Genomic DNA, 72089 nt, shown 5'->3' on the forward strand with positions numbered 1-72089 from the left:
GAGATCAAGAGGATACAAACCAGAATGGACGATGCCAAATTATTACTATTTGCATATAATATGATAGTATATATAAGCAACCCCTAAAATTCTACCAGAGAACTCCTACAGATGATTAAAAACCATTATTAAAGTCGCTGGATACAAGATTAATTTAAAAAATCAATGTCCCTCTTATATACAAAAGACAAATGGACTGAGAAAGAAATTAAAGAAACAACACTCTTCACTATTGCCACAAATAATATAAAGTATCTGGCTGTAACTATCCAAGAAGTGAAAGACTTGTATGACAAAAACCTGTATGACAACAACTTGAAGTCTCTGAAGAAAGAAAGTGAAGAAGATATCAGAAGATGGAAAGATCTCTCATGCTCATGGGTTGGTAGGATTAACATAGTCTACAGATTCAGAGCAATCCCCTTCAGAATAGCAACATAATTTTTTATAAACCTTGAAAGAACAATTTTAAACTTCATATGAAAACACACACAAAAACAGAATAGTTAAAACTGTCATATACAATAATAGAACTTCTGGAGGTATCCTCGTCCCTAACTTCAAGCTATACTACAGAGAAATAGTAATAAAACCTGCATGGTACAGGCGTACAGGCGTAGAAATAGACTGGTTGATCATTGGAATCAAAGCGGAGACCCAGAAATAAATCCATATCTATGGATACTTGATTTTTTACAAAGGGGCCAAAACCATACAATCGAGAAAAAAGCATCTTCAACAAATTGTATTAGTCTAACTGGATGTCTACATGTAGAGAAAATGAAAATAGATCCATATTTATCACCTTGCATGAAACTCAAATCTAAGTGGACCTCAACGTAAAACCAGATACATTAAATCTGTTAGAAAAGAGAGTGGGGAAGAGCCTTGAATCCATTGGCACTAGAGACAACTTCCCGAACAGAACACCGACAGCTCAGGCTCTAATATCAATAATTAATAGATGAGACATCTTGAAACTGAAAAGCTTCTGTAAGGCAAAGGACACTGTCAATACAACAAAACAGAAGTCTACAGATTCGGAAAAGATCTTTACTAATCCTAGTTCAGAGAAGGGCTAATAACAAAATTTGAAAAATAACTAAAAAAACTAAACACCAATAAACAAGATACCCTAATTTACTGGGCCAGAAGGCAAAAGATGATGCTCCAACATTATAGAGAGTTATGGGTGACTGTTCAGGCAGCAAACTTGTCATTTTTTTTGTTTTGTTTTGTTTTGTTTTTCAACTTGAAAGCTGCTAATCTGCACTTCCTGTTTAATCAGGTAATTAATTTATTCCTTCTCAAGACTCTGATGGGGTTGAAGACCAAATAAGTTTGTTTCACAATTAGGCTCAGTTGTTTAGGAGTTAAGATAGTTTTATGTCTAGATAGATATTTTAAGTTGATAGAGATGAGATAAGATAGATATTGATTTGCATTCAGAATTTTAGACTCAACAAGATAGTAAATGTTTTCTTCAATGTTGCCAAATACAAATAGCCAAAATACTATGAATGTAACATTAATATAATTCCTGATTGTTTTGTGGTTCTTCTTGTTCTATGTAGTTTATTTTACATATGTATGATAATATAAATATATATGTAAAAATTTTTAAAATATCAAAAAATAAGTGAACTTATTAAATTAGCCATGTAAAATCAGTATCTAAATGTAAAACAAAATTGGGGCAAAGAGGTAAACAGAAAATTCTCAACAGAGGAATCTCAAACGGCCAAGAATCACTTAATGAAATGGCCAAAGTCCTTAGTAATGAGGAAAACACAAATCAAAACAACTCTGAGATTCCATCTTATGCATGTCAGAATGGCTAGGATAAAAAACTCAAATGATATTACAAGCTGGTGAGAATGTTGAGTGAGGAGAACACTCCTACATTGCTGATGGAAGTGAAAACTTGCCCAACCACTTTGGAAATCAATCTGATGCTTTCTCAGAAAATGTGGTACATTTACCCAATGGGATAATATTCAACTATTAAAAATAAAGAAGTCATAAAATTAGTAGGCAAATGGATGGAAAATATCATTCTGAATGAGGTAACCCAGACCCAGAAAGACAGACACGGTATGCATTCACTTTTATAAGTGGACTTTAGCCATCTAGTACCAGATTAACATACTAAAATGCACAATCCCAAAGATAATATGTAAGAAGACTTTTAAATCTCCCCCAGAAAGGGAAATACAATAGACAGAGGTACTGGTTGAGGAGAGGGAACAAGGTAAGAGAGTGAGTGCAGAGAGGTATGAGGGTGGAGAGCAGACTTGGGGAGGGCAGGTGGTGAGAGGACAGAAGGCCTGTAGATAAATGAGAAACTGTGGGTGGGGGCATCTCTGTGACAAGCTGGAGACCTACCTAACTTAGGGTAGGCTCCTGGGAGGCTATGAGGAGGACTCTAGCAGGCCTTCCTAGTAGCATTGGTCATAGCAGTGGACTCCCTCTAACTAGACAGGACTCCTAGTAGAAGGAGGTGAACACAAATCATCTACAAAAACTTTGACCCAAAATTTACCCTGACTATAAGGTATGCAGTGATAAAGATAGAGCAGAGATTGAGGGAATGTCTGAACCAAAGCCTCATCCAACTGAAGACCCAGCCCATGGGAGAGAACTAACCCCATGACACTACTAACTATATTCTTCTATGCTCCCAGAGAGGATCCTAACATAGCCGTTCTTTAAGAGGCTCTACCCAACAGTGCTTCAAAACAGAAGCTGAGACTCACAGTCAAACTTTGGACAATGTGTAGGGAATCTTGGGAGAAAATGTGGGGAAGGAGAAAATGATCTGGAGGTGATAGGAGTTCCACAAGAAGACCAACAGAGCCAACTAACCAGGACTAAGATGGGCTTTCTGAGACCTGAAGCACCAACAAGGACTTTGCAAGAAATGGACCTAGGACCCCACGAAGATATAAGCAATAAGCAGTTCAGTCTTCGTGCTGCTCCTCTATTAAGAGGAGCCTGGACTACCTTTGATATGTACTCTGCTTCCAGCTTTTTGATCACTTCCTCCTGGCTGGACTGCTTTATTAAGCCCCAAGGAAAGAGGGCAGTCTCAGTCTTGATGTGACTTGATGAGCTGGGGTGGATGGGAAGTGGGGCTCTCATTTTTTGAGGGGTAGAGGAGGGGTGTATGAGGGAGTGGAAGGGAGAATAGGACTGGGTGGTCAGAGGGATGGGGCTAAGGCCAGAATGTAAAGTGAATAAACAAAGAAAAGAAAAAAACTAACCTTGTTCTTAGGGCAACACTCATCCGTTGCTGATGGGAGTACAAATTTGTACATCCACTATGGAAATCAGTGTAGTGGTTCCATGGGAAGAGAGGAATATATCTACCTCAAGACGCAGCCATACTACTTTTGGGCATATACCCAATGGATGCTTTATCCTACCACGTAGCCACTTGCTCAGCCATGTTCACTGCAGCTTTATTCATAGTAGGAAAAAATTTGAAACTACTTAGATGTCCCTCAACAGAAGAATGGATTTTAAAATGTGTCACATTTAGACAATTGAATTTTATTCAGCAATTAAAAAATGAAATTTGAAGGTAAATGGGCAGAATTAGAAGAAGTCATCCTGAATGAGATATTCCAGACCCAGAAAGACAAATAAGATCAATGTCCCGCTCAGTTGTCATCAGAGAAGTTTCCTCCTGCAGTAGATGGGTACAAATATAGAGACCCACAGCCAGACATGCAGAGTGAGAGACCTTGGAACACTCAGCTCTAAATGTGATATGTCCATCAAATCCCTCCCCTTAGGGCTCAGGGAACCCCTTGAGAAGAGGAACAAAAAGAGTATAAGAGCCAGAGGAGACAGAGGACACCAAGGAAACAAAGCCCTCTGAATCAGTAGGATTGAAGTAACCTGACCTTGAAGAGACAGGGGCAGCATGTAGAGAGTCTGCATAGGTCTGTACCAGTTGGGGTCCAAGAACTGAAAGGAGAAGTATACAATTGCCTTGCACCCCTAACCCAGAAGCAACCTACAATTGATAACCACTTGTAAATGAAAGTTTAGTTTTCTCCAAAGGAGTTTCACTGGGGGGAAACAAACTACTCTTAAGGTCAGGTTACATGGCCAGCAGTAGCTGGGAATAGAATATGAACTCAGTGGCATCTTTGGTTATTCATTGCCCCATAGTGCCATGTCAGGTCTCTTCCCTTTTTAAAAATTTTACTCATTTTTGTTGCATTTATGTATTTTTCTTATGTCTTTTTACTTTACAGGGCCTTTTGCATATAAATGACAGCTTCCAGTTAAGTGTTTCTATGGGATTCCTGAGTGTATGACAAGTGAGTATGTTTCTTGTGCCTTTTCTTGGGCTCCTTTTCTTTTGTTTGTTTGTTTTTTTTCCAATTCCAATGTGTTAGTTTTTGTTTTATATCAGTCTAAAACCTGTTTGTTTTCCAATGAGAGGCAGAAAAGGGGCTGGATTTAGATGGGAGAACAGGTGGAGAGATGCTAGGAGGAGTAGAGGGAGGGAACACAAAATCAGGATATATTGTGTGAGAAAAGGTAATATTTTAGTTAAGAGAAAAATAAAGGTTTTGTTTTATTTTGTTTTTTAAATAATGCCATCACTAATATCTAGTGGCCAGGAAGATTCAATTTAGGTACTAGATTATGGAATCCCTTAGCCTATACGTATTGGTCTAAACACTAAAGTAGAATTTGATAATAAAGTTTTTTGTGTGCAGGTTTTAAGTACAATATTGCTTACTGGATTGTTCCTTTTGTAATGCTGAGCCTGCTGTCTCACAGCACCCAGATTAACTGGCTCAGGTGTAGCACCTCCCATAGTGAGCTGACCCCTCTCACATCAGTCATCAGTCAAGAAATTGTGCCATAGGCTTGCCCATAGTCCAATGTAGTGAGGGATATTTTCTCAATTCCTCCTTCCAACCTGACTCTGGATTGTGTCAATTTGTCATAAAACAAGCCAGTAAATGTACCAAGAAGAGAAAGGATGGGCAAAGAGAGGATAGTAGAGAGGAGAGATTTTTAATTTCATCCTCTAGACTCCATTTTTGCCTCCTCTTAGTACTAGCCCTGATGCCTTAAAAACAGTCATTTCAACAGGTCTTAGGCAGTGCTTTGTCTTCAAGATTGAAGTCTCTTTATATGTAAGCTGAATTATGAAAAAGTACATCTTCGTGTATTCTTTCTGGATCCACAAATAATTGGCTTTTGTTCTGATAATACAACTGAGTGGAAACATTTTTTGTCATTTTTCAAAAGCCTTGTGATAGGATTGTTTCTTTTCAATGATATTTAAAATAGTATTTTCAATTTCTAAGAACAATACCCATTGAGGGTCTTAATAAGAACATCAGTGAATTTATAAGCAACTCTGTAGAAAATATTTACTTTTATGAGATTTGTTTTAATTTTCTTTTTTGCTTTTAGTAAAATTAGACATTGTGTTTTCTATGTAAATAGACTGGTAGATATTTAATTAATATGCTATATACCAAACTAATTTTTCTTTTACACATTGAATTTTCACCAGTATATAATAAATAACAGAGGAATTAAAAAAAACTTGCTCTTGGAAAAATTCATGCTAAGAAATGGAAAGGGAGCTGATTAAAATTACTTGGATCATCAAAGAAAACTCAGAATATTCTAAAGGTATTGATAATTATAATGGTAGTGGTGACTGCTAGGCTAGGAAAATCTACTAAGCAAGTGTGCCTGCATGCACACACACACGCACGCACACACACGCACGCACACACACACACACACATACACACAGACTTTTGTGTGCACATATGTCTGTACCTGCATGTGTAATTTTATCCTAAGACAAACAAAGCTGGGTCTAGGGTAGAAACAGGCATAAGTGGAGAGAAAAGGAGAATATAGATTCTGTACCAGGACGATACTATCATTATCTTGGGGATTTTCCTAGTATCACTAACCTTAGTGCTCAAGGACATATAAGAATGCATGAACATAACTAATTCAAAATAATTTCAGCAACCTACCTTCTATGGCTATGCTGGACAAAATGATTTTTTATTAGCTCTTTCTGGGTCTATAATGATACAATAAGATTTTTTTATGTAGCTATCAAGCAAAACATTTTGCTGAAGCAAGAGAGAGTTTTAAAGTGTTTTATATTAAGATAAATATATTGCAAATAATGTGAATATGGCCCTAGCACTACTGGAATCAGGGGCATTGGTATTTATAAGGCTGATACTTTAGAACATTCTAGAGATTGACCTCTCTTCTCTTACTGCCATGCAAACAGTAGAAAATCTGAAAAAACAGCACCATTATAAAAATGAACAAAGGTAAGTGACTTATCATTTGGAGATTTTTCCAGAAGGCTCTTGAGAAATCAACAGTCTATTTATAGCAGAAAGCTTCTGATGACATTGAATTCTCCTGCTGTCATTTCCATAGCCAGTAACTACTACCAATGTGTTGATGTTTCTGAGTTAGAAATTTGGTTTCCCTGGAGTTGGAAGCATCTCCATTTGTGTCTCTTCAGAAGCAGGCACGCATCTTCTGAAAAAATGTTTTCCATATGCCTCCTGAGTTGCTGATAATTGTTATTAATGGGATTGCTATCATTCTCTCTGGCTGACCTACAGAGCAAAAGAATAAAAGTCTCAAGGAAGTGAAATTAATAATTCTATTGCAATGCATCATAGAGATAAGCCAGTAATTGCAAGGTCAGATGAGCACACACAGATAGATTGTTAGCTGGTTATACTATAATGAAAGAGCAGACCTTTTACATAAGTTTATGAATAATGTTTCTCATAAAGACAGGAGATTGATTATCCTAGAAAAGCTTCCCCTGAACCTAAGACCATCAGCAATCACAATAATGAAATATTAATAACAAATTTTAGAATCTATCAAGACTAAATTTCATAACCCACTTTAATGAGCTTCTTGTTTCTAATTTTAGAGGGGAACTAAGTGAAATATTACTGAAGGCAGAAACAAAAGACTATATTTTACATCAAGGACTAAATCAGGTTGTTTCATCAAAAGTTGTAAATTTAAAGATGCTAGTGTGAGAGAAGAATAGGAAGTTCACATGAGCCTCTTACAATCACGCTGGCTGTCATTTTCCTATTTAATGTAACTTATTTCCCACACAGAGAAGATGTGTTAGTTAATTTCATCTCAGGGAAATATTCTTTGGATGTCTGTTTTATTGTAAACAAGTACATAATTACACCTTTATAATATAAGAACTTTGAAAACTATATTTGTTAGTTCCCTAGCAACCATAGGAACTCTGGATCTTTAAGCTTGAGATCAAAACTAAATTCCTTAACACAGAAGTAAATTAAGATGCTTACTAGTAAAAATATGTGGTCATTTTGAATTATGGCCAGAAACAAAAGAAGATGATCTACCAATACATTTTTATTTTCTTGATTTATGTAAAACTATGTGGGTAGAACTCAGCACAAATCCAGCTCAGAGTTTCTATGTTTAGAACCCATTAAACTTACCTTTTTGTGCTCTGAACTAGTCAAGTTGTTTTGCTGAATATATCACTATTATATAATTACATCTTTCAGGTATAAAAAGATGTTATATTGCTTTAATACAAAATAAAAGGGACATAACTTAAGACTAATGCCAAAGATGCTGTTTTCATCTATGTTACTATTCATGATCTTTCACACTTTAAATTATACTTCTACAATGGGGCTTGGCTCACATTAAACACTTTCGTTCTCAGTTCTATTTTTGATTAAAAACATTCATCACATACAATTGGGAACATGCCTGGATTCAACTGATGTGATACTTGCCCAATTCTGAATATAGTAAAACCCACTGAGATGTATGCTTTAAAAGAATAGATTCCATGGTGTGTGAGTAAATCTCTTAGTGTTTTTCAAGCAATTGGGCTTCTTAGTCCTTGCAATCATTATTCCTCTTCCTTCTCAGCACTGCTTTCAGAGTGATCAGCATCTTTGGAGGGGTCTTGTGTATGCTCTCAGACTGTCTTATGTATCCTAAAATTTCCAAAGGAGAAAATGAGAGCCAACTATTATTGGGATATAACTTGTTTTAAAATTAACCTTAACAGAAGAAAATTACATGCAATGGTGTGAAGATGAGGGTCAGAGGCTGTGGTCAGATCTTGACATCAAACACTGGCTATGTTGCAACATCAAAACTGAGCATATGCAGTCCAGAGGCTTCTGGGCCTCTTTGTGCTCACTGTCAAGGTGTTGATACTGTTTCTGATGACATGTAATAAAGTTTCCTGCAATGAAAACGTGAATAATATTTCTTCCACAAAATTCAGAGGCATTGTTTTAAAGAAAATCTATCTAGAGCTCATTATGTTCAACAACAACAACAAAAGAGACTGATTATAAGTCAGGGGTGTGTGTGTGTGTGTGTGTGTGTGTGTGTGTGTGTGTGTGTGTGTGTGGGCATGGGAGCCAGAAGACAACTTTGTGACTCTGATCCTTTCCTGTCGTTCTTTATATGGGCTTCAGGGACTGAACTCGGGTCTTTCAGGCCTGTGCAGCCATTGACCCATTTTTCTGACCCGTATGAAATTTAAGGTGACATAACACTTGATATTACATTTGAATATTTCAATAATTTAAAAAATATTATGTAATTACATTATTTCCTTCTTCACTTTCCTCCCTCTAACCCCCCCCCTGCACCACCCTTGCTCTCTCTCAAATGTGTGGCCTCTCTTAAAAAATGTTTCTTATATATGTATATATGTGTACATGCTAACATGGAAGGGGGAAAACTTGTGGGGTGCCAATCCTAGACAGCTACAAGAAACTGAAGGATGCTCATATATTCATATATAAGTTTTTTTTATAATTTGTGCTTTGTGACTATGTATTGTCTGTTTTTTAATAGTCTGTTCTATCCCAGCTCAACTTGAATTTTCTACGTAGCCAAGGATAACCTTGAACTTCTGAGCCTACTGTCTCTACTTCCTGAGGGCTGATATTAAAGGCTTGAGTTACCATGCTTGCTTTGTGGGGTGCTAGAGATGGAGCTCAGGGTTTCCTGCATGCTAGGTAAGTACTCTACCAAGTGAATTACATCTGCAGCTCTGTGTCTTTTTAAATTAGAGAAAAATAAATAATAATATAACATATTGCCTGATTGTTAATATTTAATATTGATTTATTTTTTAATAAATCAGTTGTTACTCTTTAACACAGAGTGTCTAGGATGTATTTAATTAGCCTATAGCACAATGCTGTGCAATAATTACTCCATCCTAAACTTCCCAGCTCGTATAGTTTCCTCCCTTTCAGATTTCTCTTGTTATACTTGCTTTTTACTCATATCCTAGGTCTGGCTCTTTGCTCCAGATGTTTCCTGATCCTCTCCACATGCATCCCTCCTGTCCTTCTTGCTCTTCATCCACCCTTCACTCCCCAGAGTGTCCCACCCTGTTCTCTGTGTTGCTCAGCATTGGCTAGTTGGCTTTTATTGGCAATACAGAGAAAAACTGATGACATGCTTACACAAACTTGAGACAGGAGATACTTAGAATAAACATTACAATGCAATGTCTGGATTGAAGCTAGACAGTGGAGGTAGAAAAATTAACATTTCGACAGTTCACAAGAAGATTATAGCCAGGCATGGTGGAACAGGCCTTTAATTCCAGCACTCACTCGGGAGGCAGGGGCAGGTGGATCACAGTGAGTTCAAAGCCATCCTGGTCTACAAAGCGAGGACATCCAAGGCTATACAGAGAAACCTTGTCTCAAAAAAAAAAAAAAAAAAGAGGAAAAGAAGAAGAAGAAGAAGAAGAAGAAGAAGAAGAAGAAGAAGAAGAAGAAGATGATGATTACACTACCACTAAATGATATTAAATTGACTTTGAATATTAAAGAGGAAACATAGTACATAAGCATTTAAATAGCTTCCTTGGGTAGACTTATGAATGTTTATTACAAAACATATAGGTCTGATGTTATATGATAGGAAAGAAAGCAAATAGTCATAAACTAAAACAGACAGACATACTCCTGTGCTCATGAAATTAACAATCTTGATACAAATGGGTGACAAAAACATTCAAAGTGGTCAATGCTCTGGAGAAAAGATGCAGAGTGTGGAGGGTGATTTTATCTTGTATGTGGGACATTAGAGCAAAGATCAAAAGTCTACAGCAGAGACAGCAAATGAAGTGGATTAATTGAGCTAACCTGCAACTTTTCTATGATAATCTCATCACTAGCCACACTGAGCTCTTATTTATATCCCAGGTCCTTAGTTCCACCAGAACTGACATCAAATGATCAAACAACGAGTAGACAAAAGGAAGTGTGTTGTGTTGCTGAGGAATCACTTCTATCCTGCAGCAAAACAATCTCACGCCTGTAGCTGTGTTCTCAGAGAAAGAGGCAGGCACCTAAGCTTGCTCACATTGCTATGACAAGGTACCTGAGACCAGGTAACAAATGAATAATGAAACATATCGTTCACAGTTCTGGAGACTGAGAAGCACGAATGTGACATATCACCGCGATCAGATTCTCATAGATGGGACCTACTGAGTAGGCCTTCACATGGTCCAAAGGACAAACAGGTTTCCTTAAGCCTCACTGGGGCTGTTCTTGGGGGCTCCATTCTCTTAAGGCTTCACCTTCAATAGTACCACATTGAGGATTAGGTTGTCACGTATAGGTTTTGGAAGTGTGCACACATTTAGACCACGGCAGGGACAAGGTGTAAAGAGATATCCCTTGGTAGAATGAGAAATTCATCTCAGAAATTGCCTCATGGTAGCCTTGCCTAAATGAGGAAGAGGGGAAAGGTTCTGTGATAGCTTCCCAAATAGCTTCCCTGGGAGGACCATGGTAGGTTCCAACACTTGAGTCACAGGAATATTGTCTTTGTGACCAGTGTTCAGTGTCACACGAGGTTGCCTAGTTGTCAGTGTAGAGTATTTCTTGTATCTCAAACATGTCACTAAGACTTCCTTTGGGTCATTTGCAATTGTGGTTCACTCACTTAGAACATTCTCCAAACTATACGTACAGCCATTCTTCTCCCATCTTTTAAATGGAGCTAAAATGCTACTTCCAAGTCAGACTTAGAGCAGAGAGCTCATGTGTGCCTTCTCTATTGCTTTTCATGCCACCTTTCCATTCAGCTCTTCCCCACAGGCCTGTTACCATTGCATCATCACAGGTCAGTGAGCCCAAGAAATACGTATGCTACGTTGATGTCACACCTTCGTATTCTCAGTTTGTGCATCAGGCTCTGAAGTGAGGGTGAGTTTCCTGTGACAATGCTGTATATGCAGGGCAAGGATCAGCATTTGGAGAATAGATTCCTGAATATATATGGGTCACAGACAGGACTTAGACAGGTGTAAGTCTAAAAGTGATTTAGGAAATGAGAAATGTGAACAAGTGCATGTTCTCTGCTTTCTTCTGCCTGTAGTTTACTTTTAAGCAAAGAACTGGACAGAGCTATGATGATAAAACTCAGTGGCTGTTATCATCTGAGGAGAAAAGCAAGCACTGCATCACTGCTCAGCTGACAGCTCAGCTTAATTGGTAGGTCATGGAATTGTTGTCACCTTTAATTTGATGGGATCTGATCTATACTGGACTTATTTACCAAAGTGTCATTTGTCTTCCTTGTGACAGCCATGAAGACACAGTTTCAGTGGTTTTGGCCCATTGCTCTGTTCTCATCATTGTGAGCATACTTGTCCTTAGCAGAGTACTCAATAGGCTCATATGTGAGATATCTTGATTGATCTGACTAATTCTTAGCAGAAGGGGCAGGCTGTGGCCTTCCGGGAGGCACTGAGATTGACCTAGCCATAGACTATCTCAAGTCTGTTCCCAGGCTCCTCACCCTTAAAGTGGACATTTTTGACCGTCAGTTCATTTGGCTTTCTTTGTGTTCAGTGTGTTTCATATCCAAGGCAGTCTTGAAGTCTTTGTTATCCTCCTGCCTTTCAACCTCTGATATGCTGAGACTACAGGTGTGTACCAACTAGCAGAGAATTCCTATGGCTTAGATGGAAAATGAACATGTCTGCAAAAGACAGAGAGAAAGACACAGAGACAGGGTAAGGGAGTGCGAGAGGGAGGGGTTGGGCATGGGAAAAGGGAAAGGGGGAGAGAAAGAGACAGAGACAGAAAGAGACACAGGGAGATTGGCAGAGGTCACCGAGACAGAGAAAGAAATCTTGTAGGGAAGAGCTTTGGGCTAGAGCAATAGTTGTAGAATTTTGGTCCTCCTAGAGTCCCACATCCAAGTCACTAGACAACACTGGGTGGGAGTTACATGCAGAGTTCTAGTTCCCCTAGATGTCCTGGTCCTATACAACATACGGACGAGGGGACGCGAATACTATAGTTAACGTGAAGCCAGGAGGCTTCTGTGTATTATAATGTCTGGCAAGTGCTAGTCTGGTGCATCCTTTACCCTCCCACACAGCAGGTGGGCAAAAGGATAGCGATCATTCTGTGAACAGCAGGCAAACCAGTAGCACCAAAGAAATTTCTTTCTTCTTTTAGGAGGGCACGCCTCCAGTCTTGGGTCATTCCACAGATAGTCCTGGACTCTCAAGGCCTTAGCACCTCCAATGAAAGCTTTCCAAGGAACACTATAGGCCACACGTGTGGAATGAATTGTTGAAAAGTTATACAGTAAGGACTGGGAGAGGCATAAGCTGACCTAATAACAGTAGCCCACAATGTCTACTTCCTTGCCTCTTGAGCCTACTTATTCTACTACTAGTGTTTGTCAAGAGAACCTCAGAGCTTGTTGGTGGTATATCAAAGCCAGGCAGTGGGGGAAAGTAGAAACTCCCCATACCTCCAATGATACAAAGTCTTCCAGGCTTATTTGAAGGCTGCGATATCAATAAGGATTAAAGATGCCAGTGTATCTTTCAGCCAGAATGGAAGAAGGCAGATACTCTGATTTTACACATAGTAGGTACTCAATGAGAAGCGTATGGGTTTTCCATTTCTTGGCTATTGTAAACATTGCTTCAGTAAATATGAAATTACAGGGAGTTCTGTTGAGTATACACCCAGTATCGTTATATGCTATGGAGGATAGGACAATTCATGTGGAGCTATGGAGAATATTTCAATTATTGGAGCAACTTCTACATTGACTCAGTAATGACTGTGCTAATTTATATTCCCATCTACAGTGTTTGAGAGGTCCACTTACTCCATGGCCTTGCCAAACTTGTTTTCAGGACTATAGTGTGTACACACAATGAAATATTAGTCATAAAAATGAAGAAATTCTGCCACTTACAACATAAGGCATGAGCCTAGGGGAAGTTATGCTAAATAAAAAAAATGCAGGCACAGAAAAAAAGTATCACATGCTTGAACTTACATGTGGAAACTAAGAAAATCAAACTCACAGAACCCCTTAGAGTCTAAAATGGTGGAGACTAGGGGTTAAGGTGGCAGAAGCAAAGAGAATGGGCAGATACTCATCAAAGGGCACAGGGCTATTATTTGTTGTTTTTGAGAAGAGGAATTGTTCTGGGGATCCACAGTGTATCCTGGTAAGTACAGGCAATAACATGCATTGTATCCTCACCATATATTAGAAAATGCTAATAATTAACTTTAAGTGCTCTCACCACAAACAATAAATTTATTCATTAGCTTCATTTATTCATCCCCTTGTGTGTATTCTTTGCTATATTATTCATTTATTTTAAAAAGGAGAAAAGTCTCAAGGGCATGGGTGAAGAAGGGCTGAGAAGTGCAGCTGAGGGAGGAGCTCAGTGTTGGGGTGATGAACAGGGCAAGGGAGCCTAGGGGAGCAGTGAGGCTGTGGGGTAAGGGGACAGTCACAGATGCGGCATCTCTCAGCTTCTCAATAAACCCAAGGCTATCAAGTCTCTTCTTGGTAGCCTGCTATGATACCCTATGAGCATATACAGGGGGAGGAGGTCCCCCTCAGTCACAGTCATAGGGGAGGGGAGTAAGGGGAAAATGGGAGGGAGGGAGGAATGGGAGGGTACAAGGGATGGGATAACAATTGAGATGTAATATGAATAAACTAATAAAATATATTTAAAAGGAAAAAATAAAAATAAATAAATCCAAGGCATGGGATGTACAAATTCTTGGTGATTTTGTGTTGACACAGACTTTGTGGTCCTACTTGGCAGCATACTTCTCTCCTCACTACCACAGCAGCTTTCTTCTCTGGTCTTCCTATTTTGCATCCAGCTCTCCAACAACCGGGTACAAATTCTGGGTCTGGTTCACCAAATCCTGGCTCTTATCAAATTTTGGCTTGGTCCTTCCTTGTGCAACCAGAAGTCAACAAATAGTTGTATGAATGTTTTCCTTGAATCCACATACTTTTTTGGCAGTCCTGTGTCATTTCCTTATATTCGTCTGGAAAACCCCCAACTCTGAGCCTGCATGTGTGCAATTGAATGTGGCTGCAGAAACCCACACGGACACCCTGAATAAATATTCTCCCTTTAAAGTAAGGGCCATTAATCCTCAGGTGGGTTCTTGATGCAGCCCTGCAATCATGCCAAAGTTCCAGAGAGCATCCACCCTTCTGTCTCCCAGGAGACAATTGCAAGTTTTCTCCCCTCAAATCACTAGACTATACTCATCCCTGCTGAATATTTGCCTGGGTTGGCACTCCTACCAAGCCCAGGGTATTCTTAAACTCAACCACCTGTATAAATCTCTCAAGGGAGGGTTTGGGATTACAGTTGCCCCCCTCCTTTCCCCAATCTTCATGCTGCCATTTGTTTGTTTTCCTCCATAGCCTGGTGGTTTCACTTCTTGCCAGCCCACTCTTCTTTTTCGCCTTTTACATTTCCTCCTTGTCCTCTATTCTGCCTTGAAATGTAGGACCTTTCAGGGCCTAGTTCTGGTGGTTCTTTTCTTGTACCACATACAGAATCTTGCCAAGAGCGTGTCTTGTGGCTTAATATTAATTAAATGATAATCTTCCATTCTCATTTTCAGCCTTGATATTGACTCAGGACTCTAGACTTTTCTATGTAACAAGCTCTACCCTGTCTTCTGCATCTCAGTTAAACTACCTCCATCATTCTTGTTTCTTTGACTAAAACTCTGAGCATCCTCCTTGACTCCAGTTTGTAAGTATTCATTAAATTTCATGCTGTCATCTAATATTCATGTTTCTTCTATCAAACTCCATTTAGAACTTTATTTCCTTCCCGCTGTTTGATACAAGTCAGCCTCTCCTGGATTGTTCCAGCAGCCTCCCAAAAGTGTCCTAGCTTCTACGTGTGACATCTCCTTTTCATTAGGAAATAAGTCTGACGGGTTACTTGAAAATAGAAAAGATTATGGTGCTCCCTGATTCATAGCCTTCAGTTACTTTCCATGTCATTTAAACTGATGGTCAAAGTCTCCTGTGATGGCCTGGGAGGCCTTGCATGATTCCCACCCCTACCTTAAAACATACTAGAGGAAGCTGTGCTTTGGTGGTGCTTACTTCTGTAAGTCTGTGTATCCAGAACAAGATAGTTCATGTCCTTCAGGTTTCAGAAAAAATGGCATCCTCTCAGTAGAGCCCTCAATGGCTACCTTACTCTCCTCCACTTTTCTCCATAGAGTCAATCTTCATTCACTCTCCTGCATATTTGACTTCCTGGAGAGAGGCTGGCCTAATGTCCATGAGGTAGTTGTTTGTGCTTGGCTCATTGTCATCTCTATTTGTAGGTCCTGGAAGTGTACCTGACATATAATATCATTGAACAATACAGGATACATGACTTTGGGATATCAGAGGAAAGCCTTGAAATACAGTGATTTGAACAGAAAATATATATTGCTTTTTCAGTTTTTAAAGATGGAAGTTGAAGGTCCAGATGTTGGCAGGTTTGGTTCTTTCTTGAGATATTTCTCCCTGGCTTGTGGATGGCAGTCTACAGTGAGTGCACTCACATGATCACGCTATGTGTATGACTGTGTCTTATCTGCCCCCTGTAATAGGGGCCCCAGTTACACTGCACTGCCCACCCATTTTACCTCAGTTCCCTCATTAAAGACCTTGTCTCCAAATGCAGTCACAGTCTGGAGCAGTGAGGTGAGGGCCACCATTTAAAGGACTGAAGGAGCACAACTGAGACTACAATCTAACCAGTGACTTGTGTGTAGAGGGTGAAGAATTCGCAGAGAAAACATGAGTCTTTTGTAGAGTAAAGGTCAGGACTTGAACGTGAAGTGAGGCTTGGAAAGGTAGACTCACAGAGAGGTTCGATTTTGATGAATGCATGTCAGGAAAATAATTAATGTGGCTGCAAATAGGTATAGGAAGAAATGCAAGAAGGCATAAGGGAGAGAAAAAACAGGAAGAGGAGGAGATAGGACTGGTGAAGTTGAGGGACAAGGAAGGACAGGGTGGTCAAGGTTTGCTGAGGGAGGAAGCAGATCCAACTTCTGATCTAAAGAGATTTAGCAAACACCTGTTGTGGATACGCCTCTTATGTGGATAAGCATCCAGCAGGTGGCCTGGGTTCTACATCCAGTGCCTCTGTCCAGATGCCTCTTGCTTATGAATGAAAAGGAATGGACCTCGAGGTCAAAGGTCCTGGTTTTCTCAGGACTTGCTGAAGTGCTTTAGGGTGAGGCCTATGTGTTAGGTGACTTTCCTGTTCTTACCAGGGGAGGTGAAAATTGAGTTTTCTATAGAGTGTTACAGTTTAGCTCTGGTATCAGAAGGCAGTGGAGACTCTGGAGCTCCACGTGGCCATGATGATACCAAACTTGTTACAGCCCTTTTTGTAGCAGCTGTGCTAAGCATGGCAGAAGAAGCACGTAGACATTTGAAACTGGCTGGCAGACAGGTCAGGTGAGACACAGGCTGGTGGTGCTTCAGCAGTGGTCAGCACCTAGCTATCAGCAATGTAGCAGCTCTGCCATTTCTGTGCCTGCCTTGATCAACAGTCAAGCCCCAGGCATTCTTCCCCAGAATAAATGGAGTCTCAGAAGGTCATGGTAGAGAAATGGCTTGAGTACAAGAGAACCAGCCAGCCAGCCAGCTGACTTTTATTTGTAAACCTTGGGCAGAAGGGAGAGGTTTGAGGGTGAACATGTCTGATTCACTATATGCCAGGACACTTGATTTACATGCAGTGATACAGTATCTCATTTACATGCAGTATCATGGGGTCCTATCACAAGAAGGAAAACACAGCACTTAATTATCCTATGGATGGGGGAAGAACTTCCAGGTAATATTAAAGGTCACTTTCTGGAGTCTAGGATCTCCTTAGCATAAGGTGGGGTAATCTCCAAGTTCTTGCTGAACAGTTTCTTACCAGGAAATGGTTGGGGTTGTAATCTCCCTGAGGGCTCATGATACTCCTTAGAGGATCTGTGGGTCCCAGATCAGGGGAAGAGAGAACTCCACTGAGAAAGGGAGTCTAGTATAATGGACTGAACTCAATTGGATATCCAGATATGTCAGACCTTTACCTCTCCAGCAGCACCCCACAAGCCTCTGTGCCAGATTCCAGTGATGTAAAAAAAATACATGGTCCCTATTTTCAAGAAAGAGGACACACCCAATGTACAGAATGCAAGTCAGAGTCACTGTGTCTTAAGCTCACTTGTAAGCACCAGACCAGCTTTAACTGATCACTTCACTGACTCTCTGAGCATCTCTTGGAAGCAGGCACTTTTAACTTGATTCCTATTTGGCAGATAAACAAACTGAGGCACAGAGATGCCGACTCACTTGCTGAAGATCAGAGAGTAATATCTGATCCTGCCAAGTGATGGAGCAAGTCCTTGCTCTTGAGATCCACCTTGTCCTTTCCCTCCTTTCCCATAAACAGAGCTCCCATGCTTCTAGCGTCCTGGGACAGCGGTCTTTTCTGTATGATACTACGCATAGAGGCAACAGAATATAACTTGAGGTGGAGAGAGAAATGGTTCTGTGGTTGTGAACATTTGCTGCCCAGCATAGGACCTGAGTTTGGTTCGCAGTACCCAAAATAGTGGCTTACAACTATTTGTAACTTAATTTCAATGAGCTACAACACATTCTTCTGATCTCTATAGGTGTCAGACATGTACATGATATACATACATTCAGGGAAAACATTAAATAAAATAAAAGTAATCAAAATATAACATATAGAGATCTAGATATTTTTAAAAGATCAAATCAGGAAAACAGCAACTGCTGAATGTCTCCCTATAGACTCATTGAGCCCAACTGCTATGCCTTGTAGAACCAGCCACTGTCATTGGGGCTTACATTTTAGACCTATCACAGCCTCACCACTAACCACCAATCACATTCACTAAGGATTATGTTAGAACAACTGACAACACTGACTCTCAGAACCAATCATAGTCATTGAAGTTTGTGTTTTAGACCAATCACAGCCTTGCTCTTAACAGTAACCACAGTCATTTAAACTTGTGTTTTGACCAATCACAGCCTTGCCTCTTAGGACCAATCATAGTCAGTGGCTTTTATGTTCTCAGCCAATCTCCTGATCAGTGTGCATTCTAAAGTTGCCTGGATACAGTAAACACAAGATCACTTTACTTCAAGTGGGTGATTAGGTAAAGTTGACTCAGTTGGAGCTCTGTTGTAAGGGCAAAATACTGAGTTATTTTTTGTCTAATCTTGTACCAATAATTGATATAGGGATGGGGAACTTAATAAATGTAAACTATTGATTTCATAATTTCATATTTAAGCTATATAAGTTTTTTGTCTAGTCTAAAGCTATGTAGTTATATATATACGTTATGTAAGCTTAATTGTCTAACTTGATGCTTATTGAAATGTCTTTCCTGTTCTTGAGTAATACTATTTATACCACATTTAACAATCTCATGGAATACACTGGCAAAAAGGGCCAGACTGGTTGTATTTTTAAATAACAAGAGTTATACAGTAGAAAAAATACGTGAAGAATGGCAAATGCTATGTGATAAATTATAGCTCATTACTATTAGAAGTATGATATGTTATAAACAATAGATGGTAAAGTATATGGCATAGAATATGAAGAACTAGATAAAAGAATATATAATACATTTAACAAGGGAGGTATAAAAGAAAGAAATGAAAGTTATCTAGATATATGACAGAGAAGAGATATGAAATAAATAAATCTAAAGAGATTAAATGATAGACACAATAAGTAGATGATAGAAGAGTGAGAGAGGGGGGCACAATGGAAAGTGAATACAGAATATATAGAGAATAGATGATAAATATATGGAGAAAAATAAAGGATAGGTGATAGGAAGGCTATCCTACAGGAAAGCTAGAGGACTGATGATAGATTGATAGATAGATAACAGATTTAGTGTAGCTAAAAGACAAATGATACATCAATAGTATAGAGACACAGGACAGCTAGAAGATAGATGATGGATAAATAGATGGGTAACAGGCACAGGATAGCTGGATGATAGGAGATAGATAGATAGATAGATAGATAGATAGATAGATAGATAGATAGATAGATGACAGACAGAGAAAAGCTTGAGGATTGATGATAGATAGATCACAGAGACTTAGGGTAGCTAAAGGACAAATGATACATCAATAGTATAGTGGAACAGAACAGTTAGAAGATAGATGATGGATAAATAGATGGGTAACAGGCACAGGATAGCTGGATGATAGACAGATGGATGGATGGTAGGCACAGGATACCTAGAGGATAAAGGATAGACAGGTTGAAGACAAACACAGACTAGCTAGAGGATAGAATTCATATATGGAAGACAGACAGTGGCTAAGCAAATGAAATATAATAAAAAGATGGAAAATAGATATACAGTAGCTACAAATTAGATGTGACGTAGAAGAGAAATTCAGGGTAGTTATGGAATACGGATACATGATTGGTTAACAGACACAGGATAACTAGAGGATAGAAGACAGATGATAGAAGATAATCAAAAGATAGGTAAAGGAGAGGTGATAATTTGATGGAAGTTAGATACATGAGAGATAGGTGGATGAGAGATAAAAGGTAGCTAATTATAAATGATACTTGGATGCTTTAAGTGGCCTAGAAGAGGGAGTATTAGTTGGAGGAGATTTTGGTCATACTATTTGTTTCTCTCCACTTACAAGGCTTTTTTTTCAGGGTGGGGTGGGGTATGTTCAAAGCATTAAATATCCCTGAAGGCTTTTGCAAGAGTGGAACTAACTGGAAGCATAAATGGACAATCATAATGTCCATTTATGTGGACCTGTAAGACAATGCTTATATTATGGGACACATGTAGCTAAGGACATGTGATGTATTTATGTCCATAAACATATAATCACACTCTCCTAATCTTAGATGAAGCAACTATTTTCTTGACTACATTATTCCTCTAGGACTTTCCCTATTTCTATGCCTTCTTTGTGGCTAAACATCCTAAAATACTTTCTAGGCCCTGTGTCCACTCCATCACATTGCATTTCTTCTTCAAACCTCTTCAGCAAGCCTATAATTGCTACACTCTCCATCCTACCACACCAGCGCTACACACCCTATTCTCATTGCCTCATTAGTGAAGGCACTTGAATGCACTCTGAGGGCTTGTTGTGAGACTCTTGACCTAAAGTCAGAATCCCCCTGCACAAAGGTTGTACACCCTGACTCTTTCCTTTTCTTGTGAGTAGAGGAGCTAATTCTTATTCACATAAAACATCGAGGTGGCAGGCTGTGTTACTAAATTTATTTGCTGACTCAGGTCGATGAGGAGGGGTGGTGGGGCTGTGAAGGGGAACAGAGGACAAGATGAGGTGTGGTGTTCACGGAGCAGACCTGGGAATGGCCTGAAGATTCCCCCAGTGTAAGGCCTTTGTCCAGAAATGAAGAGTAGACTTCCAGCTTTTAGTTAGGGATGGGTAGTATGGATCCATGTAGAGTTGTTAACCTTTTCTGGCATATTGTGGATCCTGAGTTTTCATAGAAACAAATGGAAAATTGCACATTGTTGGGTGATTTTTCAATGCCATCATTTTTAATCAGAATTGTATTCTACAGTTTAAGTCTTTTCTATGACACTAATTATAACTTTGTATTGGTAAGGTAGCTAAGTGTTTAAATGCACATGCCATGTAAGCCTGATGACCTCAGTTCACTCCTCAGAACTCACATAAAAGTGAAAGTAGAGAACCAACTCCCCAAAGTTCTCTTCTGACTAAGCTATAGTATACACAACCCTCACCTTCATTCAAAAACTAATAATTTTTTTCTAAATTATAACTTTGAGAACTCTAATATCAACTGCTCATTATTTTAATATAACCTCTCTCATTTCTTTTCTGAAAAAGAATGTCAAACTTAAGGACCAATTTTGAAGAAAATGAAGCTCCTGTCTTCACTACCTATGAAAAGTACCATCAAACGGTTCTTAGGGTAAGGGTGCTTTTGTTGCATACTTTACATGTTGATTGCATATAATACAAGATGCACTACAGCACTTCTCAAAGTATAGCTGGAAGATCATAGGCCTTCAAGTAATAAAATAAATATATATTCTTAGATGAAAACCTAAGCCACATGGGGACATCTTTTATCCTTTTAAACACTTTTACTTTAAAAAAAATTGGTAAGTATCATATACTGAAATTTGTGTTGTGTAGAAGCCTCAAAATGCATCATTTGAAATCTGTCAATAAGTGTTATAAAACCCAATGCATATTTGAACTATTATAGAAGGTGACTATACACTACAGGGATGTTTGTGGGCATAAGTGCAGGGGGAAATGCCTCCTCTGCCACCTTTTAGCTTCTGTCATGTGTGAGTAACTTCCCTGGAAAACCTTCTCTTAGAGAAGTTTTTCATGCCACAAACATTCTGTAAGTATGAGCAAAGCTGACTTTAAGAAGAAAAAAATTAAGGCATCTGGAACAAGGTATAGCTTGGGTCATTATTTTGACTCATGAAAAGAAAGTGGAATGCTTTTATTTTTTTGTTTTTAATATCAGTTGAGGCTAGGGGTATAGCTCAGTAACAGCACTTGCCTAGCATATGAGGAATTCTGGATTTAATACCCTGACACCAATAAAAGTAGCTTAACTTTTTGATTAACACATAATGAATCCAGAAGCTGGTCAGTTGCTATTTCTGTGCTACAAATATCTCCATGTGTGTGAACCTTTGGGTGAGGATACACAAACCAGTTTGAAATCACAGCAGGTAATAAGTGGATATTTGAAACTAATGGTTCAGTTTTATAGTGATTATGGTATGATCCAAATTTTCTACTTTCATGAGTCATCTTTGGTAAACTATTTCCTAAAAATTTATTTATCCAATCAATTTCAATTTTATTTGCATAAAATTGATGATAATGTTCTCGAGTCATATTTATTATGGCTGAAGATTCTGGAATGATGTCTACCTTTTGTTCTTAAAATTGTTGATCATCAGTTAAGAGCACTGGCTGCTAGCTGAGAGTGGTGGCGCATGCCTTTAATGCTAGCACTAGGGAAGCAGAGGCAGGTGGATCACTGTGAGTTTGAGCCCAGAATGGTCTACAAAGTGAGTCCAGACCAGCCAAGGCTACACAGAGAAACCCTGTCTCCAAAAAATTAAAATTTAAATATACAAAAGGAGCATTGCTGCTCTTGCAGAGGATCTGAGATTAATTCCCAGCACTCATGCAATAGTTCACAACTCTCTGTAACTCTAGTCCTAAGGGTTTGGACAGACATGTATGCAGGGAAAAAAAGCACTCATACATATAAAATAAACTAGTTTTTTAAAAGATTGTTGTTTTCATCATGCAATTCACTTTATCGGGGGCTTATCACCAGTATTTCTCTTTTCAAATAACTGATTTTTACTTTCTTTTTAAAATGTCTTTACTATTTTTGTTTTGCTTTTTACCTCAATTCTTTCTCATTACAAATTTAATTATTTTACAGATGTCGTAAAATAAAACATGCTTCTTTTCTGTAGTGGCTTATTTCACTCACTAAAATATTTATGTGTCTACTCATGTTGTCACTGGTGACAGAATTCTCTGTAAGGGCTAAATAAGATTTACCTACTTGTTATGCTACATTTTTCAGAGCCTTTTATCTGTCAGTTGCTTGGAGTATATGTTAAGCCTTCTCTGTGGTAAATAAAACGGCTAAGTTTGGGTACCCTATAAAGACAAAAAGCTTGATGTGGCATTGGTGGTGAGCATAGCTGCCTTCTAAGAAACGAGGCTTATTTAATGCAAGTTCCAAATTCTGCGTCCTTCGTGGATGGCCACTTGGTTGCATCACTTGTGAGATGGCTTCATGGTGGAGCTGGATTTACAGTGGAGGTAGCAAGTGAGAGAACAACCATACTGTAAGACAGAAAGCCAAAGAGTGGTAAGCAGCATCCCTAGTGACCTCCCACTAGGCTTCTCCTCTTACAGACCCTATCACCTCTCACACTGTGCAATGAGGGCCAAGCTTTCAATGTATGAATGCTTGGAGGACTGGCGATATCCAAACCACAGTAGATTGCCTCCACCTTTTTGTTATTGTGAATAATGCTGCCAAGAATATGGATAAACACAGTTATTTGAAGCTCCGCTTTTTTCCTCATGTATATCCAGAAGAAGAACCATTAGAGTCTATGGTATCCTCTCATACATTGAGGACTGGTCATATAGTTTCTCCTAGTTTCTTCATTTTAACCTTTCAGTGACATTCCCTGAAAATCTTCCTAAAACTTGCAGTCAGAGTCATTTTTTAAATTTTATTTTATTAATTTATTAATATTACATCTCAATGGTTATCCCCTCCCTTGTATCCTCCCATTTCTCCCTCCCTCCCATTTTCCCCTTATTCCCCTCCCCTATGACTGTGACTGAGGGGGACCTCCTCCCCCTGTATATGCTCATAGGGTATCAAGTCTCTTCTTGGTTGCCTGCTGTCCTTCCTCTGAGTGCCACCAGGTCTCTCCATCCAGGGGACATGGTCAAATATGGGGCACCAGAGTTCGTGTGAAAGTCATACCCCACTCTCCACTCAACTGTGGAGAATTTCCTGTCCATTGGCTAGATCTGGGTAGGGGTTTGAAGTTTACGGCCTGTATTGTCCTTGGCTGGTGCCATAGTTTGAGTGGGGCACCAGCCAAGGACAATACATGCAGTCAGAGTCTTATCAGGTCCTGGCTTTATGCTTACTTTGGTTTGTGTTTGTTTGTTTGTTTTTGTTGTTGTTTGTTTTCTGTTAGTGGGATTAGAAAGCAGGTCTGTTTGCACCTGGCAAGTACTCTACCAACATAACCACATGCCAACGATCTCTGGTTTTGTTTTACCATGTAATTTAACTTATAAGTTGATGTTTTCTTTTCCTTTTATGTGAAAGATAGATCCCAGGTCCTCACAAGCACTAGGGAAATGTCCTACCACTGAGCTATAGTCTCAGCCCCCAAATTGATATTTCTATGATAATTTTGTTTGGAGACCTTTTGCTTACATTTCACATCTCAGATCAGATCAAACTTCAAAAAACCCATGTTATCTGTGTCCGTATGTTAAATGCACTTTTCATGCCTGAAAATTCCAGTGTTTAGTGTTAATTGGGTGCACACTGAAATTTGTTTAAGTGACACATCATTTGATAAATATCTCATGCTTAAGGTGTATTGATTCTGTGTAGATGGAAGAATAATAGAATTTAATTAGGTATGGTCTTACCTTAATGATATGTAAGAAATGGAAAACATTGTCAATGTTCTATTATAATTACTTATGCACTTAGAAATAAAACTTTAATTTTAGTAGTGTTCCACTATTTAATTATGTTATTATTCTGTCTTTATTAGTCATTCAAAAATATTTCGATTGTCATGAGCATAGATGGAAAAGTTGCTTTTATATCACAGAATGTGTTACCTCTTCTTGGCCACCGTCCAGTAAGTTCTTCCAGATTCTGGAGAAGCGGGTCATTATGGTTTCTTGTTTATGGGTTATTTCCTTTTAGCCTCACATAACTCATTGGTGCCCAACTATGCCCATATTTCATCATCTTCTCCACTGGTTTCAGTGTTAAGTCAATAAAAACAAATTCTGGAAACAATACATGGTGATGATTACAGTTTTGGTGGTCTCCGAGATGGATAGGAAAGGCTTCAACTATTTGAGGTAGATAATGCACAGGAAAACCATGGCCAGAATGGGCTGTAGCATGGAACAGTTACTAGAGGGCAATGCAAGTGGGTTGAAGCACAGCACCTACCTATAGCCATAGGTGGGCAAGGGCAGAGCTAGGTTCACAGGGCAGACTAATAGTATTAGTATAGAAAGCAAAGGCTGTTCTCTCTCACTCTCTCCAGGAAGATATTGTGGGGAAGACTTTATTAAATATTATTCTTGATAAACAAAAGGACGAAATATCTCAGAAGATCATTCTTCATCTTCCTTTGGCAAATGCAGGTATGTATACATGGCTTTGTTTTGTTTCAATTTAAGTTTTGGGTTTTGAGTGACCAGTAACACTCAGTTGAATAATTTCTTTCTCTCTTATGCCTTAGCAAATTTTGTCAAAAAAATATCAGGTAATGTAGCTGATGATCATATATTCATTTAAGTTTATAGCCTATAATTTCAATCACAACATTTCGTACATTAAAAAATTATCTTCTCTGGAGGAGTGGGGAGTAATTCATGGGCCCTCACTGTCAGCCAAGGAGCTAGTGACATTTCATGGATAATGGAGGAAGGTGAGTAGGTTTTCTTCAATGACATGGTCCCTGGCTGGCTGAGCATGCTCTGTCCCAGTGGGTCTCCATTGTCCTAATGTTGTGACCTGTTAGTACAGTTCTTCATGCAGTGCTGACCTCTGACCATAACATTATTTTCACCAGTACTTCATAACTAATTTTTCTACTGCTGTGAATCCTAATGTAAATATCTGTGTTTTTCAATGGTCTTAGGTGACTCCGTGAAAAGGTCATTTGTTCCCCAAAGGGTTATGAGTAGATGTGAAACTGGATCTTGGAGGAGTTGAGAGGGGTGGGACATAAACTTGATCAAAACATATCACATGTGTGTATGAAATTATCAAAGAATCAAGAAAATTATTTTATGGAAAAATCATCCTCTACCCTGCCTTGTTCTTTATTCTAAGCCCTAATCACAGCAGTATTCTCTAATCTTAGTAGTGCTATATAAAGTAGTCTACAGATACAACCATAACAGCTCTGTGAGTACCAGTGTTCATGGGAAGAAAGCTGTGTTCTTTAAAATGTTCTTTTAACTAAGGAAGACTTTCATTGTCTGACTAAATAACTTTGCTTCTTGCTCTCTTTAGTTGGACGTCTCATTGAATTTTGCTGTTGTGTAAGAAAAGGAAATGCATATCGGAATGCCCAGCAAAGATATGCTGCTAGAGGCAGATATGAAGATAAAGAAATATATGACTGTGTGAAATTCATGTTGTACCTGCAGGATTCTTATGATGGTAAGCAATCCATCCCATGATATCTACATGGTGATCATGTGTAATGTATTCCCTGATTGGTAGCATACATGCTATTCTATTATTGGCATTTACAAAACATCTGATATCATATACTCACAATTTGTGGCTATGCCTATTAGATATTACATTCATAAATGATGGCTGTCTCATCTTAGAAAACAAAATATTTTTGAAACTTAATCAAAATAAGTTTAGTGCACTGCCAAGCTTAAAGGCAACTCCATGAACACCCAAAGTTACAAATGGATTTTGTAGTTTGTAAATCATAACACAGATTGAAATAGCTGGCAGGGGTGGGGTCTAGAATTCTAGCATCCTATCAGGGACCAATACATAAAATATAGATACTTGGGGTTTAGAATTCTAACATCCTATCAAGAACCAATATATAAAATAGAGACACTAAAGTTCTGTACACTGACATGGGGAAAGAAGTCATCTCTCTAACATTTCAATAGATAAAAGCTATGCTATTTCTATGTTTATGTCATGTATGCTATGGGGCCTGATGTTTAACTTTTGAGGTTTAAGGATGTGCAAGCAGAGAAACTGACATATAAAAAGTTAACTGCTTCAGAGCTATAAAATATCCAAGGTAATCAGAGGTAAGTTATAGCTTGTGCTTCATGTACCCAAATACTAATTAAAATATTTCTCATGTTTCTTGGATATTAAAGGTGAAATATCTTTAAAACATTTGAACAGATGCAAGTAGATTCACAAACATTCACACACACACACACACACACACACACACACACACACACACACACACTTCTTTTAGAGACTTCCACAACAATCTATTCAGCAACAGCAAAAGACTGACCTCAGCACAAGTTTACATTTGGTTTTCATATTTTGGTGATGACCATCTGGGGACTCTGTGGAACTTGGCTGTAAAGGAAAGAAGAAAAAAAATATATCATGGCTCAGAATCTTGAAAAATGCCATTGGGGTGGCAAACAGCATTGTAATGTGGCAGTTATCTGCCTCCTTGTTTATCCAGTATACCTTTTAATTTAATTGCCTTTGTGTCATCTTTAGAGTCATTTGTGGCATTTGGGAACTATGGTTCCAACAGCAGAAACTTTTGGTCATCAGCTTCAAGGCTGTTAGGGAAGCAACAGTACTACCTTGTGGGAACCATTACTGTCTTTTGCAAACCACCCGAATTGGTGAGTATGTTTTATGTCTCCCCCACTTTGAAGAGCACATCATTTTTGCTTTCAGCAGCTGGACATCAGTGCAGAAAGACTCAGTATTCAGTGAGGAAAGAGCAGTTGTATATTTTGTTAGGAGGTGAATGGCAGGAATCTGGACTGATTACAGTGACATGGACAGAATCTCGAGGATTTGGCACGAATGGGGGCACTACCAGCAGATACAGGCATAAGTAGAACACCGTGGAAAGGGCGGTGTTGGCAGCCTAGATGAAGACCTCTGGCCTGTGGTACATGATCCTCTTGTGGTGGTGTAGCAGATCCATCACTCCCACATTCAGCTTTAGAATAAACCGCCTCTCCATATTGAAAACAGTGATGAATGTTGTATAGAGGCGAAAACTGAAGGAAGTTGTCCGTCATCTGCCATGAGAATGTAGACTTCAAAGACGTAGGACTGAGTCTCAAGACCCACTTCCTCTTATGAGAAAGGGAAAATGAGTCTTACTTGGCCGATCCATATTCCACTAGCCTTCATCAAGGCACCAGGAAGTCTATTTGTGATTTACTCCAGTTTTTCTCTCTGGGTCTCTAGGACACTGTTTCTATACTGGTGGGTATTTTATAAAATAAGAGAACAGAAGGATAGCAGTCAGAAGAGTCTTTACAGTATGATGGCATAAAATAGTGAGTGGTGAAGTTGAGTGAAAATGGATCTACTAGGCTTGGGATAAATCATTTTGTGTATACTTTGTTTTTATACCTGTGAACCTAGTGTCTTCCTCACAGTGACCTGTGGATTAGTTTTAACTAGAATATGTAATGGATGCTATAAATGTCAAGTATATTTTAGTATGCAGATACATTTGAGTGGATATTAGGCTGGGGCTTGACTGTGGGCTTGACTCTCAAAGATGCCAAAATGATGATGGCAACAATGGAAATGGATATGCTAATTTTTCTGCAGGAACACCCCACTGAAATTCAATCCAATGTTATAGTTATTGATTCGGATGATGACAGTACCATACAGCACCGCAGGTAAGAGGTATTATGCCTATAAGTAATGCAGAGCTGAAACACATTTTTTACTAAAAAAATTGCATACAATAGATGATCAACTAAGGATTTCAAATGAATCTAAGATGACCAATTTGCTGGTTTCCAAATCTGTGCATTTTCATGTATGTAAGGAACCATATAACTGGTGTCTGTTGCAATATTTTCTAGATTGGTCCAATAATGGACCAAGAAAAAATATACACAGTATACACAGTACATCTGAGATTGTGAGCCCAACTCTTAGAACCCACATAGTACAAAGAAAAGCTTGATTGCTGAATGCTTTCCTCTGCCCTCCACACAAGTGACATACATGAACACACACACACACACACACACACACACACACACACACACACACACACACTCTATAAAGAAATACATATTTTAAAAAACAGGAGTGTTGAAAGCACACATGGTAGCATTTCAGATATGGAGTAAGGAAAATCAGTAGTTCACAGTTATCCTCTGTCAACCCTGTCTTAACAAGTAGAGACACTGAAAAAGCAAATAAAATATGAACTAGTTGACAAAACTTTACTATGAGCATATGTAACCTGAGTAGGCCTTCTGAAACCATTTGCTTTACTTAAAATAGGTTGTCCTTGGTCTTTCTCATTGTGTAAAATAAAAGTGGTCTCATTATAACATTTGGATGTTAGGTTTAATCCATAAAGACAAAAATAGATAATATATTAAAATGTAAAGTTAATGGAGTATGAAATAAACACAATACCCAGAGATTTATCAAAACATACATCTGAATGGCTAGTTCCAGTCCTTGAGCTAGAATTCTGTTTGTGAATGTTTTTACTATGTTCAGAGCAGAGATTGGGTTCTAACAGTGGTTTCTCATTAGATCATATTTCTATATTGTTCTAAAGAGGTCAATAAGAACAAACACTCTTTTGGAGCAGTATTACAGGAGGTAGGGCTTCTGTGGGTCTCATGCAGCAACACCACTATTATGAGCTCCTGAGTGCAGTGTTCCTGTCATGGTCCACGTGACTCTGTTTCCTCCCTCATCTCTGATTCCTACAGCCTTCCTGCCCTACCTTCTGCAATACTCCTTAAGCCTTGTGTGGAAGGGGCTGTTACAGATGTACCATGCATATCTAAATACTCCAATAACGCTTAATTCTCTACAGTTTGACTAGTTGTGAGTTTCAATTTTAACCACTGAATACTGCATAAATGAGCTTCTCTGATGAGATCTGAGAACTGCACTAATCCATGGGCATAAAGATAAATTGCATAAAGACATTAATTTAGAGAGCACATTGATACTATATCCATTTAGCAAGGTAATGGCAAGTAGATTCACCCTTGGGGCAGGTGAACTCCCCAGCTTTGTGTTCTTGATCAGATTTATAGTACTAGACATATGTTTCCTCCCATGGTGTGGCCATCAATCCATTCAGGAATTGGTCGGTTGCCACATAACATTGATGCAACTATTGCAAACATGGGCATATTTTGCCATGCCAGTCATTATTGTTGATCACGGTGTTCACAGCTGGCAAAACTGTCAATGACTTTTTTCTCCCTCCATCAGCTTAGATAACCCTGTCTAGTACAATGAAAGCTATCCAACAAAGAGCAAGCTTCTTGTCCAGTACACAACACACATTTTGATATTTCTTTGTGGTTTTATTAAGGCTTGGAAAACGACGCCGGAGAAATGAATTGAAAAAAAGTTGCCAGCATGAAGCTTTGAATACGGAACATATTGATTCAGACTCAGAAGTATGTGCACTGACAGCCATTGAGTAGAACTATGAACCTTTATCCCTCTAACGTTGTTATTTACTTAATGTTTGTTGCAAACATATATATACGTGTATATAAGTTTTGGCTTTTCAATTTCTTGAAGTATGGTATGAATTATGTATACTGTTTGGGGTTCTGCCTGTGTTTCCTATTATTTGTGTCTTACTCTATCTCACTAGTGAAATGTATTATCTTTTTTTTGAATCTCAGATTGAGATTATGGATATTCGACCACCCACTCGGCAAAGGTCACTTGGAAAAACAGTTCAGACCAGAACATCACCTCCGCTGAGCACAAGCAGAAACATAAGTGCCACTACAAGCAAGAGCACAGGTACGAGGGCAAGCCTTTCTTCCACAGGTTTTACACCCCTGACATCGAGTAGGTACAACGAGCTATTTGGAAGTGGATGAAATAAATCAGATGACCTTCAAGGTGGTTAGGAGGTTTAAAATAGTGTTCTGTTTATAACACTGTGAAATCACAGGTGTCATGTCCAACTTTGCTCATTTACGGAAAATCTTTTGATATGATGATTCAGAGAAATACAAGTAAATATCTTCTCACAGATTCAAACAATCACTGGTCTTACACATTTTAGAAATCCCAGTTAGAAATGTGCAGACTCTCCTCTTTTCCATTAAATTTGTATTATTCACTTGCTTTTGATTTTAATACTACAGACATTGTGATAGATCTGTCTTTGCATATATAACATTTTATTTTTTATGTCCATGCAGTGTATCTTACTGCAACAACATGTTTTTGTTGTTAGTTTTGTTGATGTGATGTTTGAGGCAGATTCATAATATATAGTTCACCCAGTCCTAGAAGTCAGAGCAGGCCGTTTACTTGCACACCTGAGTGCTGGGATGACAGAATTATAGGCATGTGTGTTGCCAGGAAAATGTAGTGGAAGTAGCAGTGAAGGTGGTTAATCCCTCCAAAATACTGCTGATCCTTTTATGTTTCTATAACAAAGTACTAATTATACAATTGTATAAATACTGCAACTCTTGAGACATAGATTTCATTGCAGATAACTTATACTGTGATATTTTTCACTTATTATGGCTATTTTTTTCCCCAGTTTCAAATGTAGGTTTAACTTTCAAATAGTTTTAGTAGCACTACTTCCATTATTTCTGTAAGTTTCAGATCTCTATTCCAAATTGTTCTTTGAAAACAGCACAAAGGTGTGTGTGTGTGTGTGTGTGTGTGTGTGTGTGTGTGTGTGTGTGTGTGTGTGACTATTTCTAACATTTATATGAGCAGTGATTGCACTTAACCTACTTATCTGAAATTATCTTGTAGGGTTGTTCTGTGGAATTATATTCATTACTGTTAAACCAGTTGTGGAGAAATCCTTATAAGATCCCACAGCTAGCCTTTCCAGTCAGAGAGGCAAAGCCAGAAAACCAGCAACAAATGTTGAAATTTAGCAGTCTCTGGGGTGCTTGCTACAGTTACTGATATGTCTTTATTTTAATTGGAACCAGAAAATTGCAAATATACAATTAAGATGCAAAAGTGATTTAGAAGTGATTGACAGAAGAACTCTGAGCACTGAAACTGTCAGGAAACTAGAATTTTCCAAAATGGCTAAAACGGAAAATCTAAAACTAACTGAATGATTGAAGTGCAATTTGCTTGTATCCATAGCATTGTTGTGAAGTGTGCATCCTGAAGCTGCATGGAGGAATTGGGAGGTATCTGGTGGGTCACTCTGCCTGATCCTGATGCTTATATTTTGTAAATTATTTCAGCTTTAATATTTGGAGGACACCCAACATCATGAGGTAGAGCCCAAAGGATATTGCCATGAAAGGTTATTATTAACTGGGCTGGATTTAAGCACCAGTTTAAAATGGAAGGTGGGCAGAGAGAAAATCAGATATACTTGTCCTTACGTTTCAAATATGAATGAATTTTAAAAATAATGTTCTGTAAATGATTTGTAGTACCTGGCACACCTCCTTTTAAAAAGATTTGTATTTGTTTATTTTATGTATGAGTGCTCTATCTGCGTGTATGCCTGCATCACAGAAGAGGGCATCAAATTACAGTACAGATGGGTGTGAGCCACTATGTGGTTGCTGGGAATTGAACTCAGGACATCGGGAGGAGCAGACAGTGCTCTTATCTTCTGAGCCATCTCTCCAAGCATATCTCATCCTTAAACATGATATTAAAGCACAAGGCCCTGTTATATAATTATGGCACATTTTATTGTTTTAGTCACAATCTCCTCTGTGCTTTCTTCTTCAGATTCTGTACAGGAGTCTATGACAGATTCAAACAACTTGGTAAAACCTGTGAATATGAAATTAGAAGTGCCTCCAGAGTTCTTTTTAAATGATAGTCAGGAAGAAGAAGGCTCCCCAGAACAAGAAGGTGGCAGTGGTGAACATGAGAATAAATCATTGGAAGAGGCAAAGACCTCCAATTCTAAGGAACATATTATTGATGAAATTACTGTACTTCCTAATTCTTCATCATATGAAGATTGCTGTGAAATAACAGAAGACTCCGAAGACAAGACAAATAACAAGACCCTAGAAATCGTTGTGGACCAAGAATCAGGATGTCAAAAGGCACCTGAAACATCCCCAACAATCCTAAACACAACAAGAGAGCATGTGCGCCCAGAGGCGGTGCAAATAGATCAGTCAGCCTCTGGAATAACTGAGGTACATCTCAAAGTCTTTCAAATGCATTTTTTTGTTTTTGTTTTTGTTTTTTTGGGTTTTGTTTTTTGTTTTTTGTTTTTTTGTTTTTTTGTTTTTTTTTTTTTTTTTTACCTCTAACAATGTTAAGCTTAAATTCACTCTATTTGCTCAGGTTTACTTTATAGAAAGTATGATCTTTATTTTTCAAAAACATATATCACTGTTTCTAATGCTCTAGCTTTTCAGACACACAAGAAAACCTATTAAACCCTTAAAACAGGCAGGTTGGATGTTCTCTAAGGCAAATCACACCCCTTTTCTTCTCATCCTGTTAAATATACAAGGATGTGTTTTTGAAAGGCCTTCTTGCCTTACATGGATTTTTGGAGTATCGTGAAATTTCCTTGAACTATTTAGAAGGAAATTTATATGAATAATTAAACTCTCAGTGTGGATACAGTCTTAAATTCTTAAAACAATCAATAGCGGGTCTTCAATCTCCCTGTGTACAGGAGCTGAGGAGAGCCCAGCCAGATCTTAGCTTCTAGATATCTAAGGTTCCCTGTGGGCTTGCTGAGTGCTCCTTTTCCATGTTCACATGTGTTTAGTGTATTAAGGAACGGCATGAACTAACTGCAAGTAATTTTGTGTCCTTACAAGTGCAACCAATGAGATCTTTTCAATTCCAGCATCCACATTTGTAGCAAAGGGTTGCCCTACACAACACCCCACAAATGACACAAGTCTATGATTTGACCATAACCAGAACCTCTGATGAAGAAGAGGTATGGAAAGTTTAAGTTTATAACTGAAATGACATTTCATTTGTATAGGAAATCTGATTGGCTTTGTTTATTCAAGCTCAGCCTACCCCATAGGCTGCAGTTGAGTTGCTCCAAAGAATTAAACATATCTATGCTAGGCAGACCTTGATATAGGCTCAATGATATACACTTGCTTTTGCAGGTGTTTTGGATGTTCAGAAATCTGTGACTCAGAGGCATGTCTGTGACTAGTGTGCTACCAAAGCAGTCAGTAGTCCCCATAGCCCAGTATGCATATAGAGACCAGACTTCCATTAGTTTGGGATTCGCTTAAGTGTAAATTTCATTTCTGAGGGGCTGCTTTTTCAGACATCAAGTTACTTTTATAAATTACCCAACCCTACTCTAGGAACCTAAGGTCAAGATGCCCCAACTAACTTATCTTGGCTTTTGTTAAACTGCCTGCTTATGCAACCCTCAACTCCAGCTAACTGCTTATCTTAGCTCCCCCTTGCAGCTGTTGGGTATGTTTTTTGTTTATTTGTTTGCTTTTGTTTTTGTTTTCTGCCTTTAAAAGCTCCTTGCTCTCAATTCTTTGTGCTACACTTAAGTCCAAGTCAGCTGGATTAAAGTCTTTCAATTGTCTATAAAAAGTTACTATCATGTTCGTTTTTGACACGTCAATACCTACAGGACAGAGAACGAGAACAATGTATACATGAGTTGGCCCAGCGTATTGAGATGCTTCGCAGCTTGTATGACCCGCCACAAACTGGACAAGGACAAGTGAATTGGGCATGTTGGCCACAAGAGCAGGTACAGGAGCAGCCAGAGCCTAAGATGTCAATAAGTTCATGTATGGTACACCTGTATTTTATTTTTACAATAACGCTGTTGGTTTTGTGCAGATGGTGACTGCTATTAATGACCTGGGGAGTGGCCCTGTTAATTTTTATGGAAATGACAATTTTGAACATGCACAAAATCAGACAAATAGGTAAGAGACAGACTGACTGGGGAAAAGGGTGGAGGCCAATGCTTTTTTCCCTTGTTCCTGCCTGTATAGTGCCTATCTTAGCATCTATTGATAAAGTGGAAGATCTTCTGCACAGAAGGCTTAGACAAGACAGCCTCAAATGCAGAGATTTCCCATCTAACCCTTGAAATAATTGGCTTTATTGCTCAAGTTCAGACTCTTTGCACAGGGTGTTTGTAGAGAAGGGTTTATTGACCATGACTAACTCCCGAGTCTCATGTCCATTCTTCAACTTCTCTGGAAAGAAGGCATGGGACATGAAAACCAGGGAAGTAGATGTAAGATGTTTGCTACTTGCTGTGAGCAACCAATAACATAAACCTGGATGAGCTTTTACAGGTAACATGGAGAACTCCACATGAGCTATCATTCTTTGACCTGTGTAACAGCTCCAAATTTCTTACAGACTTTTGGAGGATCCTGTTGATTGTACTCCTCTACTTTGGCCTCACCCATCAGCAAGTTCATGTCAAACAATGACCATGCCACATCAGCCATTGACAATGCCACATCGCCCATTGGAAACAGCAGGTTACCAACCAGCGGAATCACAGTACTCATTGACAAGGCCACAGGACCCACCAACATGGTCACATGTAGGTGCTTCTCAATCATCTGAAAGTCGTAAATCAAAAATACCTGGCCTGGAGGACTCAGGAAATTTCATGCAGTTATGGAATAAGGTCATGGGCCACATTACAGAGTGTCACCATTTCGTATAAGTCAACTCATGGCTCTACAGTCTAAGAGGGAATCTGTATGATAGAGTTGAAATGCCCTATAGCTTTTTTCTTTTGATCTGGGTCTCTTCTTCATAAGGAGAATGCCCCAGCTATATGTTCTCTATTTGGTATGCAGAGTTGAAAGCATTATCAATTTGAAGGAAGTCACACATGTGATGGTAGAACTCACTGCTGAGTAAAACCATTGGGTTTTACTGCAGTAGTAACAACTACAAGGATCCTTGTATGACTGAGCTGCATAAATGATTCCTAAATACAGTCTGACTTTCAGTCTTCCCCAGCCACACCTCACTTTAGTGCCAAGCTCAACAGTGAATCCAGATTCCTTACTGAGATTATCCATTTTGCAATGCTGCAATACAGTCTAGAACCTACCTTGGGTATGTCTCATCATATTGAAAAAGTTCCTTAAAATTCCCTTTGCTGAATGAGTGTGCTTAGCATTTATCTATGGAGTTGCCTTATGTTAGACAGGGCAGACACACCTTGGGGACCATCTTTAGGGGCTACACGTGCAGAATAAAAACTGGCCCTGTTAAAAATAAACCAGGAGATTTAGCTCTTCATGTAAAGTCCCAGCTAACCTTATAAGGAGCAGAAACATTTATTCTGGCAAAGTAGTAACACATCCAAAGTATTTTCATTTTAAATGAAATTCTAGATAGCTAAATGTGTAATATTTTCAGATACATGCCTTGACCAAGTGAACCATCAGTGTCACCAAAATTTAGGGTCCCTACAATCTCATACCAAGGTTAAACTGGGCAAATGGTCTGCCAAGCTCACTAGCAAAGTAGACTCCAATAGGAGCCCTTTTTGTGGCCATTACCACAACAATGATGTCCCTGAATTGTACTCTAAGAGTCAGAGTTGTCACAAAATTGATCTGATAGTCCAGGCAGTGAAGGTAGGGTTTCAAATAGCTCATTGGGAAAGGGGTAGAGTAGGAAGGGCAAGAGCTTCACCCTGAGGCCATATGACTCTTGACTGGGCTCCTTCCTTTCTACTCACTCCTGTCCTGATCTTCAGCTGTCTGCTTGAAACCCAACTCTTCCTGCATTTTTTTCCTCATTCACCCCATTTGGTTCCACTTACTGGGTCCTATATCACTTCAAAATAGAGTCAAAAAAGAGTTCTACAACTGATATCTGTAACACTGCCTTTGTGCTTGTCATCCTCCACTTCCTATGGGAGCTGACACCTTTACTTCTACTGTGTAAATGTAGAAATGACTTAAATCCAAGGCTACAGGTGAGACTTTGACTAGGCCAGACTTGACAAAATCTGGGGAGAAGAGGGCCAGACACAGATGCAGCAGATTAAAAGGAAGTTTTGGGTTCTCAGGACTGCCATTAAGCTAAGAGGCATCTGGAAGAAAGACTAGTACAGGAATCCTAGCTTTCCAAGCTTCTCTCTCTCTCTCTCTCTCTTTCTCTCTCTCTCTCTCTCTCTCTCTCTCTCCTCTTCTAATACCTTGTAAACCTATAATGCAAAGACACTTGTCAGTGGCTCACTGGCTTAAAATAAATTGATACTCCTATCACTACAAAATATTTCAGTTTACCATTCTCCCTGCTTCTTTTTTTTTTTCTTTTCAGAGTGCCTCTTCTTATTACGTGAGAATGAAAAGGCAACACTCTCCCCAGCCTGGTCAAGATAATACTGCAAATTTTCTGACTGAAGAGAACACCATTAATCCTCACCCATAAGGGGAAGATGAGGCAGAAGAGAGACCTCCATGGTCTATGTGGGAAAGAGACATATAGAGTCCCTTGATTGGAGAGGGTGGGTGGGTTATTTTTTTTCCACAATAATTTAGTTTTTAGTTGTTTCTTAAGCATAATGAGTTTAATGGAAAGTAAGCTGCAAAAGCAAATGGTTACATCCAGATTAGTGTGTGATAACCACTATTCATTTCCATCTGCTTGCCCCACACTTTTTCAAGTAAACGTATATACATCTGTGCTTTTGCTGGGGCAAGCTGCCTTCAATGGGCAGAATTGTAGTGTACTAATTTTTTGCCAAAATAAGAAATGCCACAGAGGTTTGCAATGCAGAAAGATACTATTCCATCATGCCTTTTCCCCAAAATCTTGGGCCTTAATCTTGATGTATTCATATATCTCTTCTGTGGTCCTGTGCCACTTTGTAACCTATATTCCGGGCAACCAATTTGAGAAGTAATATCTGTTCAACAAAAGGTATGTCTTTGCTTAATAAACACTATATTTTACTACAAGTCTTGTGTCTGTGAGGTTGACTTTGAGATCCTAGGAATATTGTTGACTTGGTAGCTGCACACTTATGTCTTGATGAAGAGACTATGTTCTAGAGAAAAACATTTCATGCAGTACCTGTACCTAGCACATTGGCCTGTTTGCTACACTTACAGAATCCAATGGCTGCTACCCACCTGTGTGGCTATGAATATAGGCGCCCCTTTCCTACCTATAGCCTTTTTGGTTGGTTTGTCTTTGTGTGTGTGTTATCCTCATCTTACTTTTAAAGACAATGTCTACCACTGCACCTGGAGCTCACAAGCAGGCTAGACTGGCTAGTACAGTTCAGGGATCATCTCCCCAGCATTGTGGCCACAAAGGTGATTTTGCTTGTTGGTCCTGTACCAAGAAGAACATTTCCCCTCTGTATGAAGAGTGGGAGGAGTGGGAGGGGTCAGGGGCATGGATAGCTCTACCAGAAATCACCCCATGTCTTTGGGAAGGGCAATGAACTACTATTGGAAGAAAGCAAAGGAAACAACCCAGAGTACTCTGACATGCCTCCGGACATATGGTTTAGAACATAGTGTTATAAAAGAAGTGCTTGATGCTCCCCAAACTTACTAGAAGCCGTAGCCTCTAATGTGATGAATTTGGAGATGAGGCCTTAAAGAGGTATGGTCCTGAGGGCAACAGAAAGATGGTGGTGGCATGTGGGCTTTTGATAGCTACTCCACTACCCTGGTCCCAGTGTGACTTTGGAGTTCACTCTGATTTCCTGGGCAGCATCCATAGTTCTCAGAACCACAGCTTAAGCTCTGCATTTCCAAAGTTGTTTTAGCAATCTGGTCTTCAGCTGGAGAATATGATATTGGGGAGCAGAACACTTTCCTCACAAAGCATAGCACTGCCGAGGGCAGCAGTAAGCTTAAGCATGTCTTAGGGAGGCATGGGAATTCCAGGAGGCCTGAGGCTACCTGGGGGCATGACTGCTTGATCTCACTGCTTAGAATGTGGCTGCTCTTGACTATAACCTCCTTGAGCAACCCTGCAATGGCTGAGCACAGTTACACTCATTTTGTTAGGTAGTTGGTCAAATGGTGACACTCACCAGAGTTTCCATGGTTTAGCTGTTTCCCCTCCTCCATATGCTCAATCCCTACCAGCTGAGGGTAAGTAGAGGCACAGAGAAGTTCTCCAGAGACTGAGAGCACAGGAGTCAACAGTTGCAGCCCAGGAGCCTTGTCCCTCTCTTCCACACCACAGAACAGCTACAAAACCTTCTAGATTGGAGAGCCTGGGAAAGAAACCCTGGGTCCTATCCTTCCTTCTCCGTCTTCCACACAGTAGTCATTAGCTCTAAGATTCAAAGCAGGTGGCTCTGTACCCTCTCATGTGTTTCTCCACTCCAACAACAATGTCATTAAAGAACCCAGTGAGACATGTAGTAGTAGAGTCAATTTGAACTTGTTTACCTTTTCAGAATGAGGCCAAGTTCAATTCACCTATCAGGGAGAGCTCTGGAGTTACATCTCTGTGTGGCTTATGGAGGGGACATGATAAAATACACCAGAGCTTCCAGACATGTTCACTTTAACTTCTATATTTACTCATTTCCACATAAAAAGGACAAGGCTTGGTTTATATATGAAGGGATATTATATATACACAGATTTATAGATGCATACTCATGATTTTCTGTGGCATCAAACATTTATAAAGATTCTTAGTCCCAAATGCATTTTATAATAAAATAGGAAGAACATTATTAAGACTATCAGCTTCAATACACACCCTTCCTCCACATCTTTTTATGCCATTGTAGCAGCCAATAGCCAGGGCTATGTATTGAGCAATGTTTTGAAGTGTATCTTGAGGACAATGAAGGGGAAAGTAGCCTTGACATGTTGTAGTCTGTGGGTATTGTTCACCCTAACTGGGCTGGAGACATGTTCCTGTTAATAACTGTCCTGCCCACTGTAATCTCAAGCCATCTGAAGCCTTGCTCCTGAGCCCCTGTTGCACTTCCACGGAGCCCCTCACTCCCGCTACCTGCTAGGATTCTAACCCTGTCAGAGTACAGTCTATGCTGTTTGTACACCCAACTAATAACCCTCACCTCAGGCTCTCCGGCACTTGACTTCTAACTGAAGCAAGAGCCTGCTTGCCTGATGAAGGATTAATGTGTGTGGCCAGAAGCCTCACCTTGTGCTAACTGACCTAGAACTACTCTTGCCACCCAAATTACACATCACCACGGAGTGGCCCCAAGGCTTTAACCTCAAGCACCAGTCATCAATGACAACAGGTGGCTGCTGGGAGGAGAGAGAGGGTTGATTTTTCTGGCAATGTAGACTCTCTCATAAGCTGTCTGTGTCCCAGTGAATGACTCCACACTCATGCACATACTGGCTGCACTGAAGAGATCCAGTGAGCAGAGCGTGGTGGTGGGAAAAGTAATGTGTGGAGTTAGAGGGGAGGGAGAAGGACAGATTGATCAAAATACATTTTATTCATTCGCAAACACAAAATTAAAAATCAACCCTCAGATTCAGAGCTAGGTTTGGATTGACTATGCCACAGGGGATGTTAAATGATTAGGCTTTTCAGCAGGAACAGTAAGCAAGGCTCTGCTGCATGATCATCTATTGTTATGCAATGCAATCCCAGTCCCCCCTTATTGGTCCTATCTTTTCCTTCCCTCTGTAGTTGTTTCTTTCCTCTCAGCATGCACTCTGCCTTCAGCTTTGGTGAACCACTGGGTATGATACAAAGGTTCTGCAACTTTCTGCCCTCGTGCATCGCCAATATCATAAGCAGCACAAAGTTCTTCCCTTTTGTCTCTGCATGTTCGCCCACAATGCAAGTGGAAAGGGCTCCAGGTGGGAAGAGCCCCAGGTGGGAAGTGCCCCAGGTGGGAAGAGCCCCTGGCTCTTCTAGAGCATTCTTGCCTTTGTTCAGCACCTGCCATAAGTGCATCAGTGCTCTTTTAAACTGTTCCCATGATGGGTAGAGGTTGGCTCAGGTTTAAGATGTTCCCAGAACTCCCAGAACTAAGGCCTTTGCACAACTCAATCAGCTTTCCATAAATATTCAAGGGGAATGGCTTGTGACCCTGGTGCTTAGTCGACACTAGGAAAATGTTGCCGAAAGAAAATCAGTTGCTTGAGACATGACCTACACAAATAAAAACTGATAATGCTCCTGCATATTAAACATATTACTGGTATACCACACAATCCAACAGGGCAGGCAGTTGTTGAAAAAGCTAATTGTACTTTAAAAGAAATGCTTATTAAACAAAAAGGAAGGGTAAAGAACCCCAGGGACAGATTTAATAATGCTTTGTTGACTTTAAATTTTTCTGAATGTTGGTGATGAAGGGACAATAGCATCAGAGAGACATTGGGTTATAGAAAAAAAACTGAGGAATTAGGACAACCAATTTACTATAAATATTAACTGAGCATGGACTCGAAACATGCAAAACTTTTGAGGTGGAGCCAGGATTATGCCTATATTTCTACAGGGAGTGAAAAAATATGGTTGCCAACAAAACTTATAAAGATCAAATCTTACCAGGAAAGACCTCTTGGTACATAATACACAAATGTGTTTGTATAGCAAGGGAATAATAAGGGATACCTGGTCCTTATAACATGATATTCTTTCTTATAGCTTGGATATTACAACTGAAACAGATTATAACATTAATGGCTTTCACCTGCTCAAAAATAGGGCAGACGTTTATCTTTAAATAATTTGTATACCTTGAATATTCCATATATATGTATAATACGTGTGTGTACTTATACTATTACTTGTGAAAGTTTGCTTATTTTCAGAGCAAAAAACAGATAATTATGAAAACAAAGCAGGTATCCCAGGTGAGTCAACATCGAAGACTGCTTCAGCTACTATTTCCTCAAGAAAGTGCATACATGTTGACCTTAAAAAGGGCTAGCCCCAAGGATTGATCCAGAAAACTGGACAAAACATATATTGCTAGCCTTTGCAGCACTTGGCCAATATCTTATTTTTCGAAGGGTACCCAAAAGATATTTTCCCCCAAACAGCAAAAAGTAATTTTGAGAGAACAATGCCCCCATTCTCAATAGCTGGGGTGACAGTTTTTGGTGGGTTATCAATGTTCATTTTTCCTAGAGGGGTTAGTTATAAGTTAATAAAAGTTTCATTTAAGGATTTCTTTCTTCTGTCCTTCTTTTCTCTTATTTTTTCTATCTTATCTAAAGTTAGGGAATAAGGGGGGAAGAAGGGAGGATATAAGGGAAGATATAGATTTATAGAATAAAAAGTAGATTATTGAATCTACTAGCCTCAACTTATTTTGGTATTCAAATGCTTCACATTGGTATTGTGGATTGATGGAAATTTAAGATTTTTTTCTTTTTTCAGCATTTACTTTATGTATTGTATATGGTATATCAATGGAAGCTTAAATTGTATATTGTATGTTGGTGGAAACCTAGGATCATTTTGTTTGACATTTATTTAATGTATTATACGTGTACAACTTATTTGAAAAGGTGAAAAATAACTGTTATAACTTGTTCAGGATGGTCAGAGATAGAAATTGTTAGTTGGTCCCTTATAAATCTGATTTTAAATGAAACAATACAGGGTACAGAACACACAGCAAAGATGCCATCACCTCTAAGTTACTGGCTTGGTATCAATATGCATGCGCTTCCTTTGTCCAGGGTCAATGTTCTCTCCCTAATGAAACTTATGCCCAGCACCGTGTACCAAGACAGTTTTTTCTTTTAGTTCCCTTTTCTGATATATGAGTGCCACTATCTGAAGTTTTTTGAAATAATCTATTTCTTTGTAAGCCATAATATAACTTATTAACTAATGATTAATTTTCAGTCATGTTTCTTTTAATAAGTGGAAGTGAAGCAGAACTCCTCTGGGCCTGGACGGTCCCTGGCTGCAGTCCCAAGTTAGGGTCGTCTCATAGCAGCGTTCATGCCTGAAAAGTCTTGGTTTGGGAGTGAAGTAGAGTTAAGAAAAAAGAATAGATTCCAGCACAATGAAGGAAAAGAACTGCGATTCAATTTCTCCTGGCAGAAACATTTGCCCCAGCCCAGGAGACTCTCCCCTTTTCGGCAGTATTTGATACAAACTCCACTGGAGGGGTCTTGACAAATGGGCAGAGCTTGCTCCTGATTATTCATTTTAATACCTTCCCTAGAAACATGTGCCATTTCACCACTAGCTTCATCATTGTTTATCTCTGTAATTGCATGAGTATTAATCTGAGTACCCCATTGTTGTAAGAGATCCCTTTCCCATAGATTTATGTGTATGTCAGTCACATAGGGTCACAGCTTCCCTGTCTGCCATTCTGGTCCCACACACTTAAAACACCATACACTTTGTTGTATTTGAGATAATTTACCAATCCCTATAATTTCTGTATAAACCTTCTGAAGTGGCCAAATTGGATTCCAACACTTGTTTGAAATAAGTATGATGTCTGTGTCAGTATCCACCAAACCTTGTAATTCAACACCATTCATTTGTATTATTAATTTAAGTCTCTGATCATTAACCACTGTTTGCCAGAAAACACTTTTTCCTGTACTTCTGAACATACCTGTTCATTCTACTGGAGCGGTTTTGCCCTTAATGTAGGGAAACAGTAATAGCTGAGCAAGTCTATCCCTTGCATTAATTCAATCTCCTTCCTTACACATGCCATGGTTTTTATTTCCTCTCTACGGCCCCCATTTATAATACCAGGATGCACAATAAGACACTGAGAAAAAAATTCTATATGTTTTGACTACAAAGCAAAATAAACTAAACAAAAAAAATGGAAGAGTTGCAAAAAAGGATAGTTTGCTGAGAAGATAAAGGAGTATTTGAAAAAGTAACTCATCTGTTTAATCTTCTAAGCTAGGTTACATTTTGATAGACATAGATTAGAGCCTTCCCAAACATAGCAGACAATAGAGTAAAGGCACACATAAAGTAAAGAAGAGACAGTGAAGCCAGGCATGGTGGCACACCCTTTTAATCCCAATACTCAGGAGGCAGAGTCAGGCAACTCTCTGAGTTGGCCAGCCTCATCTACAGAGTGAACTACAGGACAGGGAGGGCTACATAGATATACCGTGTCTTAAAAAACTCAAAGTAGTGGGATCCATAAAAAAAAATCATGCAGTGAGGGCCTATGAGAAAAATGGGAGGAACTGATGATTGCCAGTTACTAAAAGGAACAGTAGACCACTATGTGCCCCATCAAAACTGTTCCTGTGCCCAAGAAGATTCTACTTTGTTTGGCCTTTGTTTCTTTTATTCTTTCTCCATTGCCCCCATTGATTACATTCAGTTTTTTCTTGGTGACTTTATTTACTTTTGCTTTACATAGAACTGAAAATATCTATAACTTTATTTGTAACAGGGAAATTAAGTGTTTTATGATAATTCACAGTTTAATGCCCCTCTCTCAGATTGTATCAGTATTACTTCTAGATCTTCAGTTTAATTTCTTAGGATTGGCTTATTATCTGTCTCAGTATATAAACATCTCAATTTCTATGGCCTATCTAGAACATATATTTTACTGAATTCAAACTGTTTATCTGTCCCTACACTTTTCTTATCTTTCATGTATCACCTGCTTCTTCAAAAGTGTGTCTTATGCCATGTCTTCAGCACTTATAACGTACTTAGGATTGCATATTTTGAAGACATATTGCAGGGAAGAATACTTGTTAAATACATTTTTCTGATAACTAAGGTTATACTATGCTTTGTTTCCTTTCATTTTTGTAACTAGGTGCCTCAGGCTCAGCCATGCCTTGGAGTAACAGGTTCCACTGAAACTCTCTTTTGCTCTCACTTCTGCTGCTCAGCATGTATTTTCACATATTGGCAGGAGCTGCTGTCTTGTCCTTGAAACTTCCTCTGCCCTGGATGTCAGGGACTGGCCTGGGGTCAGAACCCTCCCTTTGCAGTAATGTATACTATTAAGCAAATGGCACTGAGAAATGTTCTATCCCCAAGTCAAAATGCTTCCATTTAGGTAAAATTTGACCCTGCTGCTGGCAGTTAGGAGTCAGAATGGCAAAGAGAAATACAATGTAAAAGCAATATGAATATGAATAAAATTATGATAAGTGTCAAATGGCACCATTATCCATATCCCCACAGGCCAGCATTAGGAAAGCACTGTAATGTAATTCTGGGATGGAATTCCAATAGTGGAAAGAAAAGTGGCAGTCGTATTCCAAACTTGAATATGAGGCAAACAAGTTAGTTAACACTTTGGGGGCCAAGGTACAGAAATAGTGACTGTGTTGTACATATTATTTCAATAAATGAATAATGCTCTGGAATATTGTATTACACACACACACACACACACACACACACACACACACACACACAGTCAAACAAATACTAAAAGCAAGAGGGAAGATGGAGAGAGAAAGATCAAAGTGTTTATTGTTTGAAGTGTAAGAAAATACCGACTACTATATCCACTTAAAATTTGACAAAGGTGCCAGAAACATACACTGGAGAAAAAACAACATAGTCAACAAATGATTGGAAAACTGAATATCTATATGTAGATGAATGAAATTAGACTTGTGTCTATCACCTTGCACAAACACTAACTCCAAATGGATAAAAAAAACCTACATATAAGACCCAAAATGCTCAAACTGCTAGAAGAAAATATGTAGTACCCTACATGATATAGTGTACAAAGGACTTTCTGAATAGGATTTAATTTGCCCAAGAATTAAGGCCAATATTTGACAAATCACACTTCATAAAACTAAAAAGCTTCTGCACAGCTAAATAAACAATCACTCAAGTGTGAAGAAGAAGCCCAGATAATGAGAGAGAATCTTTGTAAGCTACACATCTGACAGAGGAATAATGTATAGAATAAAGAACTTAAAAGCAAGCAAACAACAGCAACAAAAAAATGGGCTTGGTATTTGAACAGATAATTTCCAAAAGAGATAAAAATGGCTAATACATAACCAACACAAAACAAAAATAACAAAAAAACAACAAAAAAATCCCACTCATTGTCCTGGCAGTTAGGAAAATGTAAATAAAAACAACTTACCTCAGCCAAATTGGCAAAGATAAACAAAACAACCTGCAACAAATTCTGGTGAGAATGTGAGAAAAAGGAATTCCTCATTCAATGTTAAGGAGAAGAAAAACTGGCCCAGCAGCTCTAAAGATCAGTGTAGGGAGTTCTCAAAAATCTAAAAATAAATCTACCATATGACCCAGGGATACCATTCTTCAGCATATTCCCAAAAGACTACAAATCCTACTACACAGGTACTGGTTCAAACACATTCATTGCTGCACTAGTCTTATTTGCTTTGACAAAGTACCCATCCCTTGGAAAGGAATATGGAAGTCACTTCTGTTCCTATGTTTATAGCTTCTTATTTAAAACCATGTGGCTATGCACTTTGTATTACATTGTTTCATGTTTTTTATCTTTTTTTTTAATTAATTTATTCTTGTTACATCTCAATGGTTATCCCATCCCTTGTATCCTCCCATTCTTCCCTCCCTCCCATTTTCCCCTTATGCCCCTCCCCTATGACTGTTCCTGGGGAGGATTACCTCCCCTTGTATATGCTCATAGCACACATGTTCATAGAGCATTCTTATTAGTTAGGATTATTTAGTGTTGAGAAATTTTAACCCAGGAACATTGGTGTTCTGGAAAAGGGATAAAATCTGAAGACCTACCTAGGTCTGTGTGATTCAGTTGGAATAAGACACACCATTAGTACACAACTTTAATCCCTGGCAGGAATACACATCCCTAATCCATCTGGCTGGAATATATACATGATACACCTTTAATCCCTCTAGTTGGAATTTAGTAAACACCTTTAATCCCAAACAGTGACATCTATTTGAGGGGCAGACAAAGTGATGAATCAGAGAAAGATTTGACAGAATGAAGCAGAGATAGGGCACAGCCAATTCTCATGAGAACAGACAGATAGAGAAGCTACTTAAGAGCATGGCAGACAGAGAGCAGAAAGAGTTTGGGGAGACAGCAATTTAGAGTTCAGGAATACAATACAGTTCAGTGCAGTTAAGTGCAGTTCAGTTGGGTGCAGTTGAGTTGAACAGTTCAGTTTGTGGAATTCAGAGGCAGTTTTTCCAAAGAGAACAATTTCATGAGAAATGGAGAGAAGCTAGTTTAAATCAGTCTGCTTGAAGATGAATTTGATACAGAACTGCTGAGTTGAACCAGCCAACTAGAGTTCAAAGAGAACTAGAAAGGGTGAGTGTATTCAGTAGTAAGTCTTGGAGGCTAAAAAACTCTCTAGGCCTAGGTTAGCAAATGGAAGCTGGAAAGTTGAAGCCTTCAAGGCCCAGGCTTGTAGAAGACTAGATAGTATGAAGGCTAGAAGTTTCCAGCCCTAGGCCTAGGGATAGTAACAAAGAAACACTCTGGGCTCATCCAAAGCCATGTATCTGCATAGCTTGGGTATGGCTCTCATCTCTTCCCTTCGTTTGAGGAAATCAAAACATTTACCATTTATGTCTTCTGTTTAAGATAGGAAGCAGCTAAGCTCAGATGTTAAGTAGTTCGCCACTGATTATAAAACAGTAAATAACAAAAAGGAACATTACTCAAATAGAAGTAGTTGTTTGGGTCAAAGGTGACATGAATTTGAATGAAATGGTAAGCGAGGCTGGGGAAAAGTATTTAACTTTGTGGCTGTTTCTAAAGGACATACAATATATTGGAACTTTCTCCTGTATTTAAGGTGTTTGTCTGTAACAGGTGTTTGGGTGTGTACTCAGTTGCTGTTTTCATTACCCAGGGTATCAAAAAATAATGGTACATACATTTTTTAAAAGCATCCTGTTACTTAAATTACTCATTAATTTGATTTGTTGCCCCATCACTGTTTGTGTTGTCTTCAAGTTCATGGTTCATTATTTCCTTCCAGAATCTCATGTGAATTTCTAGATGGAAGTTTTAGGGTTCTTTCATGTGCCTTTCTTATTTCAGCTATACAATAGTCATGTAAGTAAATTAAGCTCAGGAGACATGTTTTATTTTGCCCAAGCGTACTTAGAGGTTGAAACAGACAGGATGTAGTCATTGCTGACTCTTGATTCAGGGTACTCTGTGGGGAAGCCCAGGCATTATCTTATTTCAAGCATCAAGCACAGAGCAAAGTCATAGTGTGTGCAGATTCAAGGGTTATCCATTGGGTGAATAAAGAAATAACAATAGAAATTAGCATTAAAGTATGAAAAGCTTGACGATAAATTGCTGATAATTAACAATTCCCAACATTTGCTCAAAATCAATTCCTGATTTTAATGATGCAGTAAGGATAATGCAAATGAATCACTGTACTTCCCTTTATTAAGGCTAAACCAGAGCTCTATTGATTTTGCAGTTGCTTCCAGGGATCATAGTAGTAGTTAAAAGTTATTCTTTTGATAAAAACGAATTACATTTCGTTATGCAAAGATGATGATTTGTGTGTGACACAGAAAGGATAGAACATCCGTAGACTTGGATTCAAATTCCATCTCTTATATTTACTAGATACTGGGAACCTTGGAAAACTCATAAAACTTCCTGAGCCTTACTATATACACTGATAAAATAAGGGTAATAATATCTGCATCAGTAGGGTTGATATGTGATCATATATATGTGAGTGTTCTTTGAAATACCATATGTCATGCAAATATTATTTTGGAGTTTTAAAAAAATTATTCGATGCTTGTGTAAGAGTAAAGGATACCATGGCATAGAAACCTCATCATTCGAATCCAAATTATGCCATCTTAAAGGAGACCATCCAAATTTGTCACTTGGTCCTGACAAAGAAAAAGTTGGAAACAATAACTCGTTGCTACTAGGTTTGCAACAACAACAACAACAACAACAACAACAACAACAAAAGAATGCTTATGTAAAGCTGGAATATCTATTTTTAATTCTATGTGAGCAGTATTGTTTGAAACAGCTACACTATGAACTGATTGAATGTAGATTTGTGGGAAGATGATTCATTTCCCATTTAGACACTGATTTTTATAAGATACAAATGCTTTTCTCAGAAAGCTCAGGAGAAGACTGGTCTGTGACATCTAATTTACATGTGTGAAAATCTGCAACAGGCAAGTCTGAGAGGTGGTACTAGGGCAGTAGAAATATATTTGCTGCTTTGAATTTCTTAGCTGTGCCAGAAAGCTCAGACATAACCTTTCTGCAAAGAACTTGATCGTTTTTGTCTCCAATCAGCTCCTCTGCTTCACGTTCTTAATGTATGGGAAGATTTTTATGTACTTTTTGATTTGTCTTTCTATTCATCACATTTGTATAGTGTCATTTAATGGTGTCCTCTGCATGTATTTTTTTATCAGTCATTTACAGTTCACATTTTTTTCTCTGTATGCTTTAGATCTGATCTACCTGGCTCTAGTCTATGTCACACCAACACTGTCAACTTGCCAGATGAACCTGCATAAACCACTGCTCTTGATAATTTCATTTTCCATGTGTATAATCTTCCATGACTCCCAGTTTCAAACTGATGGGCTGCATACAGATATTGCAGGCCTCCTCAGTCTGTCCCAAACTGCAATGAACCCATATGGGCCTTTAGTAAAAATATAAATCCTTCCATTACACACATTGCAACATATTTTGCTTCTTCTTATCTCTGTCACTTGTTCAACTCTTCCTGTTTGTATGGAAATATTTCCTATATTCTCATTACCTTACTATCTTTTAGACTAAATATCAAATTGATATACATGGGAGGCCTCCTCTTTTCTGAGGAGAAGGGGAGGTAGGATGGATGGGAGGCTGAGTAGGAGGGACTTGGAGGAAAGGAGGAAACCAGCAATGGGGATGTAAAGTAAATAATAATGATGATGATGATGATGATGATGATGATGATGATGATGATGGTAAAGGTAGTCCAAATATCCAGGTTGAGCTCATTTCTGTATATTGGGGCTACATTTTGGAATGTGAAGATTTAGAGTTTCCTACTGACCTGACAATTTGTGCACAGTGATATCGTACACAATGAATTTAGATATGTAATCTTATTTATATCAGAACATTTTTAGAAAAAATAGAAAAGGGCCATCTATTTTGCATATGAGAAAAATGAAATCATAAAGTTACAGCATTGTAACATTTCCTACTGGATTAGCAGTTCTTAGGAGTCTAGTTCTGTGGCCTGGGAAGATGGTGCAATGGGTAAAACCCTTACCACCCAGGTGGAAGGACTGGTGCTTAGATTCCATCACTCACTTAAAAAACAAGTGGGCATTATGTCCTAGTCTGTAATCTCAGCACACAGCAGGTACATGCAGAGGATCTTTGAAGCCAGCTGACTGGCTAGACTAGCCAAATTCATGAGCTCTAAGATCATGAACACAGGAAAGTACAGGATGGATGGCAACCTCAGGCCTCCACTGTACACACATGTATGAATAGATGTGCCCATACACATGCAAATGAGCATGAACGCTCCCCAAACAAAAAGAACTTTGTTCTCAAGTTGGTTCCTATAACTATGATATATGTTTAACTGTGTGATTTGAAGTAAATTTCTTGGTCACAATATCATAATTCATAGAATATTCTTCATTCATAGCATAATTGTACACATAATGTGATATATAAATGTAAATTATTATATATTTAGTGGCATATATTTAGATAAACTTAGCTCTCCATTCTTTTTAATTCTTCCATCTGGGCTGACTAAAACATTCTCTAAAGAACTATGTAAACCCTGGCTGGTTTCCTAAGCTTTTTCTAAAATGGTGAAGTGAAAAGAGAGGATGTTAAAAATAACTGCCCTCCTTCTTGTTCCTGCCCAAGCTGTGGATAATGTGGAAGGGGTGGAGATCTTCCCCATGACATGATTGGAACAAATTCTGACTCTCCAGGTTCAAATGAAGCACTGATGATGGTGATTCTGTATGACTAGGGAGGTGGGAATTACATGAGAAGAAGGTAGAAAAATGAGAAGACATGTGAATCTCAATGAGCTTTACTATGTGTCTTTGCCCAGCTAGATGTGTTGCCTTTTTCACCTCTTTCTATTTCTCTGAGCTCACACTCCATTCAGAGAAGAGATAGAAGGCATTTTATCTGCATGCATGTGGGGGCATCACATCCATATTATTATAGTGCTGTCATATCTAATATGGGGAATATAATGACAACCAAACAAGCATGCCTAGGAAACTCAGAACTGGGATTAAGCTGAAGCAATACCATGAAAATATGCCTTAAATCATGTAAACTCCTATCACTCTTGTGAATTTTTAGTTCACTTTCAGTGTCAAAACCTATACCCTTATACGTGAGAACATCTCTATTATTCTGTTGGTCTAATTTTCTGCACACAGTGGGTGCTCAGTATTGGCTGTTGACTCCTTGCTCAATTTCACTAGAATACAGTTTTGTGCTTTGAGCTTCTATGGAAACCAGATACAACGGGTTTGATTCTCTCTCTTGAAGAATAGCTGCAATCAATGTGTAAACTGATGGTGTACTCTCCTCCTGAGATAAAATTGATGACAACATGCTGTGTTCTAGGAAAACTGAATGCAGTCCTGCCCTAGTCCAATATGGTATAGTATTTTGCCCTCAGCTTTTATTTACACATGAATAAACCAGAAAAGATTGCATCTAAAAAATATTAACCCATTAATTTACAGTTATAAGCATGTTTCAGTTTCTTTATTTTTGTTAAGAACGACATCCTAACAAATGAGATGGAGTTCAGTTGGCCTTGTCCCAATTTTATGTAGAGTATCAAATTAGGTTTTGAGTGTTTGTGGAGCAATAGCTCATGATTGATGGATAGAAATCTGATAATCCACAGACGTGACCCAGCACAATATTGTCTTAATTTGCTTTGTGAGGATTAATTCAACTATTTCCTGCTTTCATGGCAATGACTAGACAGTGTGGTACAAATAATGCCTTGTAAACAAATGCTCAGATTTTGTAACCTTTGCAAATATCTTAAGTTTTTTTTTTTACTCAGCTGTCCTTTAGTGAGTTTGAGGGTAGACTTCAAAAGCATGCAGTAAAACAAGAGGGATAAGCAACTATAGACAGAGAGAACACCGTACAGAAGACTGACTTTTCTTTTCAAGAGTCTTGTTTGTCTATGGTATTTAAAATACAGTTTTGACTATTTGTTGGAAGGGTTTCCAAGTCTTGGCCACACGGAATAAAATACTAGAAGTGAAATTCTACTGTAATGAAATGAACAAACTTCCTGTGTTTAGTGTAACTCTGAAATTCTATTCCAGCAAATGCAATAGTAATAATGTCAACAGAAAACCAAGTTTCGACTGGTAGTTTGACTTTGACCACCTATATCACATAGCAAATATTCTTTTTACTATGCTTCACAGCCTCTCTTATATTATTTAGGGCTGGGTGACTCTGAACAGCAGAGAAAAGCAAGCTTTGAAACTTCTTCCCAAATACAAGCATGCCAATTGTTGTTCAAAAATATTGGAGGTTATAGATCTTTACTTTACTTACTATATGCCCCTGCTGAAAACAAAATCTGTGTCTTACAAAAAAGCTAGAAGAAATTTAAAACAAATCTTAAAGATTTTTTTTTTTACAAAATAGAACTGGTAAACTCTGAGCTAATAAAGTAGGAGGGGACGGTACAATATAAAAACCCTCTTTTCTGTTGCTTTCCACTGCCTCAAGTTTCTTAATTTAGCAGCCAGTGCTTTATTTCAATATTTTAGAAATCTCCTGTTTTATGAGCATCTTGTTAATTACCTATGTGGTTTTTATAAAATTGTTCCCATAGCATTGGTCGTAGCTATTTATGGCTACTATGAATCCCTGACTTTTTAAATCTCCTTATACAAAGAAAGAGCAATGAACTCATATATACAGGATAATGGGTAGAAAGACTGAGACTGACAGTAGGGATTCACAGAAGTGGCTTGAAATCCCATCTTAATTCAGCTCATGAGGATTGAATTATTCTGAAAAACAGCCCATTCTCAAGTGCTACCTACCACCGTTTCAAGCTTTATCTTGGAAGATGGGATTTCTTTTTATTCAGGTGTGATTTTATGATCTACCTCCATTTTCCTAATTGTTAAGGCCTAGTGTAGATTAGAATATGAAGAAATACAAATAAATGTTAGTATATAAAAGCGATGATACTTTAGAATCTACATTCTGGAACTTGAGAAGGTCTAGAAAAGTGCTCAGAAGGAAGAAGAGAAAGATGCTTCTTTTAAAAGGGTCAAATGAAAGTGATCTGCAAAGGGAGACTAAGCTTTGAAATGTGAGAACCATCTATACAAGGATGCTACCATAAATGTTTCTCCACAGCCTATTGTGCTCCCAGAGATCACTTTCCCTAGAACAAACAGTTAGCTGGCTCCAGGTTTGGGAGTTGAAGAAATTCACCTGGTGGGAGGCAATAGAGTACGGAAATGCAAAACATATATTTGGATCAATTCCCAGGAAAACAAATTACTGTATGATTTGGGAACCTTATTAAAGAATTTTGTGTATCAGTTTTCTCTTCTCTAAAGTGGGGATTCTAGTTATCTACACCACACTAGATTTAATGTGTGCAGATTACTTAAATTTAACTCACTGGATGTCTAGAAACCCATCATTACACTAATTATATATACATATATATATATATATATATATACAATAATACACACATGAATATATATATATATATATATATATATATATATATAGAGAGAGAGAGAGAGAGAGAGAGAGAGAGAGAGAGACTACAGCTTCTTTCAGTGTAATGGTTTTTAATAATTCATGTAACAGTTTAGGATAACACTGGTAAAAAAGATAATGATTTGCTTATGCATAAAGTCATTGTGACACCAGTACAGTATGTATTCAAAGGGACTTGGCTCTTATTACATCTACTTTTTGGTGGTTTTTTTTTTCATCCATGGGAGTGAGTAGGTACAAAGAGAAGATAAAGCAGTTTTTAACTATAACTTACAAATGGTCAATGCAAATGGCTTGTTTATTTTCATGTATGCTCTGGGTTTCTCTTTGTGGCTTTCTTTCTTCGTTTTTGTTCTGGTTTTCCTAGCTCTTATGAGAATGTTTCAAAAATGACTAGCAGTGATAATATAATTCTCAAAACTCTGATTTTCACAGATGCCTAAATGGAAATCACTGCTACTCACACTGATTATTTAGCAACACCACAAAATCTGGCAGCAGATGTACAATGTACTTTATTTGACAACTATGAACAGGTAAAGAACTACAAGACTAATGTGACTGCCATACATGCATGTCTATATATGTGATATGACATGATATATGCAAATACATACATATTTTTTATTTATGTTATTGATAGAATAAGAAGCATACAATAAATGAATTGAGTACTTTTCAGAAACAGTGATTTTAAAGTTTAAGGTCTTTCCATTGCTTGGGTTGCCAAGAACCAAAGTCTAGATAGCCCAGAGGTCTAAGTCAAAACCAAACATTACCATTCTAAAAGAAAAAAAATCAATAGAACTATTCCTAATGATAGTCTGATATACTCATAGACCTATGACTTATCCAGTCACCATCAGAGAGGCTTCCTCCAGAACAGACTGGAGCAGTTGCAGAGACCCACAGCCAGACATTACATGGAGAGAGTCTAAATGGGAGATCAACATCAAGTCCCTTCCCTTGGAGCTCAGGCAATTCTGTGTGGAAAAGAAGGCAGAAAGATTGTGAGAACCAGAGGGGATGAAGGACTCCAGAAGACCACGGTACTCTGAATCAACAAAGCCAGGCTCATATGAGACTGACTGGTACACAGAGACTTACAGAGCCTGAAATATCAAGCACAGAACCTACGTGGGTCTACACCAGGCCCTGTACATATATAGTATAGCTACTAGGTTAGTATTTTTATGAGGCTCATGACTGTGAGAACAAGTAGGTATTTTACTTATTTTTCTGCTCTTGAATCTCTTTCCCTTCTGTTGGGTTGCCTTGTACAACTTTGATACAATTCTTGATCATCTTATTATATTTTATTTTGTTATGTTTGGCTGTTATTGCTCAAAAGCCTGGTTTTCTTTCTAATGAGAAACAGAAAGGGGTGGAAGGAAGGTGGAGGAGAAGGAAGGTGGGAGAACCTGGAAGGAGTAGATGGAGGAGAAGCTATAATCAGGATACATTTTATGAGAAAAGAACAAAAGGGAAAACGTTTAGCTTTTGTCATTCATCAAATATAAATCAACTCATTCTACATTCCTTATATTCTATCAACTGTTTCTGTGATGATTGCAGTTCTCACAATCAGAGTCAGTCTTGTTTAAATTTCTCATGTGCAGGAACTCTTTTTAAATGAACATGCTCAGACTTCAGAGTTAAGTACTGCCTCCTACCCCCTCCATTTCTTTTAAGTTTTGTGGTTCAAGTTGTGAAGCAGAGGGCACACATTCTGCATTTTTCCTGGTCACTTCAAATTCTGTCAATACTTTTCCATCTGGCAGAGGTCTGTAGTGGTGTGGGCCAGGAAAGCAAATTCTATTCATCTTCTTTTCCTGTCCAGGCAATTATTGACCTTCTTTCAATCCTTCTCTTTGATGGTATTTAACCTTGTTTCCCACATGGTTCGCTGTCTGATTTCTGATTTTTTAACAGGCACTTAGTACTGCTGCTTCTCAACAACACTTTTAGCACTTCAGAGATTGCCAAGCTAGTTTTTTTTCCAACTTTTTTTTCTCATTTGGACTTTAATAGTCCCCCTTTCAGACTCTGGGGCTGGATACAGATGTAGCTTTGCACAGAATTTCTGTAATTGAGTTCAAACAAACCAACCTTAAATATTTGAATTTGTTCAAGTTAAGTATCGTTTTCTTCTTTCATTTTTATATTTCTACACTCATATCATGATTCTGGTAGTCAATTAGACCGAATTACCTAAGGTTTTTAAGGTGGAGAGTATAGCACTAAACAGTAGAGAACACCTTGTAAATCTGTACATATATGAAAAATATTCTCAAGAAAATTTTAGGGTCTTATTCTAATTTTGGCTTGAATGTTTTTCTGTGTGTGTATGTGAGCATGTGTGTGTGTGTGTGTGTGTGTGTGTGTGTGTGTGTGTAGGCCAAAGTTTTATACTGAAATTTTCCTCAATTTTTCTTAACCTGATTTTTAATACAGTGTCTCTCACTTTGCTTGAAGCTTGCCATTCAGCAAGAATTGTTGGCCATTGAGCCAGGGGGATCCTCCTGTCTTCATCTATTGGTTGGACTACAGATGCTTTCTGCCGCAGCTGAAAATTTTACATGGATGCTAGGAATAAAGTCAGGTCTTCAAGCTTGAATAGTAAGTACTGTATCCACCAGTCCATCCCTGGCCCCATTAAAATAAAAAGAGTTGCTTTCTTTTTCTTAAATCCACAATTGTCCATAAGTCAATGAAATATATGATTTGTCAAAGATTCATTTCACTTTTACACATGGTATTAATGATATTCCAGGGAGAACAAGTACTTTTTATGTTTTATACTATGTATGATTCTCATAATTCTGTTTAAAATTATTTATTATACATAAAATATTAAGGTCCTTATGCATATATGAGCATGAGTGATATACTTAGCATCACATATTTTAGTCTAATTGTCTTGTAATATGGAATACTTGGTAATTCATAGAGACTAGGGAATTATCTCTCACACATCTGGAGTTTGGGCAGTCCAAGACAAACTACTGGCAGGTTGTTTTGTATGGTAAGTGCACAGTCTCCACTTTCAAGATGTACCTTGGTACCCTGGAAGAGTTAAATGCTGGTTTTTTAATGGATGTTTAAAAAAGAAGGAAAAAAACCAATCTTGTGTGCTTTTCATGATGAAACAAATACATCAAAGAAGGCCGTGCTCTTACAACCTAAACACACCTACCCATAGGCCTTACCTTCAACTTCTGACAATATTTTACTAAAGGCTACTTTTATAACATGTGAATTCTGAAAGAAAAATTCAGACTGTACCATTGCACTAACAGCTGTAAAAGACTTGTTTTATTTAACACTCAGTCATTCTAGAAATTAGCTACAGTTAAAATGCCTGTTTTATAGTCAAGGAATCCAAGTGGTTAAATAATTTTCCCAGGGCTATATAGCTATATGTCTTATTACTTAGTATGAAACATAAATATGCAAATTGCTAGTTAAGTGCTTCTCTGTCTGTTGTTATGTATTACTTGTTCATTGAATAAATCACACATGCCCCTTGCTTCAATTTTTCTGTTCTTTATAAAAAGGAACATATACGTGGAGAGACAGGGGATGCTCATGTTGTGCCTAGCTGCTTGGGACTTGCCTTTTTTCTATTCTATTGATTTTGAGAATAGAATGAGCCATAGACTTTTATCTCTTTTTTTATTTTTGAAATATACAGCATGGATTTTGGGTTCTATTATTTGAAGATATCTCCCTGACTGACTGTAATCTGTTCCTACTCCATCAAGTATAGCCTAATATCCTGTGTGTGCTTTCAGCTTTTAAAAGAACAATACCTTGAATTTAGTTTTTGAAGTTTTGTATTCTAAATGATTTAGTTTGAGCATGTCTATCTACCCATTACTTTTCTCCCACTTGCTTTTAATGTCGTAATACTGCCTCTCAACTTCATTTCCTCTACCTTTATTTATTGATGGTCTTCTGAGTGCATTTAATACTGATCACAGGTACATCGGTGTGCTTTATCCAATGGACCATGGGCAACAAACAGGCATGTCTTTGAAGGAGAGTGACTCTCCCTCACTTAAAAATCATCTATTTTCACTAGCTACCCTGACAAACATGGGACCTCTAGGCTTTCCCCCTATTTATGATGGAATTTGGTTGACTCCATACTCTGAAGATAACTGCAGTTACAGTGAGTTTGTGGGTGCAAAAGCTATATCATGTTCAGAAGGCTACATTTCATGGCAATATTCCTTATACATCACAGCCCTTACTTTCTTTTTGCACAGACTTCCATGCTATTCTGAGTCTTAGGTGGTGGGAGATTAATATAAATGACTTATCCACATCAGAGTTCTCACAGTTGCTTATTTTTTGCACTTTTATCAGTTATGGGTCTCTGCACTATTATCCAATGCAAAAAAAGCTTCTCTGACTAAGATTAAGAACAACATAAAATATGAGTATAAATATAAATATATAGAAAGCAGTTTAAATGCATTACTATTTAACATGAAAAGATAAGATGTTCCCACCTAGGACCTAAAATCTTCCCAGTGATATACATTTTGAGTGGGTTTATAGTACCAGGTACGAAATCCTTCTTGTGGAGCAGACCTCATATCCAATCAGAAAGCAAGTTTCCAGCAAATTATCTAACAGAAATGAAGCACTTCTAAAGAGACACTTGTGATTTGCAATATGACTATGATACTGTTAAAACAATGGAGCTCAAAAAAAAAAATGGGAGTTTCTCCAGGGACCTCTTGCTGGGAGAAGGAAAAGGTACCAGTAAAAAGATTTCAACAATGGTGGGTCAGTGATGGGTAGGACTTATCCTTGTCTAGGAAAGCTTCAGTGTGCATATCCTTGACCCTTTATTTGAACTTTGATCTCAGTCCAAGATCTGGTGGACACACTTGTAGGATTCTCTGGATCTTTTTGTCCCTCTATCCATTGCCACCACACTAAATATTCCCATTTAGGTTTTCCACTTTCAACTTGTTTCTTTTTATTGTCTTAATTGAAAATGGGTGACTGTGCCTGACTTCAGGCACAAGCTATGACCCTCCCAAATTCAATAAGAAAAGCATTATGCCACTATTTCACCAGGAGTGCATCTTGCCAGGGAGATCTGCATTGTAGTATTCAGTGTACAATACTGAATAAGACCATTAATGTCTTTTTTAGCTTTTCATCAACTGCTCAGCATCTGGTTTGTACTTTTTCTCAAAAACAATGACAAGGTGCAGTCCTAAAACCATTAGATAACAAATAGAACACAGTATGTTCAGCATTCCAGTCTCTGCTATTTGCCCACATAGAGAAAAGAAAAATAGCTTTTCTGGAGGGCAAGTAGTTGAAGGACCAGAAAAATAATATTTTTTTCTGCAGGCTTTTCTCAGAAATTTTCTTTACTCCTCTGCAATCCTATCCAGTTTGCAGAGCCGTCTTGAAATAAAGCGTTCTGAGACTTTATGCTAACCATGTATAGTCCAAACATATATAAAATGCTCTAATTATCTAGTCTTTTACACATTTTTGTGCAAAATTCTACATTTAAATTTAATGTACCAACTTTCCATGGCGTTTCATAATCATACATTTTAAATACTCTACCATTCTAAATGTGATTGTTTATACCAGTCTTGCAAGTAGATGTTGTGTAAAGGTGTAAAGGCCAGTGTGATACAAGGGAGAAAAGTTTTAATGACTCTTAGAGAAAATATAGTATCTTAAAGTACTGAACCAATATAGGTAAGACAATATAGCAGTTCTCAATCTTCTTAACACTGCAACCATTTAATAGAGCCCTTATGGGGAATAATCTTAAATTTGAATTTTATACCAATGTATCAAAATTAAACTTATTTTGTATCAATATACAAAATTCTATACCATTGAGTTAAAATAACTTTATTCATTAGTAACAAGGCCTTAGGTTGAGGAGTAGATTCAATAATCTACTTTTTATCTTACCATGTATATTGCTACTCTAATATGAGGTATTGAACCCATACAACTCAATTGTAATACAAAGTTTACTTCCAATACCTTGAAAGTGCTATTGTAGGCTGTTTAGGATAATTAAGTAATACAAGCTAATTGTTAGGTGATCAAATCATAGTCATGTCAATTACTAGTCTATTTTTATCACAAGAATATACATGCCAGGTTTAACAGACAGATATGATTCTATAGATAGATAACGTAAAATAGATAAGGTCTTTGAAATCCTCAGAGACCTACAAAATATGGCAATTAAAATATTTTTATTATTTTAAAGATTACTTGACAAGGTTGGTTAACTCCTGGCAACACCCAGTCTACCTCAAAGAAGTGATGAGCATCAAAGAACCTCCTTATGGAGATGACTTCAAAAGTTGCAAACCAGCCACTGAGCAAAAATGTCCTCATTTCTGCCACAGACAGAATTCTGCCTAAAAACGGGCAAGCTTGGATGCAGGCAGAGCCAATGGCCAAACTCTGCCAAGACAAGGTAAGCAAATCCTCAACAGTTCCTCCCTCACAAATATGTCTGTCAGATATATTGGGCCAGAAGGCTGAAGATGATGCTCCAACATTATAGAGAGTTTTGGGTGACTGTTCAGGCAGTAAACTGTCTCTGTCATTTTCTCATTTTGGAAGGCGCTAACCTGCACCTTCAGTTCACTCAGGTAATTTAAATTTTACTCCTTCTCAAGTCTCTATGGGGTTGAAGAACAGCTAGTTTAGTCTTATAACTAAGCTTAGTTGCTTAGCGGTTAAGATGTTTTTACATGTAGAGAGATGTTTTAAGTTGATAGAGATGTGATATGATAGATATCAATTTTTATTCAGAAGTTTAGACTCACCAAGATAGGATATATGTTTTCTTCAAGGCTGCCAACTACATATAGCCAAAGCACTATGAATGTAGCATTTATACAATTCCTGATTGTTTTGTGGTTCTTCTTGCTGTATGTAGTTTTTTTAATTGATGTATAATAATGAACATAAAAAATTTTAAAAAGAAAAAATAGAGTTCTTATGTTGTGGTTACCTGCAACCTAAAATTATTTTCATTGTTACTTCATAACTAGGTTTGCTACTTTTATGAATCATAATATAAATATCTGTATTTTCCAAAGTTCTTAGGTGACCCCTGTGAAAAGGCCTTTTAAACTCCAAAGGGCTTGTGACCCACAGAATGAGAAATACTGTGCTATAGGAAAAGACTTTGAACACCTGAAACAAGAAACCACTTAGTGTCTAGAGTTGTAGAAAGTTAACAAAGACCCCAAATATGTTCACATCCACTTTACTGTACGGTTGCTAGCTTCATGACAAAATTTTATGCATAAGACAACCAAAAAAACCAATCACTTGTAAATGTTAAACTAATAAGGGCCACTGGTTTGCTCTATCGATTTGTTTTTTCTTTTTCCTAAAACCAGCCACCTATCTTATGACTTCTGTCCCTCTTTATGTGACACTTTGAACTGTACATTTTCTTAAGTGAATGCATTATCTCAACCTATGCTACCATGGCCACCATTTCCTCTTTGGAACAGGTAGTAACTTTATGAATATAGATCCTTCATGAAAACTTAATGAGGTGTTTATCATGAGTAATGTAATAAATTTGCTTGTTCAGTGATTTAGTGTTGTGTGTGTGTATGAACTGTAAAGATGATTGTATTATGTACTACAGTGCTTTGAAATGCATATATGCCAAAAGTGAACAGGAAGTCCTCCAAAGAAAAAATAGCCGCACCAAAAGCTGAGGAGATAACTTTGAGAATTTTAGGTATAATTAACCTGACAACTAGTTGACAAAGGAAGTAGGACATTTCCTGAGACCAAACTGCTTTCAGTAATTTATATCAGACTGACCTTTGAGATAGAGATAGCAAGGCCTAACACACGTGAATTCTTGATGAAGAGGTAATGTTGCTTGAACTCAAGTTTCCCATCTTTTTTTAGGAGGAACATCAAATACAAAAGTTGTCACTGAAAGGAAGTCACAATTGTAAATGGGTCACTACATTTTTCTTTTAGCGTAAAATAGGATTAGAGTATAAAATCAAGGAAGAGCTAAGTATTTTGCTTTCTCTTTGTTTCCTGCCCTCTGGGTTCTTACTCCTTCCTTGGCCTAACCCATAGAAGAATCTTATGTCTATGCTTTATTTCTGCATTTAGCTTTTGAGCCTCCAAATACTTGGGGTGGTATGTATATCAATCAATACCACTGCTCTAGAGAGCCAAGATTTTTTTTTCAGATTTCAGGGCTTAGATCCAGATTACATTATATTTTTACACAACATGAGTCTTACATACACAGTGGAAAGCCTATTTAGAACTCAGGATCGTTGCATTTTAATGATACTTCGTGTGCTCTGGAGGTTATAGTATCTTTTTGTAGATTCTCTAGATACATTTCTATCATAAAAACCCTGGGCAACAGAATTCTATTGTTTGAAAACTGTTGATTAAAGGTAAAATTGCAAACATTTCTTTCTTTCTTGTTTTTGTTTTGAGACAGGGGTTTCTCTGTGTAGCCTTGGCTATTCTGGACTCACTCTGTAGACTAGGTTGGCCTCGAACTCACGTGATCTGCTGATGCCACCTCCTAAGAGCTGGGATGGAAGTTGTGAGCCACCATGCCTGGCACCAAACCGTTCTTAAAACGTGTGAAACATTTTGCTTCTGAATCTTATGACAGTATTTTTGTGCACAGCTTGTTTTTCTTTACGTGCCCCATACACCCTTTCAATCTTCAGCATCAGGGATATTATATGACCCAGCTGGGGGGAAATGAATCTCATTTCTGGAATACATATTTTGTATCCCACATGGGTCTGATCTTATAGGGTCACTTAGCTATCTCACTGAATGATTGAAACAGAAAGTGAAGCAATGTTGATCTTTCGAATCTGGAAATGCTTGGGAAATTCACCCTTTCCTAGTGTCTCCTGGCCTGCACCTATTTCCATTTAACTGCTTCATTGTGCTGTGTGCTTCAAAATTTAGAAAGGGATTTTAGGCCCTGGCAAGTAAAATATGATGATTTTTAGGGAAATCAAGAACATACCTAAAATATTAATTGTTCTATCAGAACTGTAAAACCATAGGCAAACTTTATAGATGTTAATACTAGGAGAAAGAACAGAAAAATAGCCCATCACTGAACCTGACTTATCTGTCCACTCCCCAGACTGCCTGAATCTGATTGTTTGATATACTGTTACTCTGTGAAAGACAAGCCATTTGTTGCTTCTTTGAAAGTTTATGTTGACCTGGTCTTTGTAGAGTGTTAGGGAAGCAGGTCTATAGGCAAAAGAGGTCATTCTCCTTGACTTTTTCAAAGACTAAAAGTTCGCTGTGTTCCAAAATAGGAGCGACAGAACATACTCTCTGAGCATTAAACTTAACTGATTATTCTTTCACACTTTTATGTATTACCAGGCATCAGTTTTAGTAAATAATTATTGTTTTCTGTAACGGTTAATGAACATTGATAACTTGATGATATTGAGAATAACCACAGAAATATCTTCTTGGCATGTTTGTGACAGACTTTCTACAGTAGGTTAATTAAAGTAGGAAGATTCTTCTTAAATGTGAATGGCACCATTCCATGGGCTGGGGGCTCAGATCGGACTGAATAAAAAAGGGAACCCAAGCTGAGCACCAGCATTCCAGACTTCTGGAGTGCTGATGACATGTGACTAGCTGCTTCCCACCACAATAGGCTACATTTCCCTGGAACTGGAAGTAAATTAAACCCTTCCTGTCAAGCTTCCAGTCAGGTATTTGGTCACTTTAATGAGAAATGTAACTAACATATTTTCTTTCTTTAGGACAATGAGAGTATATGCCATGCTTCCATGTGCTATTTAGAGCTCTGCCTGCAATTGTTGGACCAAGAATTTCTTTTTTCCCTCTGGTAATCATGCTTTATCCCAGTATATTTCCTGAGTTCTTGAAGTCAGGCTGCTAGATTTAGGTTGGCAATTACATTGTAACATGGGTGCATAGTTCAGTTTACTTTTGCTAACCTCATTATCAAGGTGATGAGAATTTGCCCAATAGCCCAAAAATGTCTGGTTTTAGCATTACTTTTGCATAAGTTACTCTATGCCAGTTTTTAGGTTAATACATTAAATGTATTATGTGGTTTCATAGACACAGCAACACTATCAGTAGTTTTGATGATTAACATATTGTTCTAATTTAATAGAACTCAGAGGGGTTAATGGTTGTGCCCAAGGTCATGCAGAAAATTTGACTTCTGACTCTAGAATGACTTGGACATATGTAGGAGCAGATGTAAGAAGTTCCTGGACTTAATCACTGAAATAATGATTTTAAAACAGATGGACCTTTGGCCCCAAGAAATAGGAATTAATGGTGATAGCATGCAGTGCTGAATGCAGTGAAGCTAGGACTCTGAGCCTCCCTTTGCTCTCTAGCCAGATGTGTTGGAATGAGTTGCAGACACTGTTCTACTTTCTGCCTTTGGTGAACTTTTTCTAATCCTTTAAGTTAAAATCTTCCTGTGAGTGCTTCTACCTTTCTCAGGTTGTGAACTGATCCTGGCTGATATCTCAGAAACCCAGTAGTGCATGTGGTATATCCATTCACATGTTGTTGAACTGATCAGTTTACCTGCTCATCAGCTACTCATTCTTAGAGACATCATAAATTTTGTGTAGCTACCTAGTTATTTTCGTATCTCTAGCCTCCACTCAATCACTCTTTATTTTGTGACAGTTACTCCATGCTTACGTAGCCCTTGTGCTATATCTTTTCTAATGGAAATTGAAATTAGTCACTTAACATGTAAGTATTGAAGACTATTTTGCCAAACTGACTGGGAACATGATTTCTTCCACTCTGTTTGACTTTGCATGGTGATTGCATGCAGATTTTTTAATCCTGTGCCCCATCATATATTCCTGACAGCTTATCATTTCCAAGGTAGCAACACTTTTCTAAATCCAGCTGAAGTTTGAAATTATAGTAGATTAGTGGGTATCATCCTTTTCAACAACTATCATTTGCAGGTCAAGCCCCATAGCCAAAGATTTCCCCTTGTCTCTAAGTCAGCCTTTTCTGCTTTGTCTCTGAGATTTTGGCATGCTCAGTGGCCAAGTTTCCTGAAATGGACTCTTCATTGAACTCAAACTCCTAGTTCTTTAGTGCTGTGCTGTAAACAACTTACCTAAAGGGCAAGAATGCTCCCTTGCATCAACAATGATGCAGGCTGGGAAACACAGCCATTTATCTTCTAAAATTCAGCAGCAGAGTCTCGACTACAAGTGCAGAAAAGGGTAGAGAAATAACTCAGCATTTCTGTGTCCTCTGACTTTCAAGCAGCACATTAATATGGTTAGTTAGTGCTTTCTAGTTTATGCCATCAACATTGTAAATTCAGTAGCTTAAGTCTCACAGTGGTTTTGGTATAAGCCTTTAATCTTAGTAATGATTCCTTGATCAGCTGTGGACCTTCCAATTCAGAGGTCATTAGAGGTCCCTGTTGAGAACTCCCCAGCTGTTTCAGTTCAGTTCATGTATATTTATTTGCATGCCTTTTGAACCACATTTGGGTATGCAGAAGCACAGCTCCTTTTAGAGGTTGGTGTTCCAGATCGTTTCCTGAAAGTGCAGCAGAGCTGGGGTAGGGAGGGAGGCACATTTTTTGAGATGTCACTGGCATCCTGCTTTTAACTACTCCAAGGTTAATGACAGGTCTTTCAAAGCCTCTTTTTTTTTCTTCCAGAAAGGCCAGTTGGAAGCAAAAAAAGCCGTTTTCCAGTAGGATATCATTCTATTGGCAAAGACAGGGCATTTAGACAAGGGAGTCAAAATGATCAAGTGAAAAGTGAAAATTTCAGTCAAATTGTCCGCTTGACATTACTGAAGCCAGAACAATATGTGCTGGCTCATCGTCTCAAGCCAAAAAGTTTGCATGGAAAGACTTCCCAGTGATCTGTTTTTTGTCTGCTCAGTGCAGAATCTGCTTTATATCTGTTCAGTATGGGAAAAGATCCATCTTGGAAGGACTTGTGACAGATTGTGGCATTGAATAGTACTTGAGTAGATTTTAAGTATGAATGTACTTCTTTTTAGGAAGATAACAATATTATTGCAGTGAGCTCCTTCTGGAGGTGAAAGGGGATTAAGGATGTCTTGAATCAGCTTCTGAAATTCACAGACAATGGAACCAATAGCAGTAGGGAAGGGAAGCTACTTGCCTGAATTCACAATGCATGTTGAGGCAGCCAAGACTGAACCCTACATAGTGATTAGAACATTTGGGAGAAACCTTCTCTGCCCCTTGTTAAACTTTAAAGATATATTGGCAGCATTATTTACATTCTTGCTCCAAATTAGGAAGGTAATGAAGAGGAACTAAAAGAGTAAAGTTTTGAAGCATAGCCTGGGATAGCCCTCATCTACTCTTGGAACTTTACTAATTTACTTAAATCCCTCGTCTAATCTTTGAACTTCATTAATTTACTTAATCTCTCTGATAGTTACTGCAGCTGTGAAACCGAGATAAAAGTACCAATGTTAAAAGCACTCTTGGGATTAAATGTGATAATATTTGAAAAATGCCCAGTATAATGTGCAAGTTGTTATCAATAAAATACACATGTCAAAACTGTTGCTATTTCTAAAGCAATCCTCTGAAATAGGAAGACTCTTTGCCCAACACACACACCGTCTCTGTTTTTATGTTGTTAACTATGGTCTCGAGATCAGCAACAGACTCAAATATTCTTCAAGCCTATCCGTAGAGACTAAAGCTAAAATGAGAATAACAGTGTGATGTGCCTATATTATGCTGCAGAAAGAGAGTACAGTGTGATTAACAAAACTTCAATTCAGGGAACTTGTCTCAAGCACACCTGTGTAAAGCCACATTCATCTGCACAGTAGTAAGAACACGTAGACCCTCGTGCTGAAAAACATCTTTCAGTAAAGCGGAAAGAATGTACACAGTCTTAGCCTCCAGCTGGGTAGTCCATTTCAGAATATTTCCTCAACAAAGGCTAGTTAGCATGAGGCATGCCCTGTTTGATCATTAGGTAGTTCAGCTGGAAAAAAAAAAAAACAAATCAAAAAACAAAACAAAACTGCATATACCAGGAAAGCAAAGGCTGTCAGATACTCTGTATGGTGCTTGCGGAATTGGGGTTCTTTTATTTACTTTTTTAGATTTTCACCCGAACTTCCTCAGTTATCCACAGAATGACCTCCGGGACACCCAGCTGGATTTTATCTCATCTCTTTCCATTAGTTCCTCCATCCTGCCACCAGCTTTTCTTTGCCTTAGTGATCAATAGTGAGATCTCTTTCTGTGACAAATAACAAAGCCCTCAGCATTGCCATTCTTCTAGAGGTTGTGGCTGGCTCAGCCCCAGGCCAGGAAGCCAGCATTGTGGGTATTGATTTGATTATAGCTCTGGGAAGGAAGGGGCGAGAAAAGCTTTTTGTACTGTTGTTAGATTAGGAACTAGTTGCCACGACTGATCTGAAGTGTGAGTGCAAACCTGAATAATTGAAAGCCGGGAATTAAGATACTAGTACGGGCAATGTCAGATTTGTGTATTGTATCCAGTGACTCCTCTAATAATAGTCAAGCAGTTCACTAAGGTTTGACTTGTGAAACATGCGGTTGTTATTTTTCTTCGCAAATGTAAGCCAAACTAGAAACTTGAAAGTTCTCTTAAGAAGACCACATCTACTGTCTGGAGCAGAAAGGTGTTAGAGACAGAGGAGTTGTGCTCCTGTGAGCAGTCCACAGCTATGTTGAAAGGACTAGACCTAGGGCAAGTCTATTCCCTAGCTGCCTCTGAGACAAAAGTAAGGAAGATGCTGGCAGAACAGCATGCCCTTGAATGGAGAAATTCACAGCAGAAATCAAGTCTCATGTTCAAGAGCCAAGGAAGTTCATATGGAAAGCAACTTTAAAGGTTTCGTGGAGCTAGTTTATTTGGGAAAGTAATCTTAGAGGAAAGAAATGCCCTATTGTGTCCTCATGTCCTCTTGTTTGCCACCTGCATGTAGTATAAACCAGTGACATGACTGTCCCTTGGTATGGTTAAAGGGAAAGGTTTTATTGTAGATATGAGGAAGAGGACAGCCAGAGGCATCTGGAAGAGGTCAGAGGGAAAAAAATATGCTGAACATGGCAAGCAGATTGAACCTAACCGTGAGAGAAGGAGGAGCAGAACAGAACAACAGAGATGGGGAGGGGGCAGAGAGAGGGAGAGTAAATAAGATAGTACACGGGGGTTAGAAACAGACATGGAAAGAGAAAGAGTGAGCATAGCCAAAACAGCAGGGGCTGAAGGGGAATGAAGTGCGAGGGTGGGAAGCCTGTGAGCCAGTAGGAGAGGACGTGAGAAGGGCTAAGATACTAATTAGTATAAACGTTAAAATGTGTTATAGGTACTTGTGATACTGAAGGAGCCAGGAAGCCAGCATGAGCTTGGTATGCTAATAAGCACCACAGATAGCCATTTGTCCCTTATGCCTTTTGGAATTTGGGGAAAGGGGTGGTTCCTTTGGACACATGACATAGTTAAAGTGATTACTAACATTCTGCTTAGACTTAACATAGTATATGCCCTATTATTATAGCCAACATTTAGTGAGTTGTATTATATGTTAGTCAGTATGCTAGGTAATTAGCATATGCAAAAGCTTAGAAAGAGTAGATGAGGGACATACTCAGGAAGAGATTTTCAAGGGTAAATTGTGTCACCTCTGCCATGGGAGAAAACAGAAAGTTGGGGAAAGGTAGAATGAATGTGCGAAAGGGCTTCCTATAGTCATTACTTAATTCTTTATTTGTTCTAATGTCAAGGACTGGGAGAGTGTGTTCAATGGCAGTACTCTGTTACCCAACTCCAAGCAGCACCTTTTCCCATTATACTCTGTGTAAAGGCCACCTTCTCCAGTGCAGTCGTGTGTCTTTGTTTCAAAAGAATGATTTTGGTTTGCTTGAGATTGTTGGGATATATAGCTGCTCAAAGCACAACCTTTGGACTTCTTCAAAAATGAAATCAGAGAGCAGAATACAAAGCGACAGCAAGCACTAGTGTTACAGTGACAGGATGTGATTTAAGACCAGTGAGACAGATGGTGGTGTGTTTTCTTAGAGGCAAACCAGGAAGCAACAGATTTGCAAACAAATTTTAACTGCCATCATTCTTCTAATGCCCCACATGAGCAATGCAAGCCACTGTGAAGCATAATGCTTCCTGCAGGCAGCTGTCTCCTGAGTGTTTTCCTTCCTACCTATTCAGAAGAAGGAGAGGCCTGTGGCAATGTGAGAAAAATCATGACAACTCTGGTAGGATTAAAATTTGGACCTTAGGTCTTGGGGCACCTGGAACATTAGTCATATATCTCTATTAGAAGACCAGAAGAAGTGCATAGGAAAGTGTATATATCACTTTTGTTTGTTTACTGGAGATGACAAGGTTGGTTTCCAGCCTGGATCTTCACTTGCAATCACAGGACTGTGCAATTGAAGCACACATGCATATTATAAAACCCCCTTATCTGAATATCCTAGTGGAACAGTTTGAATAGCTGCTTACTCCAGAATAACAAGAACAAAAGGTGAAGCAAAAAGCATAACTCATAAATCATATTATCATCTTTCTTGATTGGTTTCCTGGGGGTAGATCAGCTAAGTGCAACACTTACCAGTGCAGTTGACTTTTTAGGTCTCTGCCTGACTACTTATACCTGCCAGGGAATTCAGCTGACACAATCTCCCTTTAGGTCATGGTGATTAGACACATTCAATTTTCATGAAGTACATTGCAGTGAATATGCTCGCTTTAATGGCAAGGGAAAGTATTTTATTTGAGTGTTTAGTTATAGGACTTCAAATATCAAGCCATATTCTGTCCTTGGTTCTATGGCAATAGAATGGAGAGTGAAAAAGCTGTGGGAGTGAGTTGTGGGTAAAATTTAGGAATTTTTTTTTCCAAGACAGGCTTTCTCTGTGTAGCCTTGACTATCCCAGACTTGCTTTGTAGACCAGGCTAGCCTCAAACTCACAGTGATCCGCCTGCCTCTGCCTCCCAAGTGCTGGGATTAAAGGTGTGTACCACCACCATGGAAATACCTTCAGACAGATTTTCTTCCTCACAAATCCATCTAGGTGGCACCCTTGTACTGTTCAAACATAGCAGCTTTCCAATTAATCTTGCTCCTCCTTCTTTTCAACTCATCTACCCAATGATGGCAAATTGATTTTCTTCTTTTAAAAAAAATGTATGTAAGTGTTTTTTCTGCATGTAGGAAAATGTATCACATATATCCCTGGTGCCCAGGGAGGCCATAGGAGTGTATTTGATTCCATATAACTGGAGTTATAGACAGCTGTGAGCTGCCATGTGGGTGCTAGGAACTGATCCCAGGTCTTCAAACAGAGCAGCCAGTGCTGTTTCACTACCCCTAGACTGTTCTTACAACACAGTTCTACTATTCCCCTGCTTAAATTTTTTATTTTTATTTTTTAAATATATTTTATTAAGTTATTCATATTACATCTCAATTGTTATCTCATCCCTTGTATCCTCCAGACCCGCTTAAAATTTTAAAAACCTCCCAACTTCCAAAATAGTGAAGGTGAATTCTTTAGCTACATATTTTAGGCTTTTCATGTTCAGGTGTCTAATTGCCTTTTCAGTTTTACTTTTCTGCCACTTCTACTAACTGGAGGTTCATCACAATATGCCCTGAGATGTCTTCTCTTCAGGCCTTTGCTCTCAGTGTCTTTTTTTCTTTTTCTCTAATCATTACCCATGAAATCTACTCATTTTCAAGTTCAAGATCAAATTGAGTCTAATCACCGAAGCTTCCTTGATTCTTCAAGTGAAAAGGATTGAGTTCTCAATATGCTGTGTGTCCATAGTATACTGCTGGTACCTGCACCTCACAGTTTTGCTCTTCTGCCTCAAGTGTTAGTTTGCTACTTACAACTCTGTCATCATTACTCTGTGAGGAACCCTCAAAGTGAAAGGCTGTCTCTTTCTTATCTTCCTACGGATGTTACACAATGAGTGAGTGGCAGAGAGGAGGGATGTGGTAACTTGAATTAATCTATTCTTCTGTTTCCTCTGTGACAACAATGATAATAACTTGTTTATTGTGGACGTATACTACATTTCTGTCAGCAGGATAAGAGGCAAGAGAGATCAAGTTATGCCATTTCTGTATTCAAGTAATGAGGCTGAAAAACTCAAGTTGGTAAACACTTAACCATTCTCCATGAATCTGTCAGGAACTATACATTATGAAGTTGTTATAATAGTTTAGTGTGTTTTTTAAAAGGGGGGCTGAGGAAAACTTGAATCAAATGTATGTCCATACTACTATGGTGAAAGGTCCATCCAGACCACTCAATAACAGCTGTCAATTTTGACCAATGATATTTTTATGCTACAAATTCATTGCATGACTTGCCAAGTTTTTGTCTTCCTTATTAACCAGGCTTATAACCGCATACACATTTAATGTTTTATACCAAAGTATAGATGGTACTGTTATTCATATATAATTTGAGAGATAAAATATTAATTTAATTAAGCAACTGTCCTTGTGATAGGATGGAATGTCTTTGGGTATATGCCCAAGAGTAGTATAGCTGCATCTTGAGGTAGATCGATTCCCAATTTTCTGAGACACTGCCATATAGATTTCCAAAGTAGTTGTACGAAGTGGTAGTGGAAAAGTGTTCCTTTTGCTCCACATCCTCACCAGCATGAGCTGTCACTTGTGTTTTTGATCTTAGTCATTCTGACAGGTGTAAGATGAAATCTCAGAGTTGTTTGGATTTGCATTTCCCTAATGGCTAAGGATGTTGAACATTGCTTTAAGTGCTTCTTGGCCATTTGAGATTCTTCTATTGAGAATTCATTGCTTAGATCTGTACCCCAGTTTTAAATTAGATTATTTGGTTTGTTGATGTCTAGTTTCTTGAGTTATTTATGTAAATTGGATTTAGCCCTCTGTCAAATATGGAGTTGGTGAAAATCTTTTCCCACTCTGTAGGCTGTGATTTTATCCAATTAGTGGTGTCCTTTGCCTTAAAGAAGCTTTTCAGTGTCATGTGGTCCCATTTCTTAATTGTCTATTTTAGTGCTTATGCTATTGCTGCTCAGAAAGTTTTCTCCTGTGCCAATGCATGTAAGGCTATTCTCCACTTTCAGTTCCACTAGTTTCACTATATCTGTTTTTATGTTGAAGTCCTTGATACATTTGGAGTTGAATTTTGGGCAGGGTGATAGATATGGATATCTTCAACATGAAGATATCCAGTTTGACCATCACTGTTTGTTGAAGATGCTTTTTTTTTCCTTTGTGTCTTTTTGGATTCTACATAAAAATAAAGTGTCCATAGGTATGAGGATTTAAGCTTGA

At 38.4% G+C, this 72089-nt stretch overlaps 1 protein-coding gene across 1 annotated transcript; it reads left to right on the forward strand.

Moving 5' to 3' along the window:
- Nucleotides 1-16816: 16816 nt before the first annotated feature.
- LOC311601965 (uncharacterized protein) lies at nt 16817-37831 on the forward strand (the record flags this gene model as incomplete). Its single annotated transcript, XM_084789714.1, has 14 exons — nt 16817-16866; nt 21325-21409; nt 24810-24899; nt 25320-25419; nt 26297-26446; nt 27512-27642; nt 28595-28668; nt 30348-30435; nt 30670-30793; nt 32729-33054; nt 34587-34709; nt 34802-34890; nt 35336-35525; nt 37271-37831. The coding sequence occupies 14 exons, from the start codon at nt 16817-16819 to the stop codon at nt 37379-37381; spliced, it is 1731 nt and encodes a 576-aa protein (XP_084645840.1). The 3' UTR covers nt 37382-37831.
- Between the last annotated feature and the right edge of the window lie 34258 nt (nt 37832-72089).

Source organism: Acomys minous (assembly GCF_964271855.1).
Source record: "Acomys minous genome assembly, chromosome: 7".
Lineage (NCBI taxonomy): Eukaryota > Metazoa > Chordata > Mammalia > Rodentia > Muridae > Acomys > Acomys minous.